Here is a 52,502-nt window from a genome sequence, read left to right on the forward strand (position 1 = left end):
CGCAAAATGTATGCATGCAATACACAGAGAATAGAACCCATTGATTTCAATGAGTTTGTTTAGATTTCCGTATTATGTGCGAGCATTGCAGTAGCGCAAAAAAACCTGCAGCATGTTCTACTTTTCTGTGCATCTGCGCACCAAAGGTCCCCATAGAAGTCAATTATGAGTGCGCAATACACAAGGAGATGCGTAATACACTGTGGAGCTCCACTGGAAAAGGAACCCATCTGGAACGCATTAAATGAATTAGCCATTACAATCAGTGCATTTGTTTGATGTGCGCAAATAAACATGCCCTGCGGGTAGGAAAAGTACAGAGACTAAATTTAAAATGCAAATTTATATTAAATATTTGTTAAAAACTAAATAACTAGGGCACTGACACCTAACATGTATTCCGGTACTACACGGAATGTAGTTACTCGGAGATAGCTAACCAACAAACAAGACAAACACACACTTGATATGCCACCAAAAAATATCCAACCAGGATTGAGTCTATTTCCCCCCGGTAATGAATGGGGTGCAGTTAGTATCCAAGACTTCTATTGGTATGCAATATCGTGTTGTATCGTCACAGAATGGATATCATGTTAACTCTTTCTGTTCAAGCCAGAGTACTTGGGATTATTCAAAGAACCACTTTATAATTGTGATGTAGATACTTGATAACCATAAACCCTGTATCCACTATTCAATCAAGTGGTGATATTTGATAATCAATGTTTATTGTATCTGATATATATTCCTCATTGTTATGATGTCAGTACTTGATGACAATACGCTCTGTATACACTTATAGAACGAGTGGAGATCTTTTATACTCAAGGATGATTTATATCTCGGATGTGTCTTACTCAACGCGTTTCCCCGCTTATAGAAGCGGATCATCAGGAGTATTATGAGGGTTCAGTGATTGTCATTCTGCAGGATGAATTTTATATCTGATTGATAATCAGAGTGGCATAGAACAGCAAGATTATCGCATCAGTAGAATTGTTGATGCCTAGCTTGAACTCACTTAGAGGACTAGGTGACACCACTAGGTGAACAATGCACTTAGACCGGTGATAAGTCACTCGGTCACAGTGCTGTTATGCTCATAAATTCTAGAGTCCTTGAAAAAGACTTGATAACGTGGCTCAGAAATGAAGCCCGGAGTGTGAGGCGCACTGATAGTTTGCGCTAAAGTCTATCACTCCCCGAGTGTTTCAATCAGTTAAAAATGAACTACAACCTAGTCTCCCTGATATTTTGTTAAGAGCATGATTGATATTCTGGCCTCTAAGAATAGTACTGCGCTGACCTACCATCAAGGCCGCAGGCTCTGCTTCTCTACCTAATCACTTCATCTCTCTATCTCTATATCACAAGTTGCTTGAGAAAGGCGGTTTCTATACCCGCCGAAATGCGTTGCATGCACTTTTACATTGTATATAGAATAGCTATCAGCAAAAAGAAAATTTTCTGCGCTCAATGAATGGTGCGTTTCCACAAATAGTGATTGTCAAGTACATATAGGAGTTACACTTACTGGGGAGGAGGGGGGTATGATGACCATGAGCCCCCTCCTTGAAGTGATGTCTCCTTTTCCTCCAAATGGATGTTTCCACACGCCAAAGATGTAGTAACAACACTTTTTATTTCCAAAATTCGCTACAGAGTGGGCAACGCGTTTCTGTGCTCAAAGGCACCTTTATCAAGCCATAGTGAGACAATATAACCATTACATATATATAGTGTAAACAATCACTTACATCACAAGTTCCTGATGTCTGCCGATGGTGGCGGCCATATTGGGGGCGTGTTTCAAATCGCCGGCGTCATCACGCCGATCACGTGGTCAGCGTCGTGTCGCTCCACCAATGCTAGTAAATCCCGGTGGTGGCGGCCATATTGGGGGCGTGTATCAAATCGCCGGCGTCATCACGCCGGTCACGTGGTCAGCGTCGTGACGCTCCACCAATGCTAGTAACTCCCGGTGGTGGCGGCCATATTGGGGGCGTGTATCAAATCGCCGGCGTCATCACGCCGGTCACGTGGTCAGCGTCGTGACGCTCCACCAATGCTAGTAACTCCCGGTGGTGGCGGCCATATTAGGGGCGTGTTTTGCCAGCGTCATCACGCCGGTCACATCATCAGCGCTACGACGTTCCACCATAGGAGAGCATGCTCTCCTATGGTGGAACGTCGTAGCGCTGATGATGTGACCGGCGTGATGACGCTGGCAAAACACGCCCCTAATATGGCCGCCACCACCGGGAGTTACTAGCATTGGTGGAGCGTCACGACGCTGACCACGTGACCGGCGTGATGACGCCGGCGATTTGATACACGCCCCCAATATGGCCGCCACCACCGGGAGTTACTAGCATTGGTGGAGCGTCACGACGCTGACCACGTGACCGGCGTGATGACGCCGGCGATTTGATACACGCCCCCAATATGGCCGCCACCACCGGGATTTACTAGCATTGGTGGAGCGACACGACGCTGACCACGTGATCGGCGTGATGACGCCGGCGATTTGAAACACGCCCCCAATATGGCCGCCACCATCGGCAGACATCAGGAACTTGTGATGTAAGTGATTGTTTACACTATATATATGTAATGGTTATATTGTCTCACTATGGCTTGATAAAGGTGCCTTTGAGCACAGAAACGCGTTGCCCACTCTGTAGCGAATTTTGGAAATAAAAAGTGTTGTTACTACATCTTTGGCGTGTGGAAACATCCATTTGGAGGAAAAGGAGACATCACTTCAAGGAGGGGGCTCATGGTCATCATACCCCCCTCCTCCCCAGTAAGTGTAACTCCTATATGTACTTGACAATCACTATTTGTGGAAACGCACCATTCATTGAGCGCAGAAAATTTTCTTTTTGCTGATAGCTATTCTATATTTTATCCTTTTGGGACCACTCTCTTATGAGAGACCCCAATTATTTCCGCAGCTCTCCCCCTTGTTGGAGGATCAGAATTGTGTCGTTTTCCACTGATTAACGATCCTGAGGCGCTATCTGGTTATATTTCTTTTTGACTTTACATTGTATAGGATTTTTTATTTAATAAAACCCTGCCTTTTTGGAATTTAGCCATTTGTTGGTGACTTATGTCTAAGTGACCTTCCTTGAAGCGCAGCGAAGGGCCCTTTTTTTCTTTTCTCATATTTTCATTTTTGGACTTCTACCTCTGTGAGAAGGAAAAGTACAGAGAGATGCACCGGTCCGTGCACAAAAAAAGCCTCGTTCAGCACACAAAAAAATTGCACTCAGGTTGCGCAAGAGGTTGACCAGTTTGTCTACTTAGGTGGTGCAATCACCAATGACAAGGATGCCGAACATGATGTCCAGTATCTGGAAGGTGTGGGTGACTTTCCAACATCTATGTCCTATATGGGTACCACCTCCCGCCCATGTACGACCTCCAGCGTTGGGGTTTGTATGGAACAGAATTGGGAGCTGATCCTGCTACATATAAGGCGGGTGCCGGCTGTTCCTGATAGCTGACACCCACCGGCAATAGACGCGATCGGCACTCAAGCATATGCTATAGCATGATATGTTATGAATAAGAACTCTGTTTGAAATGGAAGCGCAGTTTTGGAAGATGTTTTTTATTCATAAAAATTAAATAAAACACTGTTCTTATGCCCGAGTCCACGGAGTGCCGCACCTGTGTTTACTCTGTACACGCACCTGTTCTGAAATGCACCCATGCGGTGAGCTGGCGTTTTAAATTGCATTTGCTGCTTTTGATCATCAACAATGGCATTCTTTTGTCACCTGATGCCCTGAAGGGTGTGGGAGGACTTATAATAATCTTTATTTGTATAGCAGCACCAACTTATTCTGCAGCATTAGGTCTAATGCTCCTTTTACACTTACGCGAGCCTCATGACTCTTGTTTGCCCAAGCAAATGAGCTGCCGACGTCATCACCATCTCATCCGCGCACAGACAGCCTGTTTATACAGCAAATCATAGTTGGGAATTGGGGATTTGTCGTTCCCTTATTGTACAATGTTTCACATTCCTGTATGGCACACTGACCGATCAATGTTTAAACACAACGAGAAGCCAACGAGCTGACGATGATTTTTATGCCGGCTTAAACTGAACAACAAATGATAAGCGCTCGTTTCTTGTTGGCTCGCGTTTAACCTGAATGATCATTCAGTTTCTCTCAGTTGAATGATTTTCTGAACGAGGGCTCCTTCACCCTGCGAGGGTGATATCGAGCCATTATTCATGGCCTGATATCGCCCTCGCAATCCATGTAAAACCACTGGATGCAAGGCGTTTCATGTAAAAACAGCCTTGCATCACTGTGGGGAATCCCTTCATCTCCGCAGGTAATCCCTTCACCCACGGGGCGGCTAAAGGGATTTCCCTGCCGCTTCTGAAGGGATTCCCTGCAGGGCTGAAGAAATTCCCTGGCGCATCTGTCACATCTACAGCAGGGGATCCTGATGTTCTCCCAATTTTTTCATGGGGCTGGTGCTGCTGCTGCCAGCCCCATTGAAAACAATGGGCAATATTGCAAAAAGATAGGACATGCTGCGTTTTTTTTTTCCAGGCAGGAGTGAAAACATTGCAAATAAGACTAAAACCATTGAAAATCATTGACTTCATAATCATGGATCATGAAAAAATTGTGCGATTTTCTCACCAGTGCGAAGGCCCCTTAAGTCTAAGGTCGGGCTCATAGGAGCGTAATTTAATTATGCTTGTACGCACGCATAATACGCGGTGAATGGGGTCAATGAAAGTACATTGATTTTTTAATTGATCCATTCACGCTTACGTATATGCACTGTGTATAATACATGTGTATAAAAGAATGCAGTATTTTCTATTTTACTGCGTATTACACACAACTGAGCCCTATTGTAGTCTATGGGTGCGTACTAAACGCTGTACATACAAGTTATATTGTATATGTGTGGCGTTTATACGCAACGTCGCTAAGCGAAAGAGCGGGAACTAAGAAGAATGAAACAAGAAATACTGCGAATAATGGCGTGTGTGGGGCAATTACTGGTGTAGGAGATTTGAAGAAAAAGGTAAATTAGGAGATGAGACAAGAGGAGCTGCAGCACGGAGGAGGCGGTAACCAGACCCGATTACAGAGCAGAAGTATGCAACCTATGCGACCTTTCACACGGGGCGGCATTACGCCTCGGGATGGAGCCAAACCCGTAGCTGTGGAATTTCACCCCAGAATCTGCAGGTCTAACTGTTGAATATAAAGCAAAATTGCAGGCGGGTTTTAAGCCATTTTCAATTCTTTATCAAAATCGGCAGGTCCCGTGTGGCCTATTCCATCCTGTCTGAAAGGTCCCTTGGTGGTTGCAACACTACAACTCTCAGCATGCACTGTCAGTCGAGGTTGTAATCACACCTGGTTCTGGGTTTTGGGGGCCCATAGAAGACAACTGCGCTAGTGTGTTCCTATGCAGCCGAGGGGGTCTTTGGGATCCATGACACATTAAGGATGCTTTCGGGATTTAGGCGCAAATTGCACTGAATGGAGCATTTTATACCCCATTTATACACCTGAAATCGTGAAAGTTCTGCAGGTTTGATCAAGACCAGCATGACTATTACTGATGTAACTGGGGATTAGCACAATGACCTGCAGTGAGGCTAATCCACTTGTGCGTCCACCGGCCGCCCCTCGCAGTAATCCGAGTTACAGCTGCAGATGTATTCTGCAGATATTCTCAAGCGCTCACGGTATATTTGCTGAGGGCAGATCCGTCTCATGTGATCGTACCCCGAGGTCAAAGCTTCAAAGAGGACTCTGCCATGTGATGCTCAGCTGTGGAGGGACACGGCACATCAGTATCCTAAATTCGGGTGTAGCAAATACTCCGACTGGCCAGTTTATTAGCCTACCATCTAGTAGCGCGTTGGACTCCTTCGGCCTTCAGAATTGCAGCAATTCCCCGTGGCGTAGATCCTGGCATGATGAAATTGTTCTGCAGAAATATTGGCCCCTGCGGACAGGAAGCTTCTGGTAGTTGCCGCAGGTTAGATGGAGGTGCTAACATGTTCTATCGGGGTCGTCGGTTGAGATGGCAGCCAAGACAGACAGCAGCGTCATTGTCAGGGAACAGTTACAGCGCTGGACGGACAGCGCAGAAGCTGTCAGGGAAGAAGCCAGAGCGACGGCCACAGTGAAGGAGCTGGGAGGGAAGATGAAGTTAGACCAGCGGAGATGGGAGGGCAGGGGAGAGTGCCAGTAGGCGATAGCAGTGAACCTAGCAGCCCGGTGGGGTTAGGGCTGTGAATTAAGGTTAGGATTATGTGGGTTTAGCAGCTGGAACCTGACATGCTCACAGCCGGGAGAGGCGGAACATGACATGCTGTGTGCGGGGAGCAGCGTGATCTGCCCCCTCACTTATAACACAACTCGCCCAACCCATGTCTCCACCCTTTCGTCTGGTGGAGACACGATGCACCAGTATCTTCTCCGTCTTCTAGAAGTAGTTGCTGTTTTGCTGCAAAACTCGTCCTGCAGTTCTATCTCAGGTAGACATACCAATGATTAGAGTTGTGGGGTTATTAGATGAACGGTCTTGTCATCTGAGGCCCTAAAAGTAGTTTCACCCTTGGTCTATAAAAGGGCTCTCAGAAAAAGTTTGAATTACCTATTGAAGCCCTCACAGGTTTTGTCCTGAATTTAAACATTGGAGGGCGGAGCAAATGGGGTATTAACTATGTTTTGGATCTCTTAGATGGAAAAAAAAATTCCTTTTAGTGGGCTAAGAGAAAAATTTAATTTAGATGTTAATGATTTTCACTCCAACTGCCTGATACAATCCTTCCTACATAGCTCAAACTTAGAGGAATGCAAAATGTTTGGGACCATCTGGAAGGCCAACTCCGACAGCCTACTAGTTTGCACAATCTGGGGGTTCAGTTACAGCAAATGTGGAGCAATATGCCGCAGGATACCATACATAACCTGTATGTCTCCATTCCTGCCCATATCACATCTTGTATCCAAGCTAGAGGTGGTACAACAGGGTATTAGAGCCCCCATGCCCCCCGTATCACATCTTGTATCCAAGCTAGAGGTGATACAACAGGGTACTAGAGCCTCTATGCCCGCCCGTATCACATATTGTATTTAAGCTAGAGGCGGTACAACAGGGTACTAGGGCCTCCATCCCTGCCCGTATCACATCTTGTAACCAAGCTAGAGGCGGTACAACAGGGTACTAGAGCCGCTATGCCTGCTTGTATCACATCTTGTATCCAAGCTGCCCAACGGCATTGCGGCCTCAGCGTATGTATGCGCCGGGCCTAGGCTGAAGGGCGCACATAAAAACTCCTATGGCCCTGTGAAAGAGCCTTAAGGCTGGCACTGGGAGAGTCACTGTACAGGAAAAAGAATGAAGAAGCTGCATCAATGCTACAACCCACTCATTCTCAGGATCTATAGGTTCTCATAAGTCCCACTGATTATAAAGTAATGGCACATCAGCCTGACATATCATCACTTTATAAGATGGGAATACCCTTTTAAGCTCTTCCCCAATGTAATGCACCCAAACTATTTAACTTGGAGGAAAATTATTTAGATATCTACTGTACATAGGAAAGGTTTCTTTACAGTTACGAGTTTGCACACTATGGAATGCCCAACTGCAAGAGGTATAATGGGAGATCTATAGTATATTGACAAAAGTATTGCCCCTCCACTCCTGTGCTGTCCAGTGATGTGTGAGCATTGGGTATGAAGGAGAGGATCGCACATCATATCCCAGTACAGAAACCATCAGGTGCCCCCAGGTGTAGAGCTGACAGCGTGGTCTGGTGGTGGGATGTCACCAACCAATCAGTATGGGACATCGCAGCACTTTTGGACCTTCCAGAGTCCACTGTTGGCCATGTTATTGGGAGACGGAAGCCATCTGGTGTGTGCGGTGCAGCCACTTTCGGGGAGACCTCGTAGACTGACAGAACGTGGACAACGAAGCCTTGTACCAGCTGTGAAGCATCATGCACATCGACTGCCCTCGTCAGGAGGTCTCACAGGACCTTGGACCATCCATTAGCACCAGAACCATCCGTAGGGAACTGCATATGAAGGGTTACCATGTGCGAGCGGCTGCACACAACATCACAGCAGTGACTGCACAGCGGCCCCTGCGATGGTGCTTGGAGCGTCGGACTGTAAATGAATGGAAGCAAGTGTTGTAGACGGCTGAATCACAGTACGCCATCTTCTGATCGGATGGCCGCACTTGGGTGTGGCGGTTGTCTGGAGCGGGGTTTCTACATGACTGCATCGTCCCAACAGTGAAGTTTGGAGAAGGTTGTGTTATGGTGTGGGGAGGTTTCTGCTGGGAAGGACTAGTACCATTGGATATAATGAAGTCAACTCTTAACGCCAATGGGTACAGAGACATTCAGGACAATGTGGCATCACCTACCCTGTGGCAAAACTTGGGTACAGCTCCATGTCTCTACCAACCTGACCGGGCACCATGTCATACGGCACGCAGTGTAGAGGAGCAGAATGTCTGAAAACTTCATTGGCCAGACCAAAGTCCAGATCCCAATTCCATCAAGCATCTTTGGAACCTAGAACGTTGTACTCCTGCACACCCATCATCCTCCGCATCACTATCTGAAGCTCACCTCCAGGAATGGAGGCAAATCCCTCCACACATCTATGGGACGGTCACTGCAGTCATTGAGCCCAAAGACAGCCCAACACCAGGCTTAAAAATAGCTGAAAAAAATCCAATTTCATCCCTTCCTATGTGCGTCCCGGTACTTTTTTCAACATAGTGTAATAAGTAATCGCACTGAGAGTTATATATAATGCCTCAAGTAATGGTGTAGAATTAATGGAGGCTGGATGAACCTGACGGCCCGGCGTGTCTTTTTAACCGATATAACAAATTGCTAAAACTCTGTCACAATGGCTGCACAGAGGCATCTTCCCTTTTCTCAGACCACAAAAAATTATGTGAAAATGTCCTGTTTTGTAACTTAAACGTTTCTCTGAGTTCCTGCTAAAAAGGGCCTTGTGCCCCCCCCCCCCTCCCACCGCCATCACGTCATCTGCAGACACCATAAGGATCCAGCCATAAGCACGAAGGGGAGGTGGAAAAACGAATCATTAGCATCGCTAGGAGGCTTATAATTTTTTCAGATTCTCGCTTCGGCGGTAATGGTGACCCTGGTCCGCGTTCTTTTCCGCATCTTCGCTCCTCTCTTATTTTTCGTAGATTTTTATCTGTTCTTTCAAGGTAATTATCCTCATAACAGAACTGATTATTATGTGGAAAGACAACAAATCCCAGAGAAGCCTCGGAACACTCAAGGATAATGATGGGGCTCGCCAGGAATGTTCCACATGAAGGATCTGGCAGCCTCTTATCTGTAGATGACGCCATGAACCTCCCTGACCTGCTCTCCACCCGCCGCTGGAATCTCTTTATACCGATCAATCATCGAGAAATCATTAGAAAATAAAAAACTGAACATTCTGTAAATATGAACCCAAATCACCCCTTAACGACTGCTAACATTCCTTACTTGAGTTTTCAGGGTCTCGGATACAGATACAGACTGCCATCTAGTAGCACGTTGCACTCATTTGGCCTTCAGAACTACAGCAATTCCCCGTGGTGTAGATTCCACTGGGTGATAAAATCGTCTCGCAGGAATATCGGCCCCTGCGGACAGGAAGCTTCTTGTAGTTGCCACAGATTAGGGGGCTTTTACATGGAATGAGTTATCAATCACACTAGGGAATGATGACGGAGTTCGCTTGTACAGACTCTTTATACAGGCAGATAAATTGTGCGCAAATCAATCAGTCATTCTCATTCACTGTACTGGTGAATGAGCACGTCTGAATGATCAGTATTTAAACCGAATGATTAGCAAATGAGCGAACGATGATTTTCATCGCTGAATAAATTGAACGATAAGCGAATAAATTATTATTCTTTAAGCAGTCATTGGTTGTGTTTACACTGAAAGATTATCGTTCCAATTTGAATGATTCAGCGTTTTTTTTGTTTTTGTTTTATAATCATTCCATGTAAACGCACCTTTAGACGGAGGTGCTGACATGTTCTGACCAGCTGACAGGCAGGGGTCATTGGTTCATGCTGCTTGTACCTAATTCTGACTACCATTAGCACAGTGCAACAGAAATCTGAATCCATCTGCCAGGCTATGTTTTTCCCCTACTCAGTGATACAAGTTTTGCGCTCTTTTGCCCGCTGAAGTCTTGCCTTTCTGTTTCTCCTAGACACAATGGTGCTGGAACTGGTCATCTGCTGTTATAGCCCATTAGTACTAGGGAACGTTAAGTTGTGCATTGTATTTGGCTACTCCTGACTGTGCAGGGCATGCTGATCAGAACAATTCCTGACATCCTCCGTTGACCCCTTTCGTTGGCGAGTCAAAGTCCGATGTGCTGATCCATAGAAATACTATAGATGTAGAAGTATCTTGGTCATGTGTCTTGCTTTGTATGAAGCTGCTCCAGTCTTCTGAAGATCAGATGGTTACATTATCATTAGTCACAACCCAATTACTCTGTTTCCGCCTGTTCACAGCAGATTTGGCCCATCACATGGTCCCCGTCATGATGAAGGTCTTGCAGGTTCAGGCTATTAATAAGTGAAGTGTCCATTTCCTGCAGAACACTAATAATGAGGTTTGGGCTCATGTTCTTGTTTGTTTCTGGACAGACCAATAATAAATGTCAAATGCTCAGGGAGGGAAAGACGGGCAGCTTGTACTGCTTATTGGTTTCTTACCAACTAATGAGTATATTAAATAGTATCAAACTGTGTCCACATTAATCCATACAGTCATATATAGTGGCATACCTTTCCCACATAGCACCTCATAGTGCCCATATAGTGACTTATCATGTCAGCACCCATGGAAGCACCAAGATTGATCCATACCGTGCTCACAAGGAGTCTATAAAGTTGTTTCACATAGTCCTGGGGCAAGGAACACGCAGAACGGGGGACAGGCCAGCATTAGATGCAACTCCTGGGTTTGACAATGGGGAGAAGATCCCCCTTAGTTTTAAAGTCTCTCTGGGTCCCACCTCAACTGTCCTCCTCCATACATCCCTGAAGGCCAAGTAGATGCGCATATCTCTCTAATGGAAACCCAATTTAACATTTTGGTCATATTTACCGAGGAGGCTCTCCAATAGGGAGGTTATGGCCACCATATCTCATATCATGAATTTAATTAAAAGTGGATACCAAACATGACATACGACAAATGATTAGCTTAGCAGGTATGTGATTCTATGGGTTTCATGGATCACACAGCGATGGAAGTAAATGCACTGCGTCCCTCATACACCCACGGTCTCGAAAATATAATTGCTGTTGAGCTGGGACCTTCAGATGACTTGTAATCTATTATTTTTTTCTTTTTGCCATCTCAATGGAGGGAAATCACAGTCAGCAAGTCTGGAGGATGTGTATTGGAGGGGCTGGGAAACAATGGAATCTCCTGCAAATGGGTAATTTCATTATCACTACAACAAAGGACTTCCTTGCTGGTCCAGAAAGGAGCCCTCTGCTGTAGTTGTAAAGGGCAGTTGAATGAACATTGATGAGCTCTGCTTGGCTGGAAATACACTTATCCACCTGCCTACATCCACTCTACCAGTATCATTTCATCACAGTGCCGTGTTACTGATCCTCAAACGGAGCTAGAAAACGGAATTTCTGAGCGCTGATCTGAATGAGCTCAAAGTGGCACATTCTATGTAATGAGCAGCTGCTACGCAGAATACACGTAACCAACTTCCTTTAACATTGCATGATGGCAACAGCGGAACGGGAACTCCCTCATGTCCACGCCAATTTTCGCAAAGGGAAGAGGAACAAGAGACCAAATTATAAATCTCCAATGGATCCTGAAAAAAGGAGGAGTACATGTGCTTTATCAATTACAGCAAACCCTTTGATTGCATTAACCCTTTCCAATCCACTTTCTGACGTCTAAAGACATTATGATTTAAGGCTGCACAGTTCCGATGTTGGAAGACGCCCGTCAGGGTTCTCTTACTGTATATTGCCAGCCTCTCTGCTGTCAGAGCCTATCCAACGTGTCACCTCATGCAGTACTGGCTTTAGCCAGCATATAGCGCTGTTGTATAATGGCAGAAAGAGAGTAAGCCCCCTAGCAAAACCAGGATAGAAATTGGATTGGAAAGGGTTAAACACGACAAGCTGTGGCCAGGCCTAAGACAAGTGGGAAGCCCAGGACATCTGGGACAACTCAAACAGTCGTTGTATGCGAATCAGGAGGCTACCGTCAGAACCTCCAGCAGGGACACAGAATGGTTTAGAATCAGGAAAGGCATACATTCCCTGCATTGTTCAGCCTGTATGCAGAGGCGATCTTGGGGCGATACGGTTTATGTTTAAACAATTTTTATTGAAGCATTTTAGTTTTTACAGAACCGAAGATAAACATTTCCAATCATCACTATTGCAAATATCAATCATTAAACAAACCGCTTATTACAGCTGAACACAATCAGGTAATTAACTAACGTCAATGATAAATTCCTGATAATGCTAACAACCCGCAATCGGTATTATTGTCTACCAACTGAACCAAAGTTGTACGTATCTGAGCCCTAGTTCTGATCTTTCCTGATACTCATAGCCCTTAGTATGGCTACCACACTTAGATTATGAGGAACCCTCATTCACACATCAGGAGGAAAGGAAGAACATATAGTTTAAGGACAAGCAGAAGAGAAAATGTGTGCTTATCACCATGAAGCGTTCATATTTCTCTAAAGAGAAACCGATCCTAGACTAGAGTCTGGGGGTTTCCAATCAATCTCCAACATCCCGGGGATCTTTGGAAATGTATCCAAGAACTCCAAATGCCGACTGTCCTTCTCCACCGACACCAACTCCTCCATAGTCATCAACACATTCACCTCCTGTTTCCCCTCCACTGTTGTCGGGATCTTTTGTGTTTTCCAATATCCCGGTATAACTGAGCGTGCGGCTAGTAAAAAGAAACGCAGCAGGTCTTTTTTGATTTTAGACAATGAACCAGGTAGCATAGACAGGAGCGCTATCTATGGGGATGGAGTAATAGGACTTTTAGTAATTTTCTTGGAAGTGGAGAACACCATACCCCAAAAGGCCACAATGCTAGAATTCTACTGACGGGGCGATACAGTTTAGACAAATCCAACATTGAAATGAAGATCGGTGACAGAAACATCAACAATCTCAGATGATACAACCTTGCTGGCAGGAAGATCTTGAACAACTGATACTAAAAGTTAAGAAGGAAATTAAAAAGTCGGCCTATTTAAATAATGACAACAGCCGGTGACGGTGCAGGACAGATCAAAAATGAAGAAATTGATTGAAGCAACTCAAGACTTCGTCTTCCTCGAATCGAAAAATCGACTGCAATGAAGAATTAGGACCCAAAATAGAATGACAAATTGCGCTAAGTCGCAGCACAATGATAAGTATGGGTAAGATCTAGAAAAACAAAGACATAAGCATTGCAAGGAAATGCCAGACAGTGAATGCAATCATCTTCCCAATCACAACTGCTGCGAAAGTTGGGCACCAAGGATGCGCTCACACAGGCTTCTGTAAAAACGCTGCGTTTTAAACAAGACTTTTTTAGCTTTCTTAAACACATTTGATAGCATTCTTCAACGCGCTCCATCATGGCGATAGGTGATGAAGAGCGTTAAAAATCGCTGAAACGCACAAAAATAGTGCAGACAGCGTTCGAAAATCGTGGTGTTTGAACACTTATCTAAAAAAAAAAAACACATTGAGATCGAGGGAGGCGGTTTACAGGGCTATAAAAAACGGCCCGTGTGAGAGCGCTGTAAAGAAAATGGGCCGGAGGAAGATTGATGCCTTCGAACTTTGGTGCTGGAAGAAACTCCTCCAAATTCCTTGGACCACCGAGATCACGAATGAGACAGCCCAGACCGCATCAAACCAGTTTTTATTGGAGGAGAAAATTACGAAATAGAGTCTGGCATATGTCGCCACATAATGCGCGCTAATTAAATTAGAGACATCGATAATGCTTGGTGTGGTCAGCAACAAGAGATGTCACGGCCGCCAAAGAATTGCGGACGTGATACTAACAGAGCTGACACCAACATGAAAATGATCAAGCTGAAACAAGGCGTGCAAAACAGAACCGCGAGGAGAGGGCTGATCCGTACAGTGCCCGAGAGTCAGACCCGACTAAACGGATAAAGATAGATAGATCCATTTTTCCATGTACACTTAACTTATGCTAAACGTACATTAAAGGATAATATGAACAGCCATGAATGATAATATACCCTGCCTTGTATGTAGCAAAAGATGCAGCACTACAGTAACCTCTAAGCGCTCTGCCTGCTTTTGTGGAACTACATATCCCAGCATGCCGTGAAAGCCTCCCGCTATATACAAGACTCGCATTCACTGCATTGCATCATGGGAATTGTAGTTCATAAAGCTGAGCTCCAACAGTGCAGGCTGGGATTCCCATTGACTACATAACGTTAACACTACCGGAAGTGACGACATTTCAGATCTTCCGGTACTTCCTGTAACCTAGCAACGCGGCGTCCGTTAGCCACGCCCTTGCACTGTCAGGCCAATCGGTTAGGAGGCGGCAGAAGCGGCGCTTTGAATCCCTAACCCTTTGGTGTTCGGGCTGCCGCAGCCTCCGCTACTGGTCAGCGGGAAGAGTTAACGCCAGGAACAGGGCGGCAGATTCGTAGTCGCAGCCCGGGTGGTGATCAGTGCGGAGAGGACGCGGAGCGCAGCAGGATGGAGCAGCCGGTAAGCGAGGCCTGGGGGTCAACAGAAGGGCGACAGCTGTCATGCTGGGATTTGTAGTTCCACAAATGTCAACCTGCCTGTTCCCTTTTTATGCCCCCCCCCCCTCCTCCTACCAGAATGTAATGTGCACCCCAATATCCACAGCCCCCCCAGTGTAAACAACCCCCCCTCCACCTGCAGTGTAGCCCCCTCCTGCACAGATGGTACACTCCAGCTATGTATATGCAGTTTCAGTGTCATTAGTGTGTTTTACTCATGGCGACATCTGCGCTGGTCTCATCCTGCGGCAGCGTTTGTTTACAGGCAGAGAACACGAGTTATCCCAACCGTCCGCAGCGTGACCTCCCCATATAGCACCCCTAACTGGCGGATATCACTGCAATCTGCCAATCATGGGTCTGAAGGCCACCGGAGTAATGGCCGCTTATATACACAATGCCGTATCACATCCTCGTACTGGCGATAATATGTGCTATACGGATATCTGCTGTACTGTAATCACTTATTACATCATGTCCAACTTCTCAGGAGGATCCGTCCCTGGAGCGCAACTTCAGGGGGCACCGAGACACCGTCACCAGCGTGGACTTCAATCCTAACATGAAGCAGATCGGTGAGTGCAGCTCTGAAGTATAATATAGGATGTAACTCAGAATCAGTACAGGGTAAGTAATGTATGTACACAGTGACTCCACCAGCAGAATAGTGAGTGCAGCTCTGGAGTATATAATACAGGATGTAACTCAGAATCAGTACAGGATAAGTAATGTATGTATACAGTGACTCCACCAGCAGAATAGTGAGTACAGCTCTGGAGTATAATACAGGATGGCACTCAGGATGAGCACAGGATAAGTAATGTATGTACATAGTGACTGCACCAGCAGAATAGTGAGTGCAGCTCTGGAGTATAATACAGGATGGGACTCAGGATGAGTACAGGATAAGTAATGTATGTACATAGTGACTGCACCAGCAGAATAGTGAGTACAGCTCTGGAGTATAATACAGGATGTAACTCAGGAGCAGTACAGGATAAGTAATGTATGTACACAGTGACTCCACCAGCAGAATAGTGAGTACAGCTCTGGAGTATAATACAGGATGGCACTCAGGATGAGTACAGGATAAGTAATGTATGTACATAGTGACTGCACCAGCAGAATAGTGAGTACAGCTCTGGAGTATAATACAGGATGGCACTCAGGATGAGTACAGGATGTAACTCAGGATCAGTACAGGATAAGTAATGTATGTACACAGTGACTCCACCAGCAGAATAGTGAGTGCAGCTCTGGAGTATAATACAGGATGTAACTCAGGATCAGTACAGGATAAGTAATGTTTGTACACAGTGACTCCACCAGCAGAATAGTGAGTGCAGCTCTGGAGTATAATACAGGATGGCACTCAGGATGAGTACAGGATAAGTAATGTATGACAGTGACTCCACCAGCAGAATGGTGAGTGCAGCTCTGGAGTATAATACAGGATGAGTAATATAATATGTGTACACAGTGACTCTGTCCACTCTCTATGTACCAGTTATATGGGGATCAGAGGACATATTTGACATACTGTAATTACAGCCAGCGGCTCGATGGACTCCTGTGTGATGGTCTGGAATATGAAGCCTCAGATGAGGGCATATCGGTTTGTGGGTCACAAGGATGCAGTGATGTCAGTGGAATTCTCGCCCTCCGGGCATCTCCTCGCTTCGGCCTCCAGGGATAAGACCGTCCGCCTGTGGGTCCCCAGTGTGTGAGTATTGGGGTTACAACCTGCTGGCTTGTAGTAATGAGCTGTGAAGTACGCGGTGTAATTGTTTCCACATACAAACAGCGGGGAAATTAAAAGTAAAGTATTGTAAGATCTCTGCTTGCAGTCAGTGATGGAAAACGTGCACTGCTTACATCCGGAGTCTGAAAACCCCCTGTAAGCATTATCCACTCTGTGATAACCCCCTACTCCAAGGCAGAAGTGAATGGAGTTTCAGCGGCTGGCGCTTGTAGTTCCCCGGCTACAAATGATAGAAAGTGTATAATTATGGGAGAGATTTCTTAAGATTGGCATTTCATATTCTAGTCTTATCATCCCTGTCAGCGCACGATACGTCTAATATATGAAAATATGCTCGGTGCGTCTGCGCAGAAATCTATGGCAGCTACAGTAGATTTCTGGTATAATTTACGCCATTTTCTGGTGTAAATTGTACATAAATGTGTTCCTCTTTTTTTGGGGGGTGGAGTGGCGTAGCATGGCACACATGTAAAAGTTTCAACAGTTTTGTGCAAGCTGGGCTAATGCCAAATATTGCAACTTTTTTTTTTCCCACACACAAAAAGACTTCATGAATCTCTGACTCTGTGTCTGCTGAGCGTGAAGATTAATGAGCTCTTCCTCCCCCTAGTGGTGGAGTTTAGTAATGCACCTGTCACTAGTCTGTTAGATGCTCATTACAAATCACATCGTCCAGGGCTAAAATGACAGAACATCCGTCTCTACGTGTTTACCGTGCGCCCCCAGCTGATAGAGCTACAATTGTAATATGGGGTATAGATGTCCAGTCGCTGATGTGAAGGTCTTCCTCCGGACACTACATGAATGGGCTGATCACACGTAGGGAAAATGCAGTGGAATTTCTGAAGCAGAAAAAAATCTGCAGTGTAAATTAACCTGTTGTGCGGATTTTAACCCCTTCCCATCCCAGGATGTAAATGTACAGCAGTTTCCGCAAATGGACCTACATATATGGCCTATTTTGAAGGTGTAGCTTCAGAAACTCAGCTCGGTTCATCCACTGCGGGAGCTGGCTTGTGACTGACAGTTGGCCTCCTGCTGCAACATTGGGGATCAGTGAGAAAACCGATCCCTGCTGTTAACCCCTTACGTGCCATAATGAATGTTGATCACTGCATGTAAAAGGTTCAAAGAGGTAGGGCGCTCCTTCTGTAATGTGTAATCCCAGAGGGCCAATGGGTTGCAATGGCAACCGGATGCCAGTCAATGTTTTATATCGTCACATGCGTAACAACACGCACAACAAATTGAACACGCTTATTATCCTGCAACCAAACACTAAAAAAAGGAGAAAAAAACATTTTTGCTTATAAAAGGTACCAATGAAAACTACAGTTTGTGATGGGAAAAACAAGCCCTCACAGAGCTCCATGCATGGAAAAGTAAAATTCTAATGGGACTTGAAATGCATCAATGCATAAAAAACTTCCAGAATAAAAGGGTTTTTATTGTACGAAAGTAAAAAAAAAAAAAAAACCTTAAAAAATATCATTTTGGTATTGTCATATTTGTACCGACCCGCAGAAAAAAATGTATCCTGATATTATGCCACATGATTAACACTGTAAAAAAACCAAACTCAATAAAGGCAGAATTAATAAAAGTTAGGTAGTACATTATATGTACCCAAAAACGGTAGCAATAAAAACTACAACTCGCCGCGCAAAAACCATGGACAGAATGACAAAAAATAAAGTTATAGCTTTTGAAAATTGGAGATGAAAATCCCCTTCAAAAAGTGTCACGTCCTTAGGCCTGGAAGTGATTACAGGTCCCTTTAAAGGCCCTTTTACATGGGATGGCGTGTTATACACAGATGCCCGACAGGTTGCCCCAGCGATAATTGTTGCTGTGCTTTCACACAGGAGGATCATCACTAGTGAATGGAGGTGTAGCGGGCCAGGGGTCGTTACGGCCCACCCACCTCCTTTCACACTAAGCGAACGACCGATCCAGTTTTGTGTATCAGAAACTGAACGACGACTACAGATTCTCGCTAGCTGTTCAGTTGGGGGATGCCTTTACACTGAGCGATAATTGTTCAGATTCCGGCCAGTTACAGGAATTTGTTATCGGCCGTGTTAAAGGGCCCTAAGACTTTACCTTCACCTGCCTCTGCCATATTGGGGGAAGGAGATACAGACCAGATAGGGGTCCGGGCACTTCTGTGCAGCCGGGGGAATGTGCGACTAGCTGCTAGAAATCTCCACGTCTGTTATTTCCTCGCCTCTGTTACGGGAGGTAAAAACGATCTAGAGCTTTAGTGGCTGATATGAAAAAGGTTTGTGGTTGAGCAGAGATTGGCGCAGCCTGCAGGACTGATTGGCGAATCCTGTCCATACTGAGCAAGCATAAGCCATCGATCCTGCAGGTCTTGTGTGAGGGCACGGTTCCCCAGCGGTACCCTTGTATGGAGATGTAGCCATGTTGGACCATCGCACATTGTACATGTGACTTTGTTTTCCAGAAAAGGAGAATCAACCCTATTTAAGGCGCACACGGGCACAGTACGGAGCGTCAGCTTCTCCAGCGACGGGCAGTCTCTGGTCACCGCGTCCGACGACAAGACGGTCAAAGTATGGACGGTCCACAGACAAAAATTCCTTTTCTCTCTGAATCAGCACATAAACTGGGTGCGCTGCGCCAGGTAGGTACTTCATAATATGGTTATAACACTACAACTTCCCACCACAGCACACAGGGTGAGATGTATCCGCCATATTATACATATTACACTCTCATTGCTCCACTGTTTTGTTAGTCCCTGCTCCTTCTGCGTTACTTGTATTAGGTGCGTTCACACTTAGCGGATTTTGGTGTGTATCTATATCAAAATCTGCAGCATTTGGTGCAGGTTTTACATAGTATGTAAGGCCAAAAAAAGACACCTGTCTAGAGATGAGCGAGCACACTCGATAAGGCAAACTACTCGAGCGAGTAGTGCCTTATTCGAGTACCTGCCCACTCGTCTCTAAAGATGCCGGCGCGGGTGAGAGGTGAGTTGCGGCAGGGAACGGGGGGAGAGAGGGAAAGAGAGATCTCCCTTCCATTCCTCCCCGCCCCCTGCCGGCACCTGAATCTTTGGAGACGAGCGGGCAGGTACTCGAATAAGGCACTACTCGCTCAAGTAGTTTGCCTTATCGAGTATGCTCGCTCATCTATAGACGTGTCTTTTTTTGGCCTTACATACTATGTAAAACCTGCACCAAATGCTGCAGATTTTGGTATAGATACACACCAAAATCCGCTAAGTGTGAACGCACCTAATACAGTGCAGCCCGTGCACAATTACATTCGTGTCATCGCTAAACAAAGGCATGGGAAATATAAACAAACTGTGTACTGTGCATGACCGGCTGTGTGAGTACGCGGTCATGCACAGTACAATTTTGCCGCCGTACACAGGGTCACGTGTTTACGCGGCGTTTTACGCTTATGGCCTTGTGAGTCCAGCCTAATACACAGTGATTAGAACCCTTTGATTTTAATGGTTTCGTTTACATCTGCGTATTTTTCTTGCATGAAAAAAAATGCAGCATGTCCTATTTTGAAACAATTTTGGTCAAAGAAGTGAATGGGGCTGCACAAATACGCAATATATGCATGAAATGTGTATTCACGGCACATAAAAGCTATAGTCCCTTCTTGTGGGGTTTTTTTTTTTGCACACATAAATACACTGTGCCTAGATATGCAAGAAGGGTTGAAATACGCCCTGGATAGGCTATGTATTCATGGACCGAAATAAGCTGTGTCCGCGTAAATAAGCCCCAACTCTTAATCTCCCCTCCTCCAGGTTTTCACCAGATGGACGGCTGATCGTGTCCGCCAGCGATGACAAAACCATAAAACTGTGGGACAAGACCAGTCGGGAGTGCACTCATTCATTCTGTGAACATGGCGGGTAAGGACGATCCTGACACTTTCTGTACTACATTTACCAGCATGCCGAGTGGCTCTTAAAGGGGTTGTCTTGTCTGGTTAACACTGATGCCCAGCAGAAGGATGCAGCGCCAGAAATACTGAGAGCAGCGAGAAATATTGGGGAACACTTCTGCAACTTTCTAGGAGACTTTGTGTTTTATATTTCTCACCATTTTCAAGATCTCTGCTTGCTTTCAGTAAATGGGAACATTCATATTTACCTCTAGAATATATGATGCTTCTTACAGCTGAGGGTTTGTTACAGTTGAATCTAGTCTAGACAATCCTCTGTGATATAAACACTGATACATGTTATCTGCACTGATACATTGTAACATCCCGGACTCCACACTGATACATGTTACCTGCACTGATACATTGTAACATCCCGGACTCCACACTGATACATGTTACCTGCACTGATACATTGTAACATCCCGGACTCCACACTGATACATGTTACCTACACTGATACATTGTAACATCCCGGACTCCAGACTGATACATGTTACCTGCACTGATACATTGTAACATCCTGGACTCCACACTGATACATGTTACCTGCACTGATACATTGTAACATCCCGGACTCCACACTGATACATGTTACCTGCACTGATACATTGTAACATCCCAGACTCCACACTGATACATGTTACCTGCACTGATACATTGTAACATCCCGGACTCCACACTGATACATGTTACCTGCACTGATACATTGTAACATCCCGTACTCCACACTGATACATGTTACCTGCACTGATTCATTGTAACATCCCGGACTCCAGACTGATACATGTTACCTGCACTGATACATTGTAACATCCCGGACTCCACACTGATACATGTTACCTGCACTGATACATTGTAACATCCCGGACTCCACACTGATACATGTTACCTGCACTGATACATTGTAACATCCCAGACTCCACACTGATACATGTTACCTGTACTGATACATTGTAACATCCCGGACTCCACACTGATACATGTTACCTGCACTGATACATTGTAACATCCCAGACTCCAGACTGATACATGTTACCTGCACTGATACATTGTAACATCCCAGACTCCACACAGATACATGTTACCTGCACTGATACATTGTAACATCCTGGACTCCACACTGATACATGTTACCTGCACTGATGCATTTTAACATCCCGGACTCCACACTGATACATGTTACCTGCACTGATACATTGTAACATCCTGGACTCCACACTGATACATGTTACCTGCACTGATACATTGTAACATCCCAGACTCCAGACTGATACATGTTACCTGCACTGATACATTGTAACATCCCGGACTCCACACTGATACATGTTACCTGCACTGATACATTGTAACATCCCAGACTCCAGACTGATACATGTTACCTGCACTGATACATTGTAACATCCCGGACTCCACACCGATACATGTTACCTGTACTGATACATTGTAACACCCCGGACTCCACACTGATACATGTTACCTGCACTGATACATTGTAACATCCCGGACTCCACACTGATACATGTTACCTGCACTGATACATTGTAACATCCCAGACTCCACACCGATACATGTTACCTGTACTGATACATTGTAACATCCCAGACTCCAGACTGATACATGTTACCTGCACTGATACATTGTAACATCCTGGACTCCACACGGATACATGTTACCTACACTGATACATTGTAACATCCCGGACTCCACACTGATACATGTTACCTACACTGATACATTGTAACATCCCGGACTCCACACTGATACATGTTACCTGCACTGATACATTGTAACATCCCGGACTCCACACTGATACATGTTACCTGCACTGATACATTGTAACATCCCGGACTCCACACTGATACATGTTACCTGCACTGATACATTGTAACATCCCGGACTCCACACTGATACATGTTACCTGCACTGATACATTGTAGCATCCCGGACTCCACACTGATACATGTTACCTGCACTGATACATTGTAACATCCTGGACTCCACACGGATACATGTTACCTGCACTGATACATTGTAACATCCCGGACTGATACATGTTACCTGCACTGATACATTGTAACATCCTGGACTCCACACTGATACCTGTTACCTGCACTGATACATTGTAACATCCCGGACTCCACACTGATACCTGTTACCTGCACTGATACATTGTAACATCCCGGACTCCACACTGATACATGTTACCTGCACTGATACATTGTAACATCCCGGACTCCACACTGATACATGTTACCTGCACTGATACATTGTAACATCCCGGACTCCACACTGATACATGTTACCTGCACTGATACATTGTAACATCCCGGACTCCACACTGATACATGTTACCTGCACTGATACATTGTAACAAACTTCAGGAATGTCCAACGAATTGACCAGCACTCTGGATTTTCTTCAGAAAGTATAAATCATTATTCCTCAGCAAATTGTACGCTGCAATGTTGCAGTAAAGGCCGCCGCAGTATGTGCACCTCATCCTGCCAGAAATTTTTCTGTTTCTGTCTTAGGCTGGATTCACACGAACGTATATCGGCTTGGTTTTCACGCCGAACCGATATACGTTGTCCTCCTCTCCAGGGGGGGAGGATGGAAGAGCCAGGAGCAGGAACTAGGCTCCCGCCCCCTCTGCCTCCTCTCCGCCCCTCTGCACTATTTGCAATGAAAGGAGGCGGGGTGGGGCGTGGCTAAGTGGTGAGAATTAGCCACGCCCTGTCCCGCCTCTCCTCATTGCAAATAATGCAGAGGGGCGGAGAGGAGGCAGAGAGGGGGCGGGAGCTCAGAGCACTGCTCCTTGCTCTTCCATTCCCCCCCTCCCCCGCCCCCTTCCGATGAGGACGACGTATATTGGCTCGGCGTGAAAACCGAGCCGATATACGTTCGTGTGAATCCACCCATAGAAAAAAAAAAGTTACTTGAAAGATTAAAACTGTCGTGATAGAACATTAAAAAAAACATGCGCACCTCACCTGATCCCCGCCGCTCCAGTTCCACCAGTACCAGCTGCTCTCACTTCCTGCTGCAGCAGTGATGTGACCACGCCGGCCAATCATCAGCTCAGTTTGGACAGTGATTATCTGTAGCTGTCACATATCCTGCTTTCAGGACATGATTGCTGCTGCAGCAGGGAGTAGAGAGCAGGCTTCAATGGAATGGGGGCTTTGGAATTTGGGTGAGTCTGTCTTTTTATGTATTTCCACCACAGTTAGTGTCGCTCCAAAAAAATATTTTTGCCCAGATGATCTTTTTACCGATCTATTGAGTGTCCACACTGACGTCTGGGCGGCTCGTGTGCTTTGTGCTCCAGGTTCGTGAACTTTGTGGACTTTCACCCCAGCGGGACCTCCGTGGCGGCTGCGGCTACTGACAACACCGTGAAAGTCTGGGACATCCGAATGAACAAACTTATCCAGCATTACCAAGGTATTCTGTGAGGGCCCCTGGGTGATCTCTACCCGCAGGGAGGGCCCCTGGGTGATCTCTACCCGCAGGGAGGGCCCCTGGGTGAGCTCTACCCGCAGGGAGGGCCCCTGGGTGAGCTCTACCCGCAGGGAGGGCCCCTGGGTGAGCTCTACCCGCAGGGAGGGCCCCTGGGTGAGCTCTACCCGCAGGGAGGGCCCCTGGGTGAGCTCTACCCGCAGGGAGGGCCCCTGGGTGAGCTCTACCCGCAGGGAGGGCCCCTGGGTGAGCTCTACCCGCAGGGAGGGCCCCTGGGAATTTTCCCACTGCAGTTCCATTCACTGAAAGGCATACAGTTAAAGGGGTTGCCCAGATAAGAAAAACATGTCTGCTTTCTTTCAAACACAGCGACACCCTGGTCTGTGGGGTGTGTGAGGTATTGCAGTTCCACTCCTATTCACTTCAATGCAGCTGAGCTGCAATACCAGACACTATCCTATGGACAAGGGCGGCGCTGTTTTGAAGAAAACATCCATGTTTTTCTCACCCTGGACAACCTCTTTAACTGGGAGTTTGTCCATCGGACACATAATATTGCACTGGTTGTAGTGGGAAACAGTCAATAAGCTTGATAACATACACCGCCCTAACAGGCCTTTAAAAGAACATACATTGCATTTTACTGTACAAGTGTGAACTCTGCTAAATGCCATCATTATAGGGTTAAATCTTAATGCAAGTCTTCAATCTGACGAAACCTCCAAGATGTGGAACTTTTTCCCCCCCAGCTTTTGTAGGGGGCGTCTTTCCTGCTAGATAAGTGTGACTGTCACTTTAAATGGTCTCTTGTGTGCGCAGAGATCCCGGCTGTGTGTAGCGGACGATATGATAGTGGTTTTTGCTGAGTCACCGTGATGTGGCTGGGCGCCTTATGTTCTGAATCCATTCTGTAACCGGTGGCCCTGAAGCTGTTGTGAAACTACAACTCCCAGCATGCTCTATGTCTGGTGTTTACACAAGTCTGACAGACAAGCCTGTGGAAGAAATGTCTAGAACAAAGCTCCATACCCAGAGCCGCTTTCATTTTTTAAACTGCTAAAGTGAAATGAAAGCTGCACTGGGATTGGTTGCTCTGGGCAAGAAGGACATCTTACGATTGTTTTAATTAATGAGCACAGTGCATTTTTTTGCAGTGATGTGGTTAGACAGTTTTGATAAATGACACCCGAAGCCTCATTGGCGTTTAATATTTGCCCCTGTCTCCTATGGACAACCATTCTGGCTGCCACTGCAGCAACCACAGGGATCACCATCCTACTTGCTAGAACCCTACGGTTGTGTTTACACGGGGCAGAACAGCTGTGGAATGTCCGTGATCAGTTACATAGCATTTCCGCATCCAAAACACACTGATACATAGCGGATGTGACCGCACGCATTCAACAGTCCCTGGCAGCGGTTTGGGGAATTCGGTGCGCCACTCGTCGGCTCAATGGCATGATCGGAGGGTGGGGGGGCATGTGATGTAGGGCCAGACTCCTATTGATGATGGTTTCTGGTGTATTTCAGTACACAGCGGAGCGGTGAATTCTCTCTCCTTTCACCCGTCTGGTAATTATCTCATCACCTCCTCCAATGACTCCACGCTGAAGGTCCTCGACTTACTGGAGGGGCGGTTACTGTACACGCTGCACGGACATCAGGTGAGCTCAGTATACACTATATATACACCCTTAGGCTGCCTGTCCACGGGCATTACCGTATGCCGCCGCGGGATACCGCTGCCCGGGAGCTGGAGTCGGCAGACAGATCTCTGCTGTCAGCCTTTCTGTCAGATAGGCTGACCGCGGAGAATCGCGGCAAATTGCAGCATGCTGCGATTTGCCAGCCGCAAGCAGAGAGTTGCAATGATTCTCCGCTCGTGGACAGGGGGGAAACGCTCTCCATAGCAACGCTATGGAGAGCATACACTGCGTTCCCCGTGGCTGGGTTATCGCCGCGGGGAATGCAATTCAAACCCGCCCGTGGACAGGCAGCCTTACTGAAGGGGCGGTTACTGTACACGCTGCACGGGCATCAGGTGAGCACACTATACACTGTATATACCCTTACTGTGGTGTCGGTTACTGTACACGCTGCACGGGCATCAGGTGAGCACACTATACACTGTATATACCCTTACTGTGGTGTCGGTTACTGTACACGCTGCACGGGCATCAGGTGAGCACACTATACACTGTATATACCCTTACTGTGGTGTCGGTTACTGTACACGCTGCACGGGCATCAGGTGAGCGCAGTATACACTGTATATAGCCTTACTGGAGGGGCAGTTACTGTACACGCTGCACAGACATCAGGTGAGTGCAGTATACACTGTATCTACCCTTGCTTGAGGGGCATTTACTGGACATGCTGTACGGGCATCAGGTAAGCGGAGTATATATCCTTACTGGAGGGGCGGTTACTGTACACGCTGCACAGACATCAGGTGAGTACAGTATACATTGTATATAGCCTTACTGGAGGGGCGGTTACTGTACACGCTGCACAGACATCAGGTGAGTACAGTATACATTGTATATAGCCTTACTGGAGGGGCGGTTACTGTACACGCTGCAAAGATATCAGGTGAGTGCAGTATACACTGTATCTACCCTTACTTGAGGGGCATTTACTGGACACGCTGTATGGGCATCAGGTAAGCGCAGTATATACCCTTACTGGAGAGGAGGTTACTGTACACGCACGGCCATCAGGTGAGCGGCAGTATACACTGTATACCCTTACTGGAGGGGCAGTTACTGTACATGCTGCACGGGCATCAGGTGAGTGCAGAATACACTGTATATACCCTTACTGTGGGGGGGTGGTCACTGTACACGCTGCACAGGTATTAGATGAGTGCAGTATACATTGTATACCCTTATTAGCAGGCTGCTCCCTTATGATGATTTGTGTAATGTAAAGTTCTGCGGCTTTCTAATGAACTTTTTTCATTTTTTTACCACTGTCAATATATCTGCTTGCTGTCAATAAATGAAAACCTTAATCCACATTATAATATAATCAAGAGTACTTCTTTCCATGTTGCAGGGGGCAGTGACTTGTGTGAAGTTCTCCAGAGAAGGACAATACTTCGCATCTGGGGGGTCTGATGAGCAAGTGAGTGAGAAGTTGTGTGGGTGCAGCCCGACGCCTGGGGGCGGAGCGAGGGTGGGCAGCCCGACGTCTGGGGGCGGAGCGAGGGTGGGCAGCCGACAATTAGGCCTCCCTCACACAGGTGTTTGCAGAAACGCAGTGTTTTTCAACGTTGTGTTTACTGTGTTTTCAGCAGCACTGGCATGCCTTTTGGCTGCGTTTTTAACACAGCTGGAAACGCAGCGAAGAAAACTGGGGGGAAAAAAAGTAATGCTCACCTAGTTGATGCTGTCGGGTCCCTGCTGCTGCTTTCAGTAGCTCCGTGCAGTCTTCCCGACACGCTGACAGACCATCTTTTGCTGGTAACGTGGGTTGAAGACCACGCCTCCAGCAAGAGATTGCTCTGATTTGGCTGAGCCATTCAATGAAAGGCTGTGATTGGCCAATCACCTCAGCCAATCAGTGCAATATCTTGCTGGAGGCGGGGGTCTTCAATCCCCGTTACCAGAAAGAGATGCTTTGTCGGGGATGACAACTATGGAAAGAAGCAACAGGGGTCCGATGGCGGCAGCTAGGCGAGCATTGTTTTTTTTTTTTTCTCAAGTAGTGTAGCTAGGGTGTTTAGCGCTTCAAAAAAATGCGGTACCAAGTTGTGCCACGTTTTTGGCAGCGCTGAAACTGCTGCCCATTCATTTCAAGAGAACATGGCATCGCTGTCAAAGCGCAGCGCTGGGAACGCTGCGTTTTTACCCTTGTGTGAGCAGCCCCCTTGAAATGAATGGGAGCCTTGTACAGTGTTTAGAGCAGCGCTGAAAAAGCAGCACTAAATGCTGTACAGAAGCACCTGTGTGAGGGAGGCCTTAGGGTAATGGCGTGCGTGCAGCTGACACCCGGGATAGGCCAAGTGTATGCGTCTCACGTGTGTCTTATTCTCCTTCAGATTATGGTGTGGAAAACAAACTTCGATTCATCCACGTACAGCGACGTCCTGAAGCACAAGAGGCGAGATGTGTTCATGAGTGGCGCTGATTCCAAGGCAAGTGGCGTCCTTCTTCAACCCGCTCATCCGACCGACCCGGCACATGAGGTATGGGCTAATGATGAGACAAACTATCCACCGGGGAGTCGAGATTCTCTGTTCTCTTTCACTGTTCACCCGCGTGACGCAGTACGGATAGTGTCCATTATTATAACTGACGTTGTTTCCGCTGTGTTCCCAGCCCCCCCTGAGTGTGGAGGACAGAAGGAGTCCCGTCCCACCCAGACCCCGATCTACTGACCATCCAAAATCCCAAGCTGATGACTTCAACATGCGGAATATCGCCAACACTCTGGAGCACATTGTTGGGCAGTTGGATATCCTGACTCAGGTACAAATCGCCATCTAGCGTTGATGCCTGAGATCCCCGTGAGATCATCTCATGGACCCGCCTTACTATTGTACTGCTGCACTCCTCCATAATGGAGAAACTCAGCTTGGTGGTTCCTGAGCCTCCTGGTCCATGAATCCCTTAGTCACGGAGCTTTTTTGTTTTTTTTTTCCATCTTCGTTTTTTCCTCCTCCCTTTTAAAAAATCGTAACTCTATTTATCCATCGACGTCGCTGTATGAGGGCTTGTTTTTTGCGGGACTATTTAATGTACCATAGTTTTTAAAAATTCTAAGTGGAAAGAAATGGAAAAAAAACGACATTCCAACATCTTTCAGTGCATGGCTCCCAAGATCTCATCGTGAGGTGGGTGGGGGTGGGGGGTGGGGTTAAATGCCATCTCCCTTCATTCACGTCTTGCAAGGGCAGGATGTAAAAACCCTATTGGACTGTCACTAAGGGGTTAATAGAATGCCAGAACAACAGTTACGATTGATACAATCAGAGGCAGTTGTTAGAAAAGAGACTAGTAATTATTAGGAAATTATAGTACTAGTGTTTCTGGTGGTGCAATGCGCCACACAGCTCTGCTACATGCACGTCTCACACACACAGCTCTGTTACATGCATTTCACACACAGCTCTACTACATTGCTTTCGCATATGAGCTGCACGTGATTTACGAACTTCAGCATCTTGCTGAGAAGACATGTTGACTTGTAGCTTTTGCATATCTGCAGCACGAGATGTACGAACTTCAGCTGGCGGCTGGAGGTGACATTGTGGCTTGTTGCTGCGTCGTGTTACCTACATTAGCCTTACGGCAGCATTGAACCCCCTGCGGTGACATGTTTGCACGACAGCGACTATTTGTTTCAACACTGGACAACGGTTGATGATTGGATGAAGGCTAGACTGGTGTTGGTGGCATTAGCACTTGGGATGACATGATAGCATGTTCAGGAGATGTGAAGCTATGGTGAAGAACTATGCTTCAATGTTGTTGGTCAATATGCACTGCCAGTTATGTATGTGAACATTTGTGAGGTGTTATTTAATGGCTTCTCCACACAGGTGTCAAGCTATCTCACAACATACAAACTGCCAGACTGAGTACTGCTGTATCCATAGCAACTGAGGCCACAGCGGTTTGTGGGGGATGTAGTCTGCCCATAAACCCTCATTCAGTGCACGAGGAGGTTAAGGACCTGTGATAATGTCACCGTCATGTGATCAGGGGGAGGAGCTAAAAGATGGTAACTAACATCACAAGTGCTGTCAAGCTCTGCATGTAACTCACACACGGACGGTCGGGCAAGTTAGCACTTTGATGGAGCAATGCAGGTTTAGGCCATTGAGGGAGTGAGAAGTAGGTGACAACCCCTGGGGTAAACTGTAAAGTCGGTCACAGCAATGGTTGTCAGATGACCTCTATTAACATAGAAACTACTGAGCAGAGTATTAACACCCCCAGCAGTTTAGCAGGAGCTCTGTTTGTTCTGCAGGAAAAGGAGATTACAGTTTTAGGCAACAGAGCTTATAGCCCTTACAGAACCGGAGTTACAGCTGTTTGAAGTGGAGTCGGGAATACTGAAGGGGAAAACGGGACCAGGGGCAGCAGAGACGTGATTCTCCTATATATCTCACCTGTCGCAGATAGACTTGTTCATGGTCTCATCCCCCCCATCAATCAGAAAGCATATCTGCTTTCATGTTGTCAGATATGTTTTTTTTTTTTACCAGAAAAGCCGTAAAATGAGGCTTTGCTCCTGTAATCACTCCTCTACACCGTTTAACCCCACAGATGCTGCAGTCATTGCTGATCATGGCAGCTAAATGTTTTTACAGGGAGGAAAAATGAAAACCTTTTTTCCCCTTACACAAGACTTTAAATATTGAAAAAAATAAAACCAATAACCCGTACTATAAAATATTACTTCTATTTAAACAAAAATCCAAAATAGCCATTTTCTGATCATCTTGTTTCCCCGAAACTGAAATAAAAACTCATTTAAAACTTGTATATACCTCAAAGTAAAACTATGAGCTGTCCCAAAAAAGTGGCCTCATACAGTCCTGTCAAATGGGAAATAAATTGCTTTGGTCCTACAATGTGGCACCACACACAAAAAAGTGTTATAAATGCACTTAAAGCGACCGCGTTCTGCGCCAAATATACTTACATGAGATAAATCAAAAATCTACAATAAAAGTGACGTTTTCTGGAGGCGTTTTTCAATTAAAATGTGACTGTTGAAGGGTTAAAAGATTTCACATAAGGGGTAAAGTTGGGGAGGAGACTTGCAGGTTGTTGGGGTGTGATCATTATACGGTTATTACGCTCTTCATCCACTGATTTTTCTCCCCAGACTGTAGGGATTTTAGAGCAAAGACTTTCTCTGACTGAAGACAAACTGAGAGAATGTCTAGAGGGGCAGGAGAAGCGGCCCGGAAGCGATACATCATGACCGCGAAGACGGGGCGCCGCTGCTCACATACAATATTGGTGTTTTTTAAGGTTTTTATCTGCTACTATTTTTATTGTAAATATTTAATGTTAATAAAACTATTTTTGATGGATCTGGCTTTAACTATGGAGGAAATAAGTGCCCCCCCCCTATATAATTGTAGGTCTGAGTTGGTGAATCTGCACATTTTGCCGTCGTCATCAGCTGTGTTCTTGCTGAACCAATAAGCAGGTTTGTCATTCAGGACTTGAGGAAAGATGACCCCTTACTTGGCCGTAGCGGCCGCCATATTGGTTGTCACCAAGCTGGCCTAGAAGGAGATGCATGTATAGTGACAGTGGGTGGTGTAGGTGGACTCTCCTCCTGTATGTGACCTGTCACCTCCGCAGGACACAAGTGCCGAATCCAATCCAGGGATGCGGCGATCGCTAATCGCCGTTATTACGAGGACGCGCTGTCACCACTGAGATGACATCCACATTGGCTACAACTGATCTTTGCACATTTCTGGTTTTGCAACTTTTAGGGGAAGTTTCTTATAGAATTGTGTAACTTCCACATCGCAACGACTGTAAACCTTCACCAATAGCTCTGAATGACATTGCTAGCACTGAGTAGTTTAACCCTTTCCCGCCCCAGGATGTAAGTTTACGTCCTGGCTGGGAAGATGTTCCCACAAATGGATGTAAATTTGCTTCCTATGGATGGCGCAGGCTCAGAGGCTGAGCCCGCAGCGGGAACCATCTATAACTGACAACCAGCCTCCCGCTAGGATGGGTGAGAACACTGATCCTCGCTGTTGACCCCTTACACACCACAATGTTGATTGTGGCATGTAAAGGACTCTCAGAAGGGGGCCAATTATGTATAGCTGAGGGCCGATGGGTTGCTATGGCACAATGCTGTCCAGGTCTGCCATGGCTATGATCAATAGTATTAGCAATAACTATTTGCAGTACAGAAGTTCTGCAGTGTATTATCATAGCGATTAATTGCTTCACAGGTTCGAGCCCCTGACAGGGATGTAAAAAAGGCAAGAAAATAAAAAATAGAAGAAAACTTTTTGCACACTTTCCCTTCTTCATTTAATAAAGATTTTAATTAAAAAATGTAAAACCCCCCATTTGATATAATCGCAGCCCTTTTCACTTTTTAGTAAAAGCTTTTATTTCCCCGCATGTACCGCTCCTTCTCCCGTACACCGCTGGCAGGAGCCCGCTGGCCCTCCTAATATGGCTCTCTAATGGTCTGAAGACACACATTCTTTACAGTGATGGCGTCCGTTGTCATGGATACAACAGAACAGGATGGCACCCCCGTAGACTTTACCTCTTAATGATGTGGCTGTTTCTTTCCATTTTTGGCTTCTCCTACCCACTTTCAAAAAATCATAACTCCTATTTAGCGGTCAACGTAGCTGTCTGAGGCCTCCCATCATCCTGGTGGGGATTCCTGCTCTCCGTATCCTTCCTTATTGTGAATATTCCCTGATGACGTCATCAGTTACATATACGAGAGAAATGCATTGGAGTTGGATGCACGAGAAATACTACCACACCCTGTGAGCCCAATTCATTTGTATGGGCTGTGTATGAAACACTATCCATACGAAATCCATTGCATATGGGTGGCGGTTTTATACGCGCCCCCGCTGGGAAACAGAGCGGGGAATTAAAAAAAAAAAAGGAAGTTGCACTGCACATGTCCATGTGATCTGTGGGAATGCGCAGTGCACTCGCTGCCGGCAGAGCCTATACTTCAATGTGTGTAAACCGCTGCATGGGTGACCAATAGTGTCTTATGCACACGCCCGTGGGCATCAGCCCTTACCTGTGTGCGCAGCGCCATCACAGTCTGAGTCAACAAGCCGTGGGTGCTGCAGTAACACCGGCTGTACAACCCAGCACCCCGAGAACAGAAGCGGCACCGCTGATCATTCCGGGGGATTTGGGTTAATAATGGCTTTATAATATCTTTGAATAAAGTTTCAGATTTTACATGGATCTCCTTCAGCAGTGATGGCTGGCCGGGGGTCGGGCCCCCCGTTATATAGCATTGTCACAGTGATGTATCGTGTGATGTACTGAAAAACCTATGCACATTTCTAAGTGGGGTGAAATAGAAAAAATGCAATTTAGAGGGGCCTTGTTTCAAGGGCTGCACGTACTATTCTGCTGGTGGAGTCACTGTATACTTTATATTACTTATCCTGTACTGATGCTGAGTTATATCCTGTATTATACTCCAGAGCTGCACTCACTATTCTGCTGGTGGAGTCACTGTATACATTACTTATCCTGTACCGATCCTGAGTTACATCTTGTATTATACCCCAGAGCTGCACTCACTATTCTGTTGGTGGTGGAGTCACTGTGTACATACATTACTTATCCTGTACTGATCCTGAGTTACATCCAGTATTATACTCCAGAGCTGCACTCACTATTCTGCTGGTGGAGTCACTGTGTACATACAGTACTTATCCTGTACTGACCCCGAGTTACATCCTGTGTTATACTCCAGAGCTGCACTCACTATTCTGTTGGTAGAGTCACTATGTACATACATTACTTGTCCTGTACTGATCCCGAGTTACATCCTGTATTATACTTCAGAGCTGCACTCCCTCTTCTGTTGGTGGTGGAGTCACTGTGTACATACATTGCCTCTCCAGAGCTGCACTCCTTCTAGACTCTTCCTCTGCAGGGGTGACGTCTCCTCCGCGCTCCCGCTCCCCTCAGTGACAGGCGCGGCCCCGGCGCTGGCTCCTCCCGGAGGAGGATCCCGGGTGTCTCGGTGCTCGGCTTTGGCCCCCGATGGCGGCGGCGCCCCCCAGTAAGAGCGCCCGGTGGCTGCGGGACTGTCTGCGGTCGGGCGGGCCGGGGCTGCTGCTCTTGGACTGCCGGCCGCAGGAGCGCTATCAGGCTGCTCACATCGAGGCTGCAGTCAGCGTCGCCGTCCCCGGCCTGATGCTCCGCCGCCTCCGCACTGGCAGCATGTCCGTCCGCTCCGTCATCGCCAGCGACCCAGAGGCCTTCTCCCACCGGCGGCAGGCGGACACGGTACTGTTGTACGACGAGGCGACGCTGGACTGGCCGGACACCCAGAGCTCGGTGCTCGGCCTGCTGCTGCTCAGGCTGCGGGAGGAAGGCTGCCGAGCCCACTACCTGAAAGGTGTGTGCTGGCGGGGGTCACGGGGGGGGCCGCACGGGCTGGTATACCTGAGGGGTGCGGGAGGGGGTGTCACAGGGGGGCTCGGGGGGGCCGCATGGTCTGGTATACCTGAGAGGTGCCGGAGGGGGGCCGCACAGGCTGGTATACCTGAGGGGTGCGGGAGGGGGTTTACAGGGGGGCCGCACGGGCTGGTATACCTGAGAGGTGCGGGAGGGGGTGTCACAGGGGGGCTCGGGGGGCCGCATGGTCTGGTATACCTGAGAGGTGCAGGAGGTGGTTCACAGGGGGGGCCGCACAGGCTGGTATACCTGAGGGGTGCAGGAGGTGGTTCACAGGGGGGGCCGCACAGGCTGGTATACCTGAGGGGTGCAGGAGGTGGTTCACAGGGGGGGCCGCACAGGCTGGTATACCTGAGGGGTGCAGGAGGTGGTTCACAGGGGGGGCCGCACAGGCTGGTATACCTGAGGGGTGCGGGAGGGGGTTCACAGGGGGGGGGGGGGCCGCACGGGCTGGTATACCTGAGGGGTGCGGGAGGGGGTTCACAGGGGGGCCGCACGGTCTGGTATACCTGAGAGGTGCGGGAGGGGGTGTCACGGGGGCTCGGGGGGCCGCATGGTCTGGTATACCTGAGAGGTGCAGGAGGTGGTTCACAGGGGGGGCCGCACAGGCTGGTATACCTGAGGGGTGCGGGAGGGGGTTCACAGGGGGGGCGCACGGGCTGGTATACCTGAGGGGTGCGGGAGGGGGTTCACAGGGGGGGCGCACGGGCTGGTATACCTGAGGGGTGCGGGAGGGGGTTCACAGGGGGGCCGCACGGGCTGGTATACCTGAGGGGTGCGGGAGGGGGTTCACAGGGGGGCCGCACAGGCTGGTATACCTGAGGGGTGCGGGAGGGGGTTCACAGGGGGGCCCGGGGGGGGGGGGGGCTACATGGTCTGGTATACCTGAGGGGTGCGGGAGGGGGTGTCACAGGGGGGGGCCCCACGGTCTGGTATACCTGAGGGGTGCGGGAGGGGGGTGTCACAGGGGGGCCCGGGGGGGCCGCACGGTCTGGTATACCTGAGAGGTGCGGGAGGGGGCCGCACGGGCTGGTACAGCACTATATACAGTGACTATGCTGCAGACGCTGACCCACACTGCGGATCCGCTTACCGGAGACTATGGGTCGGTCCTGTAAGGGTTGGGGGAAGTTTGTCGCATTGTCTTCTACGGATCGCGGAGCTATGTATTAGTCGTGGTCTCCATGGCGATTATTGATTGCAATAGAATCGTAGTGGAGTGAGAAAAAGTCCAGATTCCACGAATGTTGGCGAGTGTTGAATGACCCCCACAGTGGACAAGCCTTGGGGTACCGAAACCTGACATTTTTTTTATTACTGCAGCCAAAAGTTGCCGAGATCCGCCTTATGGAAAGAGACCGCAGAGGGCAGAAAAGGTGTCCCACTTTCATCTTCTTTGTTTCACTTTGTTACCATTTCCCCAAATCTCAGCTTGCTGGCAGTGAATGGAAGCCTTCTAATACTGCTCACAGCTGAGGGTTTGTTGCAATGTATCCAGCCTAGACAATCCTCTGCGCTCCAGACTGATATACATTAGGGCTCGTTCACATCAACCGCTTTCAACTGATCCATTTTTTTTAACCCCTTCCCAACCCAGAAGGTTGTGGTAACCACTATCTGTAAATGAACGTAAACTTGCGTCCTATGGATGGCGCAGGCTCAGAAGTGACCCCCGCACACCATCCGCAGGGAGTGGAGAGGATGGGTGAGAACACTGATCCCCTCTGTGAACCCCTTACATGCTGCGATCGATGTAAGTTGCGGTATATATAGTGTTCACAGAGGGATGGCGCTCCCTCTCTTACGTCATTGGCCCTACACCATGTAAGTGCAGATGGCCATGGCAACTGGACGCCAGACAATAGCATTCTGGTCCGCCATGGCCTGTTATCGCTATGAGAAGCGATAATGCATTGCAGTACAGGAATACTGCAGTGTATTATCAGAGCAATTGTAGAATCGCAGGTTCAAGTCCCCTACAGGGACTTAAGGAAAAAACAGACATTTTTTGTTCACTTTTCCCTAATTTAAAAAAACAAAAATTGAATGGTAAAAACCCACGTTTGGTGTCGTCGCATCCGTAATTACCGTAAATCGAACATACTTATTGTCCTGCATGGCAAGCGCTATTAAAAAAAGCAAAAGTGATTTAAAAATCCGTCTTTTTAATTGAACCGGGAGATGTTTGTGAAAAAAATGGAGATTTTTTCGTCTGTTTTTTCTATTTGCTTTCATTCGCATCAATTTTTAACAGATCCGTTTTTGTTCTGAGGCGCGTTTAAAAACCGATCCGTTAAACGGACATAAAAAAGAACGAAGACAATGGAAAACTTCCTGCTCAGTTCCGTCAGCCATTCAGTATAACGTAAAAAAATCGATTTGATTTTCTATTTATTTTAAATGGCGCAGAGCGCCGCGCTATTTCTGCAAAAACAAACAAATCAAAGTGAATGGAATTGAACTGAGCGCAAGTGAAGCTGAGAACATCCCAGTGAAATGAATGGAACCTAAGTGGAACTTGTTTTTTATCCCATTGCGAAGCGGAAACCAAAATTGATGACTTGACGGAGTCCTTCTCTGCACTGACACATTGTAACAAACCTTCAGGACCGGAGGGAGATTTGTACTGCTGATGTGTTTCTCTTACAGTGTAGACTGGATACATTGTAACAAGTAGGAGGTCACTATGTGGTTTCAGTTTCCAAATGCAAACAATGGTTTTATTCACTGACAGCAAGCAGAAATCTTGGCAATGGGGAGAAATTGGAACAAAGTTTGTTAGGAAGTTGCAGAACTTTTCCTCCAACGATGAAATTGTATTTGTACAATGTCGATGACGTTGGAGCCGCTCTGGGAAGTGAGCGGAGTTTGTCAGCTGCAGTCCTGTGTAAAACCGAATTGCACATTTTCACTCTGCTACATCCGTTAGACTGCGCTGTGGGCCGCACTCCACTCCTGCCACCATTATTCTGGGACCGGTCGCCATCTTTCCCTGGAAATGTCCAGCTGAGTTCACATAGTTGAAATCCATGTCAGGAAAAACCAGAATTTCACATGTTTGCACCGCCCGCTACAAGGGCAATTTTTGCGCATGTAATATGCAGTGAATAGAACCCATTGACTTCAATGGGTTTGTCTGCATGTGCTTTTTGTTTTTTAATGCGATGCGTGTTTGCGCACGTTGTTACTCCAAAGAACAAATTAAAATCCAACGTTTAGATTGGATTGAAAACCACAGCGGAAATTTGCCTTAATTTAGTGTGGCTCAGACATGCGGTAAACCCGACGCAGATTCCGCCCTGTGTTATTGCACTTCCTCTTTTTCACGTGGATTTCCGTTAAAGTGAACGGTACGCGGTCAGGATGAAGATTTGATGTGGAATTGGCGCAGATTCTAATCGGATTCCTTAGTGTGAACATAACCTGTGACTACGCTGCTCTACCGCTGTAACAAAACAAGAGTCTGCGACGCTGCGGAGGTGTATAACGTAGTCCGCTGTCCCTGGGTGACAACCAACATGGCTGACGTTTCAGCGCCGCTACTTGTCGTCACTCAAGTTCCCAAATTGAGGATTTCTTGAAGTCTGTGTCATGTGGTCCAGCTGTCATGGCGGCCGTATTAGCCTCCTGCTTATTTCTGTGCTGTTCCTTGCGTTGTGCCATTTCCTGCTGGGGTGTTAGACAAGCTCCAGCACGCCGGGGGTTACTCAGCTCCTCCGCCACACGCTGCGTGGGTGTCGTAATGCGCGTGTATAATAAAGCGAACATCCGGGAGGGCGGGTGGAGTTGACAAGTCACATCACGTCCTGCAGGGAGATGTCACTTTATATACACCCGACCGACGGACTCCCATCTCTATGCTTATACATACCGAATACAATCGCCTCCAGATATCCGCAGCCACCATCTTGCTTACGTGACGAGCCGTAGTTTTTATTGTTACTATTTTGGCACATTTATGGCTTTTTGGATCTTTTAATTGTTTTGGTTTTTTTTGAGGTGGAATAACCAAAAAAAGCATGTTCGCTTCGCTTTTTTTTTTCTATAGCATTTGCTGTGCGGGCTACAAAATGTGCTACATTTTGGGATCTCTCGCACGAGCGTTTACCGTGAGTGTATCTCCTGCATTACGTATTGCTGCACGCTGACAAATGCCCATACGCTATCTTGGCATGCATGCACTTAATACTTGCCAAGTTAGTGCATGCCGCTTTTTTTTTTTTTGCATGCGCATTTCACACACTGTGTGAGAGGCACAATTCAAAGTAATGTAAAGATTGGCACCGCGTATTACATGCGCAAAACCCACACGTGTTATACATAGTAAAGTACGCTCGTGGGAGAGAGCCTTATTGTTACAGGTCGTTACGGATGTGACAATACCAAACATGGATTTTTAAATTAAGAAAAAAAATATTTTTAACCAAAAAGAGAAAAAGTTCCTTTTTTTTTCCTTCCCTTTTTACTATATTTTTATGTTTTATATACTAATTTTTTTTTTTACATTCTATTTTTTTTATATCCCTATAGGGGAATTGAACCTGCAATGCTACAAAAACACTGATAGTACACTACAGTACTTCTGTACTGCAATGTATCATTGCTTATCATAGTGATCACAGTCCATGGCAGACCTGGACTTCGTTGTCTGGCATCCGGTTACCAAGGCAACCCATCTGCCTTCTGTGATTACATGGCGGAGGACTGATGACTTTACGGATCGGGGAGCAGAATAACTGTTCATGTCTGATCACTTTTCTGGTCATTTTCAGGAGGCTACAGCACGTTTCAGCGGGAGTACCCAGAACTTTGCGAGCTTGGCCTGGAGATCCCCTCCCCCACTGATCCATCACCAGATTCTTTGCTTGGATTGGGCAGCCTGAGAATTAGTTCTGAATGTTCCGATGGTGAATCTGACCGAGAACCAAACAGCGCGACTGAATCGGAAGGAAGCCCCGCTGTCACCAACCAGACGACATTCCCTGTCCAGATCCTTCCGTATTTATACCTCGGCTGCGCAAAAGATTCAGCTAACCTGGATATCCTGGGGAAATATGACATCAAGTACATCCTGAACGTGACGCCGAACCTGCCCAACGCGTTCGAGAACAACGGAGTGTTCAAGTACAAGCAGATCCCCATCTCCGATCACTGGAGCCAGAACCTGTCGCAGTTCTTCCCGGAGGCTATATCGTTCATTGGTAAGCGATAACGACGGCGTTCTCGTCAGTGGCTCCTTTCATTAATATTTATAGACACTTCTCACGACTGAGGGTTTGTTACAATGTATTCAGTATACACAGTCCTCCAGTCATGCATGTTACCCGTACTGATACATTGTAACAAATCAAGATGGGAGAGAGATTTGTGCTGCTGAGGATTATCTGCACTGATTCATTGTAACAAATGCTGAGATTTATTGCAGTTAATGTTTCCATTCACTGCCTGCAAACAGAGATCTCTGTCCTGGCAGCTGATGGTTTCCTCTCTGTCCTCCATGTTGTGACTTGATGGCATCTGGATATAAAGTACATGTCTGTGATGTCAGCGGCCGCCATGTCCCGGCTTATCGGGCTCCTTTGATTCAGGGTCACCAGAGCTGCAGCAGGGCACAGCCGTACCAGCGACGCAGCTTAAAGGGGCCGTGTAACATATATGGATGGGACTGTAACTTCTACTGATGGTGTGTCAGTGCTGTACTCCAAGCACATCCAGAGCTGCATTCACAATTCAGATGGTTTCCTTTTACCATGGAGCGGCATATTGAGAAAAAGCTCAGATAACGGTTACAAACGTAAATCTGGGGTTTTAGGCTGCAGATCTGAGGGTGAAATACAGCTGCTCTGGAGGTGATTATACTACCAGAATTTCCAGTGCAGCTGTGGCTGTGAGCAGAGTGCAAGAATTAGGCTGGCAGCTTTAGAGGGGGCCGGCGTGTGAGAGCTGTGGCTCTGGAGGGGGGGGGGGGGGGTGGCGTGCGAGAGCTGTGGCTCTGGAGGGGGGGGCCGGCGTGCGAGAGCTGTGGCTCTGGAGGGGGGGGGCCGGCGTGCGAGAGCTGTGGCTCTGGAGGGGGGGGGCGGCGTGCGAGAGCTGTGGCTCTGGAGGGGGGGCGGCGTGCGAGAGCTGTGGCTCTGGAGGGGGGGGCGGCGTGCGAGAGCTGTGGCTCTGGAGGGGGGGGGGGGCGGCGTGCGAGAGCTGTGGCTCTGGAGGGGAGGGGGGGCGGCGTGCGAGAGCTGTGGCTCTGGAGGGGGGGCGACGTGCGAGAGCTGTGGCTCTGGAGGGCAGGGGGGGGCGGCGTGCGAGAGCTGTGGCTCTGGAGGGGAGGGGGGGCGGCGTGCGAGAGCTGTGGCTCTGGAGGGGGGGGGGGCCGGCGTGCGAGAGCTGTGGCTCTGGAGGGGGGGGGGCCGGCGTGCGAGAGCTGTGGCTCTGGAGGGGGGGGGGGCCGGCGTGCGAGAGCTGTGGCTCTGGAGGGGGGGGGGCGGCGTGCGAGAGCTGTGGCTCTGGAGGGGGGGGGCGGCGTGCGAGAGCTGTGGCTCTGGAGGGGGGGCGGCGTGCGAGAGCTGTGGCTCTGGAGGGGGGGCGGCGTGCGAGAGCTGTGGCTCTGGAGGGGAGGGGGGGCGGCGTGCGAGAGCTGTGGCTCTGGAGGGGAGGGGGGGCGGCGTGCGAGAGCTGTGGCTCTGGAGGGGAGGGGGGCCGGCGTGCGAGAGCCGCGGCTCTGGAGGGGAGGGGGGCCGGCATACCTTTTCAGTAAGATTTGTCTTTCAGTTCCTCAACACTCTGCTTGCTGTCAGTGAATGGAAGCATTCTTGTTGAGATATAAAAAATGTCTTTATACTGATTTTGGCCTGGTGTTATCTGCGACAACTCCTCTTGTTTCAGACGAGGCGCGGTCCAACAAGTGTGGCATCCTCGTCCACTGCCTGGCAGGAATCAGCCGCTCGGTTACGGTCACCGTGGCGTACCTCATGCAGAAGCTCAACCTCTCGCTGAACGACGCCTACGATTTTGTGAAGAGGAAAAAGTCGAACATCTCGCCAAACTTTAACTTCATGGGACAGCTGCTGGACTTCGAAAGGACCCTGAAAAGTCCCTGCGACATCCGGTCGCCCACAAACCAGCTGTACTTCACCACGCCGACCAACAACAACCTCTTCCAGCTTGACAGCCTGGAGTTCACATGATGGCCGCTCCACGCCGGATGAGGAGAGTTTTGTATGTTCATCCGTAAGTTCTTATTGGGCCTCATTTATCAAAGCAGTGAGACTGTAGGCCATAGCAACAAATCAGCACAGCTTTCACTTCAGATCTGTTCCTGCTGCCCATAGCAGCCAATCGCAGCTCAGCTTTCATTTTACCTCAGCAGTTTCAGAAGTGAAAGCTGCGCTGTGATTGGTTGCTATGTACAGCAGTGAGGGATATGAAAGCTGCGCTGTGATTGGTTGCTATGTGCAGCAGTGAGGGATATGAAAGCTGCGCTGTGATTGGTTGCTATGTGCAGCAGTGAGGGATATGAAAGCTGCGCTGTGATTGGTTGCTATGGGCAGCAGTGAGGGATATGAAAGCTGCGCTGTGATTGGTTGCTATGGGCAGCAGTGAGGGATATGAAAGCTGCGCTGTGATTGGTTGCTATGGGCAGCAATGAGATATGTGAACTGAAAGGTACATTATAATGAGTAAGCCTGTCCCTCTTGGACATAGCAAGTGGACAGCATAGATAAATGAGGCCTAACAGGAAGGTTGTCCTTGTTGCCCATAGCAACCAATCAGAGCACAGCTTTAACTTTACCTCAGCATCTTTAGAAATGAAAGCTGTGCTGTGATTGGTTGCTAGGGGCAACAAGGACGGTCTTTCTCTTTGAATAGCTTTGATAAATGAGACCCTTCCGTGTTTTATATCCGGAGCAGAAGTCCCTTCCGGTTTTCATCTTGCACTTAAATTGGCGTTCAGACGCGTAGAGCAAAAAATGTCTATTTTGTATATTATTTTTGTATCTGGCACACTTTGTGTCTGAGTGTAAGTGAAGTTCCTTTGATCAGGCATCAGTGGGACCCGATAGGTGCCGGATTATCGGATGTTCTAGATTATCAGATGCCGGATTAAAGGGATTTTACAGACTATATAGGCTCATATAGATAACAGCGGCTTCCCTGCTATTAAACCATTCCGCGGGCGCTCTAGAGCGGGGAAGTGTTATTAGGTGGAGGGTAATTAATATTCGACTAATCAGCGATGACTAGTGGGTGAAGTCAATCAGTTTGTAGTTGCGACGTGATCCCCGATCTTACTTTGTCTTCTGCCTGTTTGTATAAAATTATATTTTTTGTATTTTTTTATAAGCCAAAAGTTTCTATTGACCAAATGCTGTTTGCACAGTTTACAGGACGGCACAGGCCGCTCGTGCCGCCGCTCGCTCTTGGGTGTTTGTTTCTGCAGTTATGGCGAGGTTTTGTTTCGTGCCATATTGATAGTGTTGACAGTTGTCTGTGGAGCTTACAATCTACAAGTGTTCATGTCAGTTTGTTCCCCAAGGAGATTTCTTCTATGCAAATCGTATTAAAGCGTCGCAGTCGCCTGCTTGCAGCAATCAGTGATCTTGGGGCCGCCGCCACCGCCACATCGTTCGCAGTTTGTAAGTTGTCATCAGCCCCCTTATTTTAGGGCAGCTATTCAGTGATGTCTTGGCGTTTTCTCCTCTAGATTCTATTAAAGGGCCGGTGTCCTTTCTTCTGTACATACAACTTTACCATTTTGTATAATGAAAACTTCTGTAAGTTTCGCATTCATCTTGTGTTCAGGAGTTCAGTGTCCTAATATACATAGTATTGTGCTCAGTCACTGACAACAAGCAGAGGTCTGGAAAAGGGTGAGGAATTACAATTCAATTGCTGCTACAAAATTGCAGCACTTTTCCTTTTATATAAAATTGGTAAATCCATTTAAAAGAATCTTTGCTAAAGGTAAAGTATACGATCACCTCTGAACCCCATTTATACAGGTCATGTAAAGTCTCGACAACCAGTGCAATGACTATGTGCTGTGTATGATTTTTCCTGTATTATACTCCAGAGCTGCACTCACTATTCTGCTGGTGGAGTCACTGTGTACCTACATTACTTATCCTGTACTGATTCTGAGTTACATCCTGTATCTTGTATTATACTGCAGAGCTGCAGAATAGTGAGTGCAGCTCTGGAGTAAAATACAAGATGTAACTCAGGGTCAGTACAGGATAAGTAATGTATGTACACAGTGACTCCACCAGCAGAATAGTGAATGCAGCTCTGGAGTATAATACAGGATGTAACCCAGGATAAGTAATGTATGTACACAGTGATTCCACCAGCAGAATAGTGAGTACAGCTCTGGGGTATAATGCAAGATGTAGCTCCACAGGTAGATTATATGACCTGTAAGTGGTGTTCAGAGGTGGGGGTATCGTTTAAAGGGCCATGCTGTATTTTTCCTGATCTGTAATCGTGGTGGTGACTGTGCTCGGCGCTCTTTGCTCTGTAAGGACAGTACTTTGGTTGTTCTTCGGGTGCTATTGTTGAAGCAGTACAATTACAGCCATATTCGCTCCTTGACTCTTCGGTGCAGACTCTCCTGGACATCGTTAGTTTTTTCAGGAAAAATTAAATTTCCCGCACAGTGAATATAGTAGAAATGACGTTCTTCTCTGTTCATTTATGATTTTCTGCTGTGCGTTTCTATGTCTTGCTGTTATCACCAGGATGCCAACTCCTTTAAGACCCCGGCTCTGGGCAGCGGCTAGTTACTGTTGATCTCCTGGTCCTCTTAAGGTGCATTTATACACACAGATGATCGCTCAAAATTCAACAGTTTTGAGCGATCATTTTGCATTAGCTACTAATAGGCTAATCAGCTCATTTGTAGCTAACTAGCTGCATTTGCATGTATTTAGAGAACAGCGGGTGGTCTGTTCCCTAAATACATCACTACTGTTCTCCAGCTGGAGAGCAGCTGAAAGAATGTTATGACCACTGCCCGCGATCCGTCTTATCAGGGACGATGGATTTTAAACTGAGCTGAAGTCATCGATGAATGAAAAGTGCGCGGTAAGTGTGCGATGGGCACATGTTTACAAGCAACGATTATTGCTCAAAAGATGGCTATTGAGCAGATTTTAAGAGATAATCGTTTTGTGTAAAAGGGCCTTTACAATTTGCTTAGGGGCCAGTTGGGACCTGTATACAGTCAAAGTCTGATGGTCTATAAATTCTGATAATCCGACATGAGACTAGTCCTATGCTGTATTATAGCACGTGTCCTCCATTATTATCTGCACGGATGATGAGGTTCCATTGTTACGGAAGAGTTAACTATGGCCAATGATTTAGAATGAACGATGCCGGATTATTGGAAGATGCCGGATTATTGGAATATTCCAGTCAGCTGTATCAACCCCTTTAAATGGTGCCGTTTCACATTGGTATCTATTTTCCATTATTCCTCTTAGCTGGAGGTATGATGGGACATGTAGTTCAACAGTGACTGGAAAGTAACAAGCTGTCTATGATGCATTGTATTTGCCGGAACGCAGTAAAGATACTTTGTAGACTAGTACGCTTTCCGGTTCCAACACAGACTGACCCCCATTGACCACACGGTCGCACGCTGCTACGCAGGTGCTATGATAATAGTGCCATGTCCTCCAAAGTATTTTCGATCTAACCAGCCAAGTCACTAACCGCCATGCTCACGATATTGTATTTTTTTTTTTTTACTGCCAAATCAACTTGGCTTATGTTGTGCCTTGTATGTCTTATAGTTCGCTCTCTGGCCATAACCTGCGACCATTTGCTTAACTAGGCTACAGAGGCTTCAATGAGGTGCGAGGAACGTGGCGTGGATAGAATTTGGCGCCTTAGCACTTTATGTAGATCCCTTTACGGCGGTGTCTGGATTATTACTGCGGTGTTCAAGAGAGGCAGAATTAAAGCGCAGCTTCACTTTACCCTTTATATGCAAATATATAAATTCTTTCCCTGACCTGATCTTTAATGACCTCTTGTGTTCTACTCCAATCGCACCCAAAGCCGCATCCACACTCCTGCTGATTTCAGCTGTATGAGTTTGTACCCCCCTCCCATGCTGGTTCAGTGTCAGTTGAACTATTCTTTACTGTAATGCCTTGTGGGACTTGTAATGTGTACACCAGTCACTGTTGCATTTCCCACAATGCAATGCAGCAGAGTATAGTGCATTACGGAATCCTAGTCGTAAGCAGCAAAAGGATTTATAATGTCTAAGGGGCCCGCTAGTTCCTCAGGGGACGGGCTTGTAGTAGATCTGTGGTCCCCTGGAATCCAATGGGATCCTACTACAGTTAAGGAAAAGATATGCAAACCTAACATTTGGAGATCTAACCTGTGACATTATATTGGAAGGCAGAGTTGCACTTTAACAGTGTTTGAGTACAGAGGCTTGCATGCATTTGCTGCCACTGAAGCCATATTCATATGTTCTGATCCTGCAAGTGTAAATCTTGGTGGCAATGCCCAGCAGTACAAGAGTATGTGCCCACCAGTGCGAATGTTCATGTACCATAGTTCAACCAAAGCCGATATTCAAAGTATTGCTTCCCCACAAGCTGTGGAATTGCATATATCTATTACGCTCGAGCTCGGCACTAACAACCAATCAGGTTGAATCAGGGAACCCAAACAACCCATCAGGTTGCTGGAATTGTGAATCAGAACCAATGAGATTGCTGGAATTACTCCATAGTGCCGAGCTTGAGAGTAATATAGATATATGCTGTGGAATTTCAATGTTAGACTGAGGCTGTCGAGTTCGCATATGATACAGTCGCCTATGCTGCTGGAAGCCTCTGCCCCATCTAATCTGGTAGGCGAACTGCCTTCAAACATGCAGCAGGTTGTCAATCCCCTCCCCTTAAATCTCAAATGCACATCATGGGCGAATAGGGACATGAAAAACTGTTGCCGCATACAAAGGACAGATGCGGGGTTCCATGTATGTCTGTTGGATGGGGGGATTCTTTAAACTGATATCAGTCATATACTATTTTCAGTCTAAACCCTTTGTGATGCCCAGCATGTATGTGTGCCCACCAGTATGAATACTTGTGCCATGATTCAACCAAAGCCGATGTATAAAGCAGAACTCCATCCAATCATAGAGATCCAGTTCTAGATGGAGGTTGTCGAGGTCCTGTATGAAACAGTCTCCTATGCTGCGGGAAGCCTCTTCCCCATCTGTCCTTCCTTCAATCAAGCAGTGGTTCGTCAAGTCCCTCCTTAAAGCTCAGATTATGGGAGAGAGTGAATGCAACAAGCTGCTGCGGGGTCCATGTACATCTGTTGGGTGGAGTTCTCCTTTAAGTTGTCCGACCTCAATCATGTCCCATTCTCCGTCTTAACATTTTTCTTTTTTTTTTTATACATATATATTTTTGTGCTTTTTTTCCCTCCTTGTCTTTTTGGATGTGGATATTATCGGCCGCCTATTATTTGTACTTTATATACTTGGTCTAATCAGCATTTGTATTCCAGGTTGCGTTTGTACCGAGCGCAGTGTATATAACGATCGTCTTTTCTACAATTCGCACACTTTATATACAAATCAGACGCTTTATAAATTTGGGACTTTTTCCACCGGTTTCACTTTTGTATTTTGCTGCAGAAAGAAGTTTCATAAGATGTATGAGAATGTCATTGTTCTGAATGTATTGATGAATGCGCACATCCTGCTCGCTGTACAGAATGGGACACAATATGGAGGATGCAGAGTCACTTCAGCTACTCGGGGCAGGGGGACTTCCTATGTATTATACTGGCGAGAGATACATTGTACTAATGGAAGGTAGCCAATGCCACAACAGACCTCGACCCTTTCCTTAAACTGGGGACCCCTCATAAAGCAGAATTGGGATATTGCGCAATACTTTAGGGATTTAAAGGAACAGTGACCCATATTTATTGGAACTGCCCAACCAAAAAGTTAATCGCGTTGCCATATCCGCGAATCACAGCACTCTGATTAGTTGCTATGGCCAACAAGAGGAGATTCTATGTTGTAGTAATAGTTTCTTATGTCGGGCTCTTGGCAAATGACCCCTCATTCCCGCACTTATTGGCGAGCAGGTTGTGCGCTCCACGTGCTAATGGTTGTGGTTATGCGGTTTCTGATTTCCAGAATGTAAGAATGATGATGTTTATACTTCAAATAAAAATATTTTTCTTTATGAAGCCGACGTGTTGGTTTTATTGCAGCAGTTGTTTGTGCAGCGGGTTAGCCGCTCCTCCTACAATAAAAAGGGGCAGAAAATAGTTGCCATATGGTTACGTTCACATGGGCGAGTGTGATATCTGGATGACAACTCTGCCCGATATCACGCTTGCCGACGTGCGTCTTTCATGCCGATATGAGGCGTTTTTCATTCAAAAATGCTTTGCGTCGCTTCTCTGAAACTGTGATAATTGGGTATGTGTTTCGCGCACGCCAGATGATCACAAGTGTTTCCTATTGATTTTAATAGGAAACCTCAGACCGCACGGCATGCAAGTGATAGGCGATGCTTTAAGGCCTCTTTCACACGGGTGACAGTCACGTGATTTTCTCGTGATGCGACAATGCTACAAATCACATGTATGTGAAGCCCATGCTTTCCCATGGGTTCCATCACATTTGCGATGTTTTGTAGCCTGCGACATTGCGGGTTTCGCGATATGCCCGCGACTCGTGAGGTTTTGTAGCCCATGTTTGCGTATGGAGCCTTCCCCTCTGTTGCATCGCACAAAAACGCGGTTTTCCTGCGATCCAACTTTGACAGTAGGAAATCCTACTGTAAAAGCCATAATCTAAGCCCTGGCTGCAAAAAAACCAAAACCCATCACCTAAGCAGCGCTGTCCGGATCCAGCCCGTCTTCTCCCTGATCCCTGGCATGGTCTTCTGCATCGCTTCTGGCCAGGGAATGGAAAATCCCCGCCTCCTGGAAGCGCTGTCTCTGGCTGAGGACTGCAGCCCAGCCAATTGGAGCCAGTGCTCGATTAATCAATCACAGCCAATGAATGGCTGTGATTGGTTCATCGAGCGCCAGGTCTGATTGGCTGAGCGCTGTGACGCTCAGCTAATCAGAGGCAGCGCTTCCTGGAAGCAGTGATTTTCCCGGGCCAGAAGTGATGCTGAAGACCATGCCAGGGATCGGGGAGAAGACGTGCTGGATCCGGACAGCGCTGTGTAGGTGATTTTTTTTTAACTTTCTGCAGCTTGGGCTTATTTTCGGGGTCGGGCTTATATTTCAAGCCCCCCCCTACCCTTGAAAGTCCTCTCACATGGTGCTTCATAGTCACGTTACTTTGTAGTACCACGTGCGTCTTTGGAACACCACAAAATTGCGATATCGCATGAACCACGGATGCGATGTCTCTACGATTTTCTCACAGTGATATCGTGTCGCCCAGTGTGAAACAGGCCCAAAGAGCGAGGCATTCCGAGAAAGACTATAAGACAACACGCTGCGACTTTTATCCTCGCAGAATCACTGTGAGCAAATAAATTGCTCATGTGAATGTCCATTCAAAAGTCCATATTCGTGCAACACACAAAACTCATGCGAGATTCTCAGCCCTGTGAATGTAGCCTATGAAATCTTATTGGAGGCTGCAAAGAGGTGGCTTCACTCACTCAGTCATGAAAGCCGCGCATAACTAAACATAGACTTCTCAGAATGCAAATCATCAGTTAGGTCTGTGCTGAATAAGCAACTAATAATTATTAGGAAATTATAGTAGCAGTGTTTCTGGTGGTGCAATGTGCCACACAGCTCTGATGCATGCACGTCACACAGAGCTCTGCTACATGAACGTGACACACAGCCCTCTGCTGCATGCACGTGACACACAGCCCTCTGCTGCATGCACGTGACACCGCTCTGCTGCATGCACGTGACACCGCTCTGCTGCATGCACGTGACACCGCTCTGCTGCATGCACGTGACACCGCTCTGCTGCATGCACGTGACACCGCTCTGCTGCATGCACGTGACACCGCTCTGCTGCATGCACGTGACACCGCTCTGCTGCATGCACGTGACACCGCTCTGCTGCATGCACGTGACACCGCTCTGCTGCATGCACGTGACACCGCTCTGCTGCATGCACGTGACACAGCTCTGCTGCATGCACGTGACACCGCTCTGCTGCATGCACGTGACACCGCTCTGCTGCATGCACGTGACACCGCTCTGCTGCATGCACGTGACACCGCTCTGCTGCATGCACGTGACACAGCTCTGCTGCATGCACGTGACACAGCTCTGCTGCATGCACGTGACACGCAGCCCTCCGCTGCATGCACGTGACACGCAGCCCTCCGCTGCATGCACGTGACACGCAGCCCTCCGCTGCATGCACGTGACACGCCGCCCTCCGCTGCAGGCACGTGACACGCCGCCCTCCGCTGCAGGCACGTGACACGCCGCCCTCCGCTGCAGGCACGTGACACGCCGCCCTCCGCTGCAGGCACGTGACACGCCGCCCTCCGCTGCAGGCACGTGACACGCCGCCCTCCGCTGCAGGCACGTGACACGCCGCCCTCCGCTGCAGGCACGTGACACGCCGCCCTCCGCTGCAGGCACGTGACACGCCGCCCTCCGCTGCAGGCACGTGACACGCCGCCCTCCGCTGCAGGCACGTGACACGCCGCCCTCCGCTGCAGGCACGTGACACGCAGCCCTCCGCTGCAGGCACGTGACACGCAGCCCTCCGCTGCAGGCACGTGACACGCAGCCCTCCGCTGCAGGCACGTGACACGCAGCCCTCCGCTGCAGGCACGTGACACGCAGCCCTCCGCTGCAGGCACGTGACACGCAGCCCTCCGCTGCAGGCACGTGACACGCAGCCCTCCGCTGCAGGCACGTGACACGCAGCCCTCTGCTGCATGCACGTGACACACAGCCCTCTGCTGCATGCACGTGACACCGCTCTGCTGCATGCACGTGACACCGCTCTGCTGCATGCACGTGACACCGCTCTGCTGCATGCACGTGACACCGCTCTGCTGCATGCACGTGACACCGCTCTGCTGCATGCACGTGACACCGCTCTGCTGCATGCACGTGACACCGCTCTGCTGCATGCACGTGACACCGCTCTGCTGCATGCACGTGACACCGCTCTGCTGCATGCACGTGACACCGCTCTGCTGCATGCACGTGACACAGCTCTGCTGCATGCACGTGACACCGCTCTGCTGCATGCACGTGACACCGCTCTGCTGCATGCACGTGACACCGCTCTGCTGCATGCACGTGACACCGCTCTGCTGCATGCACGTGACACAGCTCTGCTGCATGCACGTGACACAGCTCTGCTGCATGCACGTGACACGCAGCCCTCCGCTGCATGCACGTGACACGCAGCCCTCCGCTGCATGCACGTGACACGCAGCCCTCCGCTGCATGCACGTGACACGCCGCCCTCCGCTGCAGGCACGTGACACGCCGCCCTCCGCTGCAGGCACGTGACACGCCGCCCTCCGCTGCAGGCACGTGACACGCCGCCCTCCGCTGCAGGCACGTGACACGCCGCCCTCCGCTGCAGGCACGTGACACGCCGCCCTCCGCTGCAGGCACGTGACACGCCGCCCTCCGCTGCAGGCACGTGACACGCCGCCCTCCGCTGCAGGCACGTGACACGCCGCCCTCCGCTGCAGGCACGTGACACGCCGCCCTCCGCTGCAGGCACGTGACACGCCGCCCTCCGCTGCAGGCACGTGACACGCAGCCCTCCGCTGCAGGCACGTGACACGCAGCCCTCCGCTGCAGGCACGTGACACGCAGCCCTCCGCTGCAGGCACGTGACACGCAGCCCTCCGCTGCAGGCACGTGACACGCAGCCCTCCGCTGCAGGCACGTGACACGCAGCCCTCCGCTGCAGGCACGTGACACGCAGCCCTCCGCTGCAGGCACGTGACACGCAGCCCTCCGCTGCAGGCACGTGACACGCAGCCCTCCGCTGCAGGCACGTGACACGCAGCCCTCCGCTGCAGGCACGTGGCACGCAGCCCTCCGCTGCAGGCACGTGACACGCAGCCCTCCGCTGCAGGCACGTGACACGCAGCCCTCCGCTGCAGGCACGTGACACGCAGCCCTCCGCTGCAGGCACGTGACACGCAGCCCTCCGCTGCAGGCACGTGACACGCAGCCCTCCGCTGCAGGCACGTGACACGCAGCCCTCCGCTGCAGGCACGTGACACAGAGAGCTCTGCTGCAGGCACGTCACACACATAGAGCTCTGCTGCATGCATGTCACACACATAGAGCTCTGCTACGTTGCTTTTGCATATAAGCTACACGTGATTTACAAACTTCAGCTGGTGGCTGAGGTGACATCATGGCTTGTCGCTGTGTCATGTAAGCTGCATTAGCTTCACAGCGGCATTGAACCCTCTGTGTTTACATGTTTGCAGGACAGCGATGGTTTGTTTCAACACTGGTTGACGATTAGATGAAGGCTGGGCTGCTGTTGGCGGCATTAGGGATGACATATCCCGTTGAGGCGATGTGAAGATAGCAGTGAAATGTGATTGTTCTCAGCAAGAGATACCAAGTAATCTTGTAGATATGAGACCTTATAATGGCTAACAAAAATACATGATGTTACAGCGAGTTTGCGAACCAATTCAGGGCCGTGAATTGGTTTGGAAGCTCGCTATAACATCATGTACTTTTGTTAGCCATTAAAAGGTATCATATCTACAGGATGACTTGGCTTCTCTTGATGGGAACAATCACATTTTGCTCTGCTGGCTAACACCATACCAAACGTTTTTTTTCATTGTGAGTAATGGACATGTTTAATTTAATCTGTGAAGAAGCTATGTCTCCCTCTGCAGGTGGTAAGGCATACTGCAGCATTACCATGAAGAGATTTTACTGTCAGTCATCTTCTGAACGTCTCTGTAGGTTTTATCACTTATTTAATCTAAGTGATTAAGTGGATCGGTAGGACATTCTTGTTTGGAATACCCCTTTACAATAAAGATACGTATTAGGAGTCCAAGGTAGTCTGAAATCCACCTTCTTTTTCTCGGGTTGGTGCTCTGCACCTTCTCATGATTTACACTGCACCTCTGCTCTATTAGGGCACAGCTAGGACCAGTGACTCCAGTGTAGTTCCAGTGCCTACTTGTTTGATCTCAATTTCTCATCTAATCAGATGTTCAAGCTGCTACTATGTCATTTCTCTCTACTTTACACTGCAGCTCTGCTTGTTCAGATCAGCTATAT

General features: G+C 48.0%; 2 protein-coding genes across 2 annotated transcripts; both read left to right on the forward strand.

Moving 5' to 3' along the window:
- Positions 1 to 14,659: 14,659 nt before the first annotated feature.
- POC1A (POC1 centriolar protein A) lies at positions 14,660 to 31,105 on the forward strand. The gene is made up of 11 exons (XM_066596948.1): positions 14,660 to 14,856; positions 15,385 to 15,469; positions 16,446 to 16,617; positions 19,124 to 19,303; positions 20,453 to 20,560; positions 23,924 to 24,039; positions 25,585 to 25,718; positions 27,112 to 27,180; positions 28,097 to 28,243; positions 28,377 to 28,526; positions 30,895 to 31,105. Exons 1-11 carry the CDS (start codon positions 14,845 to 14,847, stop codon positions 30,991 to 30,993), a joined length of 1,272 nt encoding a protein of 423 aa, XP_066453045.1. The 5' UTR covers positions 14,660 to 14,844; the 3' UTR covers positions 30,994 to 31,105.
- Positions 31,106 to 33,734: 2,629 nt separating this feature from the next.
- LOC136621448 (dual specificity protein phosphatase 7-like) lies at positions 33,735 to 47,459 on the forward strand. The gene is made up of 3 exons (XM_066596949.1): positions 33,735 to 34,167; positions 38,999 to 39,427; positions 41,106 to 47,459. Exons 1-3 carry the CDS (start codon positions 33,810 to 33,812, stop codon positions 41,405 to 41,407), a joined length of 1,089 nt encoding a protein of 362 aa, XP_066453046.1. The 5' UTR covers positions 33,735 to 33,809; the 3' UTR covers positions 41,408 to 47,459.
- Positions 47,460 to 52,502: the final 5,043 nt, after the last annotated feature.

This window comes from Eleutherodactylus coqui, chromosome 3 (assembly GCF_035609145.1).
Source record: "Eleutherodactylus coqui strain aEleCoq1 chromosome 3, aEleCoq1.hap1, whole genome shotgun sequence".
Lineage (NCBI taxonomy): Eukaryota > Metazoa > Chordata > Amphibia > Anura > Eleutherodactylidae > Eleutherodactylus > Eleutherodactylus coqui.

Coding starts and splice junctions, on each gene's coding strand:
- LOC136621448 (XM_066596949.1), top strand. CDS start 33,810: ATGGCGGCGGCGCCCCCCAGTAAGAGCGCCCGGTGGCTGCGGGACTGT. Junction 34,168..38,998: donor CCGAGCCCACTACCTGAAAG/GTGTGTGCTGGC, acceptor GGTCATTTTCAG/GAGGCTACAGCACGTTTCAG. Junction 39,428..41,105: donor GGAGGCTATATCGTTCATTG/GTAAGCGATAAC, acceptor CTCTTGTTTCAG/ACGAGGCGCGGTCCAACAAG.
- POC1A (XM_066596948.1), top strand. Junction 19,304..20,452: donor AACTGGGTGCGCTGCGCCAG/GTAGGTACTTCA, acceptor CCCCTCCTCCAG/GTTTTCACCAGATGGACGGC. Junction 28,527..30,894: donor AGTTGGATATCCTGACTCAG/GTACAAATCGCC, acceptor TTTTCTCCCCAG/ACTGTAGGGATTTTAGAGCA.